We start from the raw sequence: 60,948 nt of genomic DNA on the forward strand, positions 1-60,948 counted from the left end.
CTGTGCCCCACCCAAAACTCAATCTCTCCTGTCTCAAACCTGATATCATCCTCTCCTTTAACCTGTTCCACCCCTACCCCTACTACAACCCCTATTGTACCTCCTGTTGACCCCGCCAAACATCCAGCTGCTGCACCTAATATAACACATCAACCACCATCAGGTGCTTCAATTCCCACACCTCCTACAAATCCAGCACCATGTACGTTTGTGACTCAAACAGCCCTGACTTGCACCTCTATATCATATTACACAACCACACATCCAGGTGGTCCCCTTGCACCTCTGTTGAATCAACCTTCACCTTCTTATGCCACAGTCATACAAACTGTATCCCACTGCAACATCCCATGTCAAGCTCTGCAAAATACCTCTTCTGCCAACACAGGCATCATAACCCCCTTTTCTTCCCCAGTCCCAAAACTGAAATCTTGCACATCTCCACCTCCACTTGTGAAAACGTATGCGTCCACGCTTCCAAATGCTCAGCTGTGTGCAACGCCAACTAAAGCTGTTCCCTTGTACTCTTCCACATTTCGTGCTGCACCACCATACACACCCCCCTCTCAGGCCCCCTACAATGCTCAGGATAAGAGGGGCATTCGACTTCCACCTCCTCCTCCACCACCTCCACCCTACACACCAAGGAAAAAGGGAAATGATCCACCAGGTCCTGCAATCCGAACACCCATGCTCAGGGCAGACTGCAAGGCCATTGAGAAAGATAAAGAGAAGGAGAAAAAGGAGGATATAAAATGTACAGACTCACCAAAGCTCTGTGAGAGGGCCAGCTCTCTGAAGCACAGAGCTCAAACCCCACCAGTCGCTGTGATGAAGGGAGAGAAGCAGTCCTCCTCCTCTCCTGCCAAGGCCTGTTTTAAGCCCAGCTGTCTTAGTTCAGCCCAGGCTCAGCTTGGGGTGCTGCATAAAATGCTCTGCTCAGGAGCCAATGCCAGGCCCAACACCCCCAACAGCCAACACGCTCTCCCTCCAAACCAGCAGGGTTGCTCTGCAGCCAGGCGCTGCTCTGCTTCTGGGGAGCGGCCTTTGGCCAGGCCCCTGACTGCCAGCCAGGCTGACACACTGAGACAGGTTCAGGAAATTCTGGGAGGATTGGTGTCTGGGGCCAAGTGTAAACTGGACCCATCCAGGGTGACAGAAAAGCTCTTGAGTCCCAACGGACCCTTGCGTGATATCCGCAGCCTGCAGAACCAGCTTCACAGCCTAGAGGGGGTTCTTGAGACCAGCCAGAATACTATAAAGGTCCTGCTGGACGTCATTCAAGACCTCGAGAAGAAGGAAGCAGAGAGAGACGGGTGAGACCTATTCCATTTCAGTGTGTTTACAAGATGAAAAGGTAGAAAAAAACTGTTAATCAACAATTGTTTAAAGTAACATAATATTAAAAATATATTGATATTATAATTGCTAAATTCTGATTTTAGTTGGTCTGAATACTTAGCTAAAAAAATAATACTTAGTTAAAAGTGTGACATGCTTCCTATAACATCTTCTGCCATTCGTGCTCAGTTTGCTCATACAGCTGTTGGTTTGCCACTGTGACTGCCAACAATGTACCAATGGTACATTAAAGGGTGTTTTTCACAGAGAAGTTCTGCAGGGCACACTATCACACTGTTGTGATTGGAGAAGCCATCTCCACTGAAAAAATGATCTGAACCATGGTTACATGTGTGAGACCCTGCTCCTGCTAGGTTAAGCATGAGGCTTGACTTATCCTGGGTCAGCTTAAACATTCACCCCAGGAATTCATTTGTAGAAGTTTCACACAGTGAAGAAGGCTGACCGGGATTACAATGTTGTTCCACACACACACACACACACACACATATGCCCTCAGTGGTGTCCAAAGGTGGCGTTAATAGTATAGTGTGAACACTGATGTATAGCCTGGGGTTAAATAGGGGGGGTTCTGAAAGGTGCTTGCTTAGGTTTAAGTGCAGTGTGAACGCCCTGGGCCAAAAGAGAAGCTATCCAACCTTTGAGGATGTAAAATGTAAAGTGACCGGAACCCTCAGGCTAATAGAGCTGTAAACCCAGGGCCAGCAGGGCCAATTGTTTACCAGATAGATAAATAGATAGATAGACAGATAGACAGATAGAACAAACACGTATATTATGAGTGCCTGGTATTTTGGAGTCCTGGAAACTAAATGTCAGCGTGCAGCCTAAGTACCTGCTGTTTTATTTCAAGACCGTTAATTTTCCTCCTCAGGATCTGGTTCACCCCACACAAAAACAAACGAGGGGCAGATGTGACATCGTGATCACAGCTTTGCACTAAAAGATTGTCTCCTCTCTCCTGGAATGGAGTAGACAAGTGGGTTGTTGTAGGCAGATTATTCTTCACCAAAAAGGGAATATCCACAGCCCGGCAGTAATAACCTCCCTGCATCGTGTGCTGTGAATATTACAGATAGATGGTTGTTGTGCCTAAGCCTTGCTGTGATGCAGCTCCTCTATTTATAGCCTATCCCAGCATTGTAAATACAAAGCTGTGTGGACAGAACACAATGTAAATTTGGTTGGAATGGGAAACATGACTAGAACAGCAGGGCAAGGAACAGGAAGAGAAAACAGGAACGGCAGCCTGAATGTAGCTGCCAAAAAGCAAGGGGAGCATCTGCAGTTATTTTTACAAAGTCTCATGTCAGTCATGCAATATGCTGAAGAATTTATGTCATGTCAGACCACGGGGAGCCTTTACTTGTACCTATTTTGCAGCAGCTCCTTCATCGTGCATGTATGGAGCAGGCGGGTGGAGATAGGAATCAGCATTTGGCTGTCATCGTGTTGGTGGTTTCAGACGCTGCATGCCTCTTAGTGTAAACCCTTTACCATTCTCATCAAGTCTTTAATTAATCTGCTTCCTACATTGTAAGCTGCTTAGTAATTTCTCCCGCCTTATCGCACCAAAATAGTACATGATGTGCGGACGAGAAAATTCTTGGATAGGATGGAAGTGTGTCTATGAATCCATGAAGAGGTTTGACTGATATCTGAGCAGTGTAATCCACATCACAGCGTTAATGCCAACATGATACTTTGCAGGAGTTTGAACATGTGACCGCGTGGCCGTCTGTCTAATAAAGCGGCATATCTTGCGTGTTCTGGTGTAAGGAAATTCAGTGATGGGTCTTATGCATGCAGACTAGGCTTTTACCTCATAAGCATTATTTTATGCCTGAAGTGATGTAGTGACTCATGGTTTACGTAACCGACTGAGCCTGTTGAAAGGAGGTCTTGTTCATTAAAAAATGATCAGGGTTGATTTCAAAGTGGAGATTGGTGTGTTTGCGTGGATGTGTGAATATGTCACGCAAACACACATGCAATGAGCATCATTCTTTTACCCCTGATATGTCATCTCTGTGCTTTTCAACAGAAGACATTCTTACAGAACTGGACAGGACATTGAGAACTGCGGGACCTGCAGGGACTGCGCCTGCATCATCTACAGGTATGTGCTCGTATGCACGTGTGAACCTCTGCATATTCATTGCTTTTTCTTGCGTTCCTTTTTTTTTTTTTTGCATGCGAGCTGCACAGAGACCTCGTCTCGGTGCACAGTCGTGTGCACCACGCTGTCATTCTGAATCACATCACTTTAGGAAGTTCAGTTTTTATGGCTTGGTTAGGATTGTCATTCTGCTCTGTGTGACAGCACAGCCGGATGCAGCACTTTTGAGTGCGACCACTCAGGTTTGATCACTGTTACGAGATTTATTAAGACGCATTACACACACATTCTCATGGTCTCCCTTTCAAATTTAATGAGGTGAACAACAACACAGGCTTAGGTTGCTCACTTGTGTGCCCACTTTGTTCCCTCCCTCTCGCCTTCCTCTACTTCTGCTTTCTCATTTTTCTTGTCCCCTTATCTCTCTTTTACACACACACACACACACAGAGAGAGAGAGAGAGAGAGAGCTCCTGCATAATCATTTTTGCTCTGTTGAATTGAAATCAATCAATTAACAAACAGGATTTCACACTTTACAGTAGAAAGGCAGAAAAAGTCTGGATTTCTATGAAATACTGTAGTTGTAAATGTCAGAAAAATTAGGAGGAGTAGAAATAAGATGACTTGAGCAAGAATGTAATTTGATTATGACAGGATTATAGCTGCAGTCTGATTATTAAAACTTTCCTGTAAACACCTTAGAGGGGTCATATTAGTCAAATTACGTCTGAGAAAGCATAACCTCATTAAGCAGTCAGGAAATATCATCAGTCATCTAAATTGTGGACTGGAGCTGTGAGATGTGGCGTGTATACACCTCAGACTGATTTGATTCCACGCGCTCACCTCCTTACTCATTTATTATTTATTACACAGCGCCGCTAATAAGGACTTTCCTGTAGCCGCTACAGTACACATCCTCGACCTTAACCTCATTATCAGACAAATGATATTATAGCTGCTGTTCAGTTACTGTAAACCACATAAATGATTCAATCAGAGTATTACCCTAACGTGGTTATGTATGTTAGTAATTTATTTATACTACTAACCCTCTCAATCAACACAAGAAGAAAGACAGACAGGAGAAATGGATGGGGGGGGGGGGGTAGAAGATCTGAGAGAAAAGATCTAAGATTTAGAAATGAACCAAGAAACTAAACAGAGATTCATCTGAGAAGATCAGAACGACTCCGCTGAAGCCTCCTCAATCCTCAAATTGACACAATACAGAATATTAGCGATCATTCTGCTATAGATCTGTATCATCATGTGCTTGACTTATTAACATCACACCAGCCGCAGGACTTATCACTCCACCAGCAGTCAAGTCGACGTATTTCTTTCATGTGTGATGAGGATTTTCCTGCTTTGAAAGAGGAGGCTATTTCTCTCTCTCTCTCCCTGTTTCTCTCTCTCTCTCTCTCTCTCTCTCTCTCTCTCTCTCTCTCTCTCTTTTTTCTTTTGCGAGGCTCAAATTGAGCTGAGTTTAAAAAGAGAACCTGGCAGCAACAGAGGGGAAAAAAGGTGAAGATAAAGTGAAGCCTGAAAAAAACGACAGAGTGATGGAGAGGCCATAAAATCTGACAAGGCAGATTCCATCATTTAAAAAAGCTTCTTGAAATCTTAGTTCTGGAAGAAAAGCACACAGCTCAGCACAGAGCCACGCTGTCAAGAAGCTCAGAGAGGAGTATATTTAGAAAAATGAAATTAATTTTAGGCTTCTGAGCAAGAATATTTGTCTAATATCGAGTGCCACAGAGACGTACTTTCACATTAGTGATAGAGCACAACTGCACACGTAATGTAAAAAAAAAGGTCAACCGTGCTAGCGGATAAATGTCACCACACTGCCTTGTGTTGCGGCGTGTTTTAGTAGCTTTCAGCTCATTGTTTTGATTTTTTTTCCGAGCCAACAAATTTACTGTTTCATTTTTTATGACAAGGTATTGTTTTCACAATTGCATCACATTTATAGATGTTGAGTTTGAACTCAAACTAGCGGGAGCTGTATAATTTTTTCACTTGTCAGTGGAACTGAGGTAAAGTGTTGCTTTATCAGCTGTGTTTACAGCTTTAAAGGTAGGTTAGGAGATTTAATTCTGATGCACTTTTTGTTAAATCAGTGTAACTTCCTTTTACAATCCGATAGCAACCAATTAGTTCTGCAGTTTTGCTTTAAAACGAAGAATATTAATCATCTGTGGAAGCACTAAAAACATCAGCCAATCCTCCGGGATGACCCTGCACGGAGTATTAGCTGGTTGTCACTCTCTTCCTGCTCTGCAAGCACCAGAGAGGTACGTGCATGATGGCCGAAGTCACAGGCCGCAGCTCGTCTTCAGGTAATGCGTGTCCATGTGATTGGCTCTGGCTTCAGAGTGAGCTCCGAGAGAAAGGGGCGTGTGTTTACTTTCAAAATCTGGCTGACTCTCACTGAGTTTCAAAATCTCCTACCCTACCTTTAATCAAACAACAACAACAAAAGTTGTTTTTTTTTAAACTAAAATAATAATAATTAAAAAAAGCATTAATTATCAAAAACATGTATTTAGGGGCAGAAAAGTCCAACAAAAATATGAATATGCTGAACATGATACATGAATGTTTGAGCAGCTCTGTGTGTGTTTGCACACAGAGCTTTGTTCTCCAGTTACTCAGGACATCATTCAGGGTAAAGCTTATATAAAAATGCTAATGACACTTTAAGCTTGCAAATGCAAACACTAGTGGCTACTGAACGTAACATTTTGAACACTTTGTATTGAAGCAGGACTCATAAATATAAGTGCTTCATTTGTTCCGTGTTTTAAGGTCTCACATTACACTAAGAATAATGCATGATGCATCTGATGTTATTTATCCAGTGCACCACTGGCACATTAACTGCATATTAATACATGAATCCGATTGTGTGGCCGTGCTGGAGTGTTAATTAATGAGTGGAGTAGTGACTTTCTCCCTGCTATTCTTTTGCTAATGGCGAATGTGCTGTATGGAACAAAGTAGGGAGGTCTAACAAGAAACCGTTGTGCTTAATCCCTGTGGAGTGTGTGGAGACAGCAGCCTAATCAGATCTGTACTCTGCGGCTTTATCACTGCAACTCTTCTGTCTATTGCTCGATCACACATTTCGCTGGAGGAGCTCGATGGGCCGCTACTCAGCATTGGATTAATGACTCTCTGGACCATACGTTTTCAGCTAAACTATAAGTCCACTTATAGTTTTTTTTTTCTTCAAACACAATCCGTCATCGCCTTTCACTGAACAACAGATAATTGAGAAAAAGGAGTGCTGAGGAAGCAGTCTTGTTCTGTCTCTCTGACTGTTATCTGCAGGCATGCCACTCATGCTTGTTTCATATCTGCACTGTGGCCTCATTTCTCACTTGCATTGTTTTTCTTTCTATGCCTCTCATTTACAGTCTGGGGTGTAGACTCTTTTAAGTATTTGTCAATGAACTCATTTGCATGCCAGGCATAGTGGTGGTGGTGCAAGGATGGAGGATTTCTCCAAGACTCGTAGGACGAAGGCTGCAGACTGATCCGTTGAGACGAACATTTTGTGACAGCGCCTACAGTAACAACTCATCACTCCCCATTCTCACCACGCACCAATCATGAATCAGCTCTTCCTGACGCACATCTCCACTGGCACAGTATTGCAGGACAGAACCGGATACTTGCACGCTGTCCTTCGATGGACCACAGAGTGAGTTGGTGGAGCATAAGAGACTCTTGAGGCCGGAGTGTGCAGAGGGAAATTTGGATGACTCCTTGTGCATCTATCTCTCATACCTTCTCTTCTTGCCTAGTGTGCAGTGAAATATTTATCCGCATTAAACATTAATCACAGCGGCTTTAAAAGATTTTAAAAAGTAATAATAGTGTGTAAAAAGGAGACCTGGAGACATCTCTGTGTTCTGTGTGGATGGCTGCCAGACACCTTTGTCCAGCGGTGATGAATCAGACTGCGTGTCTCGCATGATTAAAAGTGTAGCTCAATGAAGGCTGAGAATTAATTTTATTGTGTTGAAGAGTTCTAACCAGGATGAGGCTTTTTTGTGCTTCAACATGGGAATATGGAGAAGAATTACTCCAAAAGTAAGAATAATATCACTCAAGTTGGTGTTGAGAGCTGTGCGCCTTGGTGCATGGAGCCCTCTTTCATTCACTCCTCCTTGCCCTCCATAATACGCTTCTGTCTTCTTCCTCGTCTCCAGAGTGCTACGTCTCAGCTTGGGCTCACGTATCCTTTTCACCGGCTTTTGAATCACTTTCTCAAGTGTGCCTGAAAAGGGTGTAGCAGTCCATTTCAAATACACTCCAAATGGTCCCCAACGCCGGCCCGTAGCTTCTGACAGCTTCTCATTGTCCTGATTTTATCCAGAGGAATATGCTATTTTGCATTTTGCTTGTGTCACTTCCTTCACTCTCCATCCTTCCACTTCTCTTATTTTTTCCTCTTCTGCTCTGAATATAAATACATTTCACACCTAAATGGGGATGAGGACGAGTGGTGCAAACTAGCAGCTCTGGATTGGGTATAGGAGCAGCAGAAAGGAAGGGTGAGAGCAGCGTCAGAGAGGAGGTGAGCAGAAAAAAGATTGCCGAGGCAGCTGCTTAGAGATTTGCTTTTCCTTGCTACGGCCAAATGAAGCAGAACCCGGCGTGTTTCTGTGCACAGTTTACTCAAAGAAACTAACATCTGCACTATATACATACAGTATGTAAATGAGAAGAAATTTGTCCAGAATAAATCTGTGCCTCGGTGTGCACACGTTCAGCTGAGCTCCACTGAAACACACACAATTATAGATGAACTTCTCATGTTCACGGTCACCAAGATATTTCGGAACCTGTATCTAGCCCCCAGCCTTTCATTAAACATTGACAATTCTCTGCCATTATCATAACAGGGAGAGAAAACGCCTGACTGAATAGAATTTAAAATGATTTCTGGGGGAAATGCAGAGGTTAAGAGAAGAGGAGGAGAGGAGGAGAGGAAAAGTGCACGAAGCAATGAAGCAAAGCAGACAGAAAGATGAAACATAAAGCAGTATATTACAGAGAGACAGAGGTACCTGTGGGCGTGTTTATGTAAAAGAGCAGACATGCATGAATTTAAAAAAGAAATCAGGTGGCCCAGTTTTTGTGGCAAGTACATCTCTATTGGATGCATGTATGTGCTGTGTTACATTCAGTGGTAGGTAGATGGTGGACGGTCATTGCTCTGCTTGTGAGTCGGACATTTTAGCATAAAGGTCTGTATGGTTGATGGTTGATTCACTCAAAAGGCCTTCTGCACAACTGCAGGTTTTGTTAGCTTTAAGACTTTTATTTGGATTTTGGGAATGCCTCACATTTGTAACCTCTATTAATGGGTCTTGAATGAATCCTAATCTCTTAAAAATAGCTTAAATGTTTGTGTGCTGGCTGTGTGCATTCCCTTTTATTTCACTTGAAGCTGTACGTTTATCAGGTTTAGATAAAAACTACTTGAAAAGATCAACGTTTTTCTGCCTGATCACATGTATTATTTATTGTCTGGAAAGCAGAAACAATGATGACACGTCCTCTAGGAGTTAAAGGTAAGAGAGAATATTACTCGTTGATTGGGCGGAGATGTGAGAAGCTATGAAGAGTAGAGGGAAATAAAGAAGGAAATGCACCTAAAGTCACCGCCTGATATCTGGAATTTGAAAAATAAAAAGGCAAGGAAATAAGCAGTGCAAATCTTAGTCAACAAATAATCGAAAACAGCACAGTTACCAGTCAATAGTACACCTGCTGAATCCTGAGGTTAAGTCCCCCGAGTCAGTCAACATCCAAACATAAGCCTCTCACTGCAGAGCCTGGATTTGTTTTTTCCTGATACTTTAAATCGCCTTGCTGTCTATATCTGACAGGAAATTGATCTGAGCATGAAGATTTCTCCCTCACTGGTCGTCTTAAACGATAAATATAGAGGAAGAAACAGGGAGAGACAGAGATAAATAAAAACTGATAGATAGCCAACAAGAAAGTAGAAGCAGTTTAACTGGATGTGAGAGGTTTGAAGATTTGTCAGATTCTTGACTCTGACCTTTTGCTAACAACCCCGTCAGAACGTTCAGACTTGTGTGGATGTAGGTGTGTGTGTGTGTGTGTGTGTGTGTGTGTGTGTGTGTGTGTGTGTGCATGTGCAACACTTCCCCTGTGGATGAGGCTGATAATGGAGAAGCGGTGTGTGTGAAATGTGTAAAGGGCAGGGCAGGCAGTTCTTCTGCAGTAATCCATCTTTACTTCAGGGCTGATCCGCGAAGCAACAGGCGCCTCACAGGGGAGAGGGAGAAAATACACTGTAGGCATCACTTTCATTCATATGAAACTACAGAGAGGAAATGTGCAGCCAGCAGGAGCAGAAGATTTTCACAGCGAGAAAACAAGGGCATAGAAATAAAGAGCATTATTTTTTCCGTATACTCTTTTTTTTTTTTCTCTCTTGCACTGCTGACAGCATTGCAGTTAGGATGGAAAACAGGCAGCGTGGTTTGTTAGCAAGTGCATGCATCTAAAGACACTTTTGTCTCAGACCATTCAGCAGAGACGCGAAACCGTAAAATTGTTATATGTCCTTACAAATGTGTATCCATCCACTCATGAGTTTGTTTATGTGAGGAAATGACAGATATAGGGCTGGGTGTGAAACAGAGGGAGAGGGAGTGAGAGACACGCTAAGAAAAGAGAGAGAGAGAGAGAGGGAGAGCGAGGAACCCTTGTTCATGCTGTTTGGCAATAATCACAGAGCCCAACTCGAGCCAACAGCGAGTGCCAGATGGTGCCCATCACTGTTGTGCCATGTCTTTGAAACAGGGAGGAGAGAGGAAGATCAAGAGTGGCATGTGGAACAGGGAAGCGCTGCCTAATGTGGATGATGTGTCATATAAATACTAATCATGGTAGAATCACACCCACAGCTAAATTAGATCCCCAAAGCTTATCCACCAGCTCCCACTCTCAATCTTCTCCCTGTTTTGGCTCTGTGCTGCTGTCATTATCAGAGATGATCAATAGATGAAGATTAAAAGCTGAGCGCTAACCTGTGATTTTTTTTTTTTTGTAAATAGATGCTGATTTATATCACAGGTGCAGGTATCTTAACGTAAACTGTGTCTGTGTGCTTAAACTTCTCTTTCACCTTGGCACTAAATCTTAATTATCCCCACAGACCACCCCACCTCCAAAAACTCAACACACACACACAGACGAAGCTATGAAGAACACACTGGTGTGTGTTTATGAATGGGTGTGACATAGATGAAGATGGATTGACTGCTAGTTGTTGTTGTTTTTTCTGCCACCCTGCCGTCACACCTCTCTCTCTCAGATCTCCCCAACAGCCACTCATCCAGCAGAGCCTTCCGCTCCAGCAGCTATCACTCAATACCTCAGCGGTGCTGGGGACAAACAGGTACTGTGTGCAACCAGCCGTCACCTTTTGCCTTTTATTTCACCCTGGCTGACTTACTGTACAGCTGCTCTGCTGTGCTGATATCCAGGTGGTGGATAGTGGACAAAGATTGGCTGTAACAGAAAGACACTGCAGTACCTTTATGCGTACTATTGCTGAGCTTTGGATAAAAAAATCGATTGTGGGCGGGCACTGATGAGAAATCCTGGCTTGAATGTTAGGACAGACTGGGTAAGCACACCTCATCGCATATGCTGCGCTAAATTTGGCCCACAACATCCCCCAGGAGGCCGAACAGTAAATTGTGGTCCAATTTTCTCAATAACAGCACTCAGCTACTATTAACACTGTTATCCACTGATTTGGGTTAAACTGCCCTTACACACTTAACCCTGAGTGAACTGACATGTTCAGCAGTTCATGACCTGCAGTAGAAGGAACAGTTAACCTCTTTAGTTCAAACTCTCCTGCTCAGCAGTCCAGAAGCAGAACTGCACCGGCAGAGTGCAGACATGTGAAAGATTTGCCTTCAAAGCTCCTCCAGCATTATGATCTTCTGTCAACTCAGCAATGGAATCCACTGTTTTGTGCTTTATGCAGCTAGTAGTGTGTGTCTTAAGTAGTTATAATGCATCATTTTTACACTGTGAAAGGTGGAAAGTGCATTTATAACCCTAAGTGTGCAAAGACTGCATCTTTCAGCTCCTCCTCTGTTTTTCCCTCTCCTTATTTCTTTGTTCTTGCTTTCAGACGCAGGCACTGAAAAAAAGTCTGACCAAAGAGCAGACAGCTGCTGTTAGCAACTAGCTCTGGTGTCTCAAATCTGCCTGGAGTTGTTATTTTGAGTAGTAGGAACAGTATGGCATTTCAAAAGTTAAAAATTTCTCACAAGTATATACAGTAGGGGTGTAAGAAAAAAATCGATTCTGTGAAACATCGCGATATTTTATTTGGAGACACTGGTATCGATTTAAGTTGTGGCCAAATCAATTTTTTATTAATTATTGTGTATATATATATATACAACAATATATATATATATATATATATATATATATATATATATATATATATATATATATATATATATATATATATATATAGTTATTATTATATATATTATAAGCAAATATTAATTTTAACATCTTACTTTTGTGGTGCACACTGTCTCTTTCAGCATAAAAACAAACTAATATGTAAGATACTGTTGCATTGTGCAATGTTCTTATAATTAATTATAATTAAACATTTTGTTCTTGTGAAAGATTAGAGAAACAAGCTTTCCATACTCCTAAATATATATATATATAACTATATATATAGTTATATATATATAAAATCAAATCTTTGTTCCAGTATCAGGATAAATTGTATATCGTATTGTATCGTGATACGTATCGTATCGCCAGATTCTTGCCAATACACAGCCCTAATATGCAGTGCTGTATATTTATTAGGCCAATTTAATATAGTCTTGTAATGACTCAGTGCTGCAGAATATGTCAGCTAGCATTAGCCTGGTAGATCAGCCTGTCAAATGATGCAGCAATGACCCAGTTATAAGTATATAGTGCATACAGTGTATATTAGTAAAAGTGTCCAGAATGAGACATCAAAGACATGGTGGAGCATCCACAAACTAAAAAAACAAAAAATCCAAAGCAGGTGGTGGAGGCCAAAATAGAAAGAAAACAAAAACATCATTTGGGTCCTGGTTGTCATGGTAACGAGTCCTGCCTATAATTGGTGTTGAAGCCTTAAAACTTTGCCCCCTCTGCACGTTAAAACCCATGAAGCAAATCCGACCTCCTGTTTGTCAGCCGTTCCAGAGGTAGCTAGTTGTGCTGTTGTGGTGCCACGGCTCACCTACCACCACCTCTGTTCTGCTACATTTAATATCCAGGTTGCTCAGAGCAGCTCCTGACAGAAGCAGTCTGATGATAGCAGCATGCACACACACAGTCACCTCCCAAAGTAAATCAGTAATGAGTGTGAATTCGCAGCTTTTCTTCCCCCACAGAGCACACCCTCCGTGCACAGAACTGTCAGCCTCATGTTTAGCTGCTGTTTCCAGCTCCTCTCATTTATTCACTTTGTGTATGGAGTCTTCCCTACAGTGAGCTCTGCAGAGCAAACTTCCACTACAATAGCAGGTCAAGTCTTAAGCCGGTGCAGCCTACAACTCTGATGGGACTGTAAGCTCTTGGCCTACATCTGCTTTTATTTCCTCATCCCCAGCTTATGCTTCCTCAGTAATCAATCTTAACCTCGCTTGCTCTTTATTTAAAAAGCTATTTGATGCAGAGGATTTTTCTTTGATCTTTAAACCTTTCAGGTTCTTCGTCTGGTCTCTTCAATAAACAACAGTTTGTTATTTATTCATGCGCATGGAGAGAAATACAAACAAGGTGAGACACGCTCACTGGGAATGGCTGCGTGTTGGTTTTTGAAACACAAAGCGCCGTGGAACGTGCCAGAGGTCGCTAATAAGGTCACATTTGGTAAATCTATGTGGGTAACTCTTATGAAAATGTAAATATTAGGCATTCATTTTCATACAGTTGACAAAAAAAAAGCATGAGCCAGGACAGAGATGCAGGGAGAGACGGTAATATTAAGGCAGCGCAAGGTTAACACAGTTTTCCTTTTTGTTTATTCTGAACTGCTGCCAAGAACCTTAGCAAAATGTTCCGACCTTGGAAAGAGTCACATCGGAGCACGGACAGTTTCAATACAATATATTGTTTGTTCTGCCTTGTGCTAAGAGACATTGTGGCGTAATGTGATCTGACTGCTGCTGATGTGCAGTTAGACTTTTTAGCATCCGATGATTAGCATAAATTATAGTCAAAGCCCACTGTGGATAGCATAAATCATATCATGATGTGGCATTAGTCATGTTTACAGTGACAGCGTCTTCCTTTATCTAGTCACAAAGTCTGCAGACATCCATCTCAGCTGCTTCTTGCCTCAGTCCACTATCTTGTTAGCAAGACCTCCTTCAGTTTTTTTAATTAGATTTCTCCAGACCTCTGTGCACTTGATGAATAGGGGGTGTGGAAATTACTTGTTTTCTGTGTTTTTATCTCCAGAACTCAACACACAGTCAATCACAAGCAGTTCAGGCCATCAGATGAAAACATGTCACTAACAGAACATGTACGTACGTAGCCTGGCGTCACGCTTGAGATAACACCTTAATGGTTTCATTATCTTTAGATGTAAGACAATTTCTCATGATCAAGACTTAATTATCTGGAACTCGTATTTAGTTTTTAAGCCTGTCACCCTGAGAGTCAAATACACTGGTTCTGTTGAGATCTGTTTGCAAAATTGAAGCTTAATACAATCGTTTAAAAGGAGCTATCATGTCTGCTAACTTGACTCAGAAACAATCCTTTCAGGTTTGTAGCCCTTTGTGATGTCACAAGGGGATAAGCCCCACCCCTACCTGGTTTAAACATTCTCTTGGGTATCCTGGGTGTTAGCAGGAAGCCTCTTAGGCCCCGTTCACACTGGAGAAAGTTATTCCAGCTAGAGTAGGATTGAATTCAGATAGCCTTTAAGCTGGATACGTTCAGACCTATTTTCAAATCTGGCAATCACACACGCGTGTCCGCACTCAATCCAGCTTAACCCAGTTTGTTTGTTGTCCTCCAAACCCCTAGGTGGCGCCTGGTAATATACAGAGTCCATTCAGGCTGCGGTAGGACCGTGTGTGCGCATGCATTTTTTTTTTCGGTTCAAAAAGTTTATTCTTTTGAAGCCCTGTCTAAAGTAAACTCGGGGCAAAGCTGTCGCAGTTCGGCGGTTGGTTACATACGGCTTTTGTACACGACCCGGACACTGTCCGAGAGAGGTGGATCGAGATCTATCCGGACACAGCCTGAATCTATTTGCATTTAAAGCACATACAGACTACTAAACATGTTGCATTTGAGTTTAATTTCTAGCCCTCCAAAAACCAGTTACACCTCTCCTGTTGAGTATTTATTAGTGATGCTCACAGAGTGCTTCTGCTTGTCGCTCACAACCTTGAATGAGTTCTGTGAAGTACTGAACAATGACATTATTTTTTTTTTTTTTTTTAACACCTTTACTTTTCTAAATCTCGAGGCTTATATACAGGAGAATAAACAGACTCCCTCTGTCGTTAGATTAATAAAAAAAAAAAAAGCTTGGGAACACACATAATGAAAACATGTCCATAGACTGACTAACACAGACGAAAGGGAAGCCGTATGGAGTAGTGTTTGAGGAAGATCTTTATTTAAAATCCCCCATCCTGCTGCAGGGTTTGTTGAAATAGATGAGCTTAACAGAACACACCTGGCTGGATAAATTACAACTGCGGAGGGGAATCGAATGCTAGATTAGAACAACGCCTGTTCATATCCCACTACCACATCAGCGCAGTGTGAATGTTAATACAAGTATCAAAGGAGGATCTTAAAGGAGCACATTTTGGGACACTCTGTGACAGCCAAGCAGCTGGCAGGACCGTCTCAGAATAATAGTATAAGGAAGGTGTAATACCTCAGAGTACAGCCTGTTCTCCTCAGTAGTAATGGAAAAGTTGCTGTGTGTGTGTGTGGAGGTCATGTTCATCTGCTGCATTGTGTGCTATACCTACGTTTGCAGGTGTGGTAGCTCATCGTACAGCTCTCAGATTTACAAGAAAATGGCTACTCATGCTGGCATAAACTCTTTTTTTATTATTCAGCATATAAAGGAGAAATTTGTAAAGACATTCGGAGTTGATTACACTGCCGTATTTCTGCGGAAAGTCTCACCTCCACATCTCAGCAACAGCACAGAGCAGAGGAGGAGGAGATGGAGGAGAAATGATGATCTCCTGCTGGTGCACTTGAATGTTTTATAGATGTGAAGAGGAAAAAGAGATGAAGCCCGGCCCAGCATTTTGTGTCATTTTACAGTAAATAGTTTTCAGCTTGTCAGATTTTTAGCTTAGCTTCACTTAACACCCTCACTTATTTAGTGATAACGATATTAATTTTTGTTGTTAATTGTGAATAACCTTGAATTTCATTATGTGGTAGCAGCTACAAATCTGCTGATTCAATCCCCTCCAGAGATGTGCTGGGGCAGTGCTCTTGGGCAAGGTCACTGTCTCCAAAACTGAATGATTATAACAGAGGAGATTTATACAGTAAATCTCAGAGGATGGGATAACGTGTGCAAAGTAAGGTCACTCAGTGGGAATGGATAGTATGTACCGGTAACAGCAAGAAGTATCAACTTTTTTGGGGGGGATGATTTGAGTTGACTTTGGAGTCACTTTGATCCTTAAATATATTGAAAAAAAACTTGTAAAAGCATTGTGCTTTGAATGATAATTATAGTTTCACAAGAGGCGTATGTGGGCAGCAGTGGTTGTCCAATAACCGGAAGGTTGGTGGTTCGATCCCAACTCCTCCCTAGTCATTGTTGTGTGTCCTTGGGCAAGGCGCTTTACCCGCATTGCCTCCAGTGCACTCACTGGTGTGTGGCGCTCTTTCCCTTAAGCAATTTCCCTCATTATTAAAGTTTTTCAAAATTAAAAAAAAATGTGAAATGGAGGTGTGGAGTTGCACATGGTGGAGAGAAGATGGTGTTGCTAAGTGTAAGATACGGCCTCATCCCACATCGGGTTGTAATGCTCAGTGTAAGTGTGCACCTCCGTTTATTACAGACCTCCAGGCTGTGTGGGAGAGAAACACATAGGGCCACTTATCACATCTGCAACAAGCTTCTCCACCATTTTCTTGGCTGCCATGGTGACAAGATTCAGCCTGACTGGTAGCTTGAACGTATGCAACCTGCATGAATACATCAACATGGTGAAAAATAGAAAAACACATTTATAACCACACAGCAAGACAACAAAGCTCCAGGATGGAGAGGTGCATGTTTCTTCTTGTCAATGATGAACAGAAGGCTTCATGAGCAGAGAACCTCAGAGGAAAGCCCTGCTAAGACTTAGACCGGGGAAGGCTCGGTTATAAACTGTCTCTGTCTGTCTATACTGATACTGAGTTTTATTTGATGTTGACAGTAATTATGGATCTGATCCCTCCACTTTTCTTTCAGCTTGTTAGGATGAACACAGTAGTACACATTTGCCACTCTACATTTAAAATATGGCTCACCTCATATGCAAAATACACCTAATATGGCCACAGGCAGGACCTGAGGTGGGGCACAGCCTGAAGCCCAAAAAATGTGAGCAGAGGACAGAAGAGGAGCAGCGGGGAGAAGTGTGTTAGCTTCACAGCTTCCTCCCTGCCACAGTTTGTGGGCTCAGTGTGCAGATAATTAAGGTTGAGGGTGGACAGCTCCCTACAGCGCCTGTGTGCCTTGATCACGCAGCACTGTGGACTGTGGGCTATTCATTTTCACAAAGGGGGAACACAGCAGCAGCAAGGCAGGAGTCACTGGGGAGCTCGATAGGGAGCTGAGCTGTATGGTGGCACAAATATGCAGGCTGTGAAGATGGGGGGGAGTGGTGTCGTTTGTTAACTCCGTCCACTTCTTCGCAAAGACGGCCTCCATTACTTACTCTCATGCTAGACTACTGCCTCGTTTTTACGCAGCTTTGGAGGCGTGTTTCACGCTGTGAAGCATTCCCTGCTGCCACACAGAGCTTTAGTTGAAGTGGCGATTTTTCCTACCTGCTGTAAATATTGCAAAGTGAAGAAATCCTCTCCACTGCTCTTTGTACCCACTCACTCTTTTTGTTTAACTGTTTACTCTGTCCACACACGATGACTGCACTATGTTCCCGTCTGGAGTTTGATGTTTCATTTGTTTTTGTGTTTTTTGTGCATTAGAATACCAGTGGGCACCCACAGAGTGAAGTGGTTGAGTGACTGAGAGAGTGGGAGTTATGAAGCCAGATGGAAATGAATGTGAGAGTCCTCATTGTTCTTGCCTGAAAACTCCAGGCCCTGCTGCTTCCTCTGCAGCACTCCTCTGCTCGTATCCTCAACCGAGGGAGTCCTCTTTATTTCCAGCATCTGTGCTGTGATGAGAAACACCAGCTAACTAGGCCACTGCATAATAAGCAAGAATAGCAGCAAAGCAAAAAAGGAATAAAAAAAAAAGGGGGGGGGGTCTGTTCACAGGGGGGAATGCTTACCCAACATGTAAGTGCTGACAAAAGTAATTCAGCAAGCAAATATTGTCCTTATTCCTTTATTGCAGATGCATTCATTTATTATTGCTTACTTTTATCTATGGCTTTTGCAGAGGTGCCTCAGAGTTCACGTCTCATTTCAGCAGCGAAGCCCCTTAGCTACACTGTCATGTGACTGACAATGCACCTTGCTGACTTTTTTTCCTCTGGTGTGTGTGTGTCAGCTGCAGTCCTGGGATCCCTGCTGCTGGTGCTGCCACATTTCTGTGATACTCAGCATTTTTAGCCCCTGATTCACTTTGTCAACAGCCTCATTATTGTCAACAAGGAAGTGGCAGATGTGGGACCTTTCATTTGATGCTTTTCACACGCCTTGTAATTTATATATTTTGACAATATTTATTACGGGTGACTACTATTTGTATCACCTATCAAGGGATGTTAAAGCTTTTGTCAAAGAAGCAAACTGAGATAAACTTCAGCAAGCTGGAGGGGTCGGTGGAGACGAACACTGAGCTAAAACAGCCTGTGATTTGTGTGTGTTCTGTAGGTAACTTCCCCTTTTCATCGTTCTCCTTCTTTCTCCAGCGTAGAGCACGACTTCCGTCTGCAGGAAGGGCAGGTGGTGCGCACATGGAAAGTGGGGGATCCTCCAGAGGGCTTGCCACCGGCCCCCACTCCTCCGCCGACAACGCCTAACCAACAAGATTCCCCTCAACCAGTGCGACCGCCTGCCACCACCAAGAAGAACCGGAAGAAATGCTTCTGGTTCCTCTGAGGACGGAGCAAGAGACTTTCTTTACTTTCTTTCTTTTTGTTTTTTTGTTTCTTTTGATACTGTAATGCACTGCATACACTTGTTTAAAAAAGACAAAAAGGTGAACTTTGTTTAAAAAAGATGAACTGTGGGAGGAGAATGAGCTGCAGAGGTTATGTTTGTAGCTGCTGATGAGAACGGTTTGACGTGTTGTTACTGCTCTCAAAATGCCTCTTCAGCACTTACAGGTTTGATACTGTGGCGCAGGGAAGCTAAAGTGCTGAAGTCAAATAAAAGCAAAAGTTCAGTCCACATTATGATTCACGGTTTGAAAGCAATTAGGAGATATAAAGAGAATATATAGCGGTCAAAGGGCAAATATACAAGAGGCAATATAGCAGAGAGGATAGAGCATATTTATGAGAGATGAAATAAACAGAGTTTATGGGTAAAAATATGGGAAAGTGATTTATCTTCAATAATGGACTAATGAGGGTCAGAACACCAGCTTTTATATTCAGACATTAAAAAAAATATTATGACCTGTATTTAAAAGTTTTAATATACTGTAATTGAACTCCATGTGTCGACATGCACATTCAGCGCGCACACAAACACTCACAAACCAATAAACGGACATATTTACATTAAAGAAGCATATATAACTGGAGAACATGGGGAGGTGACGTGTACATATCAGAGCTATTCTGCTTGGATGCTATATTTCAGATATGGATTACTGCTCTATAAAAGTATTTTACCACAGCTCGCTGGTGTTTGTGTTTTATTCAGAGTTTTTTCTTCATCTTGGAGGATGATCTTTTCCTCATGGCTACCTCAGAGATCAGTGTAACAGTGTGACTCTTTTCCGGGTAGTTTATCAGCAGCACTACCCTTTTGATCCCAGAGAACAGAGGCCGTAACCTTGATGCAGACCTCACCAGTCGGTCTCCCTTCAGAGACTCTTGAGTGTTTCCACTCCTTTGATCGTGTCAGGTTGGAAGTGGTGATGTTGGAGAAATCACTCAGGATCTTTCTGAAGAATTGTCCTTTTAACACGTCAGCTTCTCATCGGGACTCAGCAGGCTGACAACTCGTACGCGTTTCTCTGCCTTTCAGGGTGCAGTTGAATTCAGCAGGCTTCACCGTGCTGTAAGAAGGAACACCGTCCCCTCACTAGGTAATAAGCTCCCGAAGCTACCATGAGGAGTGGTGTATCATCATTAGGGATCCGTCACCTCCACAAAAGCTGTGATTGGTGATTTCTTGGAAAATGTCTAAAATATCTCAGCCGAGTGCAGGCTGCAGAGGACGTCCTCAGATGGCAGCTCTGTCCACTTTTGTGGACACTCCAGGGCAAGTCTCAGGAAATTAAGCCTCAGCTGTTTGATGGCTGTGAGAAGCCCCAAATATTATTACTTAGTAATTCATGACACACATAAGCTGCTTCTGAGGTGGTAGTATGAGATCCTGGCCTAATTTATTCCAAACTTCGAAAAAGTGTTAGCTCTCAGTTTGTTTGTCTGCTTGTTTGGAATTATTTTTGCTGCCAGCTTCCACTTTGTCTTGGACAAAGCAGTTAGAAACAGTTTTGTTTTGGTTGGAGACAGAAGATGTTTCTGGCAGCAGGATGGATCACCACTTTCCTTTTTTTTTTTTTTTACCCTCACTGGTCTCTCAAGACACGAGTGCGTTCACACACTGCTCGCAACCTTGTTCCTCAGACTTTCTCTGGTCCTGCTGTGCTGCACTGAGGTGTAGAAGTTGAAAGGCTTCACACAAACTCTCCTTCCACTTTACACACACATGCAATCTCACAGCTAACATATTGTTCTCAGACCAACACAATGCATTATCTCCCCCGCAGTTGTTCCTCTCTGTGCCTCATACAACCAGGCACACGCGCCGTCCTGGTAGCTCGATGCAACGCTGAGAGGAGTGTGGAGTTGTCAGTCATTAATCTGCTACAGCACAGCCTGTAATCCTGATGACAGAGCGGAGCGGGCTTACAGAGAGCAGAGAGGATCTGAGCCCAGCCTGGAGTGGGGAACAAAGGAGCCGGAGAAGACTGGCTTTGAATCCATAAAGAGAAAGGAAGTGTGTATGTTTGTGTGTGTGTGTATGAAAGGAAGTGTGTATGTTTGTGTGTGTGTGTAGGTAACTATTTTGTCAGCATTGCTGCAGTGCTACTCAAGAATGCTGGCACATACAAAAGGGAGAAAAGCTTTACATGGAAAGCGAAGCCGTGCTGCCGGTGGTGTCACCTCACCCTGACACATCAGATAAACCGGTTCCGGATCCAGATGGGTCATTATGAAGGAGGTCTGCAGAGAGGGAGCGGGCGTCTTTCCGAGGCCTCTTCAAAGAAACATCAAGGGTCAAAGTGAGCTCACGCAATTCAGCGCAACATCAGTCGAGGCTCGGCGGGAAAATGAAGGAGGGAAAAAAAAAAAAAAAACTATGTCTTGCGGCATCAACAAGCATGCATAATGGGCATGTGAAAACAACTACAACTGCCCCTGCATGCTGAGAGGAAGCAGCACAGCTAATGCTGCATGAGTCATTGAGCTCAGGCTGCTATAGAGGTATTATGTTTCCCTTTACCACATTACAACTAAAGAGGTCATTTCACAGTCAATCAGACCGAGGAGTCAGAGGTGTTGCAGCCAAAAAACATCAAATAATAAAAATGAAAACCTGTCGGCCGCTCCAGCAGAGAAATCATATTATTTAAAGGCTAATGCAATAAATGATGCAATGCAAACTATGTCTTTTCTCAATGACTTAATAATGATGCAGATAAACAAGCCCTGAAGTTGCAATGATACTTGAAAGAATTTTCTTTTCTTTGAACTGAGATAGGAGCCTCATTAGTGACCAAATAAAAGAAAAATGTGGATTGAATGTGGACCAGGAGATCCACATAAAACACACACACACACACAGAGCCTGACACAATGCCTGGGCGCTTCCTTTGGCTCAGCTCCCTCGATTTCACACAAACACACACACCAGTCATTTCTATCTGTGTGTGTATGTGTGTCTAAAGCGCCACTGAGAAATGGTAAATAATGAATTAAAAAGTACCCATTTCAAGACGACCTGCCAAGTTTCTGAGTCAACTGCGATAGCTGCAGATTGGTTTAATAAAATATGAGCTAAATTCTCCCCTGTCACTGCTGTCACTGATGCAAAAAAGGGGCAATGAAATGTAAATACAGCAGAGGAAGGACACCGAAAACTCTGCAGAGATGCGGCACAGCGGGGGTTTCCAGCTGAGGAGAGAGAGAGAGATGATCACATACAAGCTGCATTTGTTAATAAGATCTTTGTTGTTGTTGTGTTTTTTGGACATCTTTCCCTCACAGGAAAACCTCAGAGCAGCACACAGCAAAGATTTTAAGAGAGAGTGGGATGGTAAGTGACAGGGCAGGAGGAGGATGGGGGGGGGGTTCAGAAGAACTCAGCAAGCCGAAGAACCTAAAACATACTCGTTCCCTCACTCTGAACATGGCAGCAAACTATACAAACATGTTTATTGGAGCAACAGTTGATAAATGTCAAGCAAATCGAGTGCAAGGTGACAGAAGTGAAATCAAGTAGGGATGTCCCGATCTGATCACGTGATCGGAAATCGGGCCCGATTACGAGATTTCAGACCAGTGTTAATTTTGTTGACGAATCATTTTCGTCATAGTTTTCGTTAACGACCTTTTTTTGCTGATAAAAATGAGACGATAACTAAATAAAAACTAACGCACGGTGCCAAAAACGAAGACGAAATGGATTGACACTTTCGTCAACGAATAAAAACGAGACGAAATTATTGATGGAGACGAGATCCAATCAGATCAAATTTTTTTTGTGGAAAGGGAGGGACGAATCAGGAGACGGCGGCAGAGAGCCAATCAGAAGTGATCTCTCTGCGTCAGGACGTTGCGCCGCGATGCTGGAAGAAGGCGTACTCATGCATGGTCACACAAAACGGGAGAACAGACACACAGACACGTTTAATTTCAAGACAAACAAGACGGTTTACAAACCGTGCGGAGCGACTATCAGCGGTAAAAACACAATAAACGTGAAGCGACATTTGCAGACGAGTCATCTTAACTTCCGTTCAAAGATACACGTGACAAAATCTATAAATGAAGACACCGCTGCTGATGGTTTTACAGCATGCGACCTGTTTCTAAGTTGTCACTGAAGTATTTTGCTGTAGTTATGGAGGATTCATGAAGAAGGTCATGACTGAACAGTGTATTCAGGGAGAGCAGCTCACTGTTCGCTGCTGCTTTTGTGAAAAGGTAATAGCAATTAAATAAAGAGATGTTTGTTTCAAATAACACAAGTTAAAGCTGTGCCTGTTTTTATTGCACAATCAAACCTTAAATATTTCATGAAAAAATATATATCATAGAATTTTAGTCGACTAAATCCACGGCAGATTTAGTCGACTAAAATTATTTGATATTTAGTCGACTAAAACTAGACTAAAAGTTAAAAAATGTTGATGACTAAAACATGACTAAAATCAAATGACATTTTAGTCACAAGACTAAAATAAAAACTAAATCCGAAATTGCTGCCAAAATTAACACTGTTTCAGACTCGATCGGAATCGGACGTTACCTCCCGATGAGGACTCGGATATATCTTTATTAGGGCTGTCAAAGTTAACGCCTTCTGTGCAGGGTGGCTCTGTGTCTTGTAGTGTAGGGGTATGACAGGTGCCTTTGGTGCGAGAGGTCCTGGGTTCGAGACCTTGACCAGCTGTTGCGTGTGTGAAATGTCCTAGCTTGGGAAGGCTGAAGCATTTAAAGTCGGCGGCAATGCGTTGCGGGCAGTTTGGCGAAGCAGTGCACATGTGGAAATCCACAGTTGATGCGACAGCGATGAACAGTCAGCGCGAAGCACTCTGGACACACACGGGTTTTGCCTTTGTAGAGAACCCTAAAAGTATCAGATCGGGACTCGGTATCGGCAGATACTCAAACCCTCGGACTCAAGGGCAAAAAAAACCTGATCGGGACATCCCTAAAATCATTTTTCATCTTTATTTGAAGGGCTACTTCGACTCAGTCAATTTTTCCTATCTTCAACAAGCTTTTCTGCCTTTTTTTTGTCTACAGAGAAGACAGAGCATACACCAGCTGCCAGCCTGCCTCCTCTGGTGCTGACGGGCTTCCTGACAGGTTCACATGTTCTGCAGGTTGGTGGTCGACTTTACTTGTTCTATAAAAGAAGTAACTCCACACTGTGGATGACAGTTAAGATCATCAAAATGTCACGCAGCAAAACAACAGAGGTTACAAAACAGCAACCGTTTTTTTGAACTATAAGAATAATGAGAGTTCATGCCTGTGCTGCCTGCAGGGCAGCCGGTGTGTTTAGAAACACGTTTGACAATTATTTTCAGGGGAATATGTCACTGTTTGAGAGGAGTTTTCTCAACATCAAAGTCAGCCTCTCTGAAGACATGTTCATAACTTCAAAGTCTTGTGACTGCTTCGCCAAGAGGTGCTTTTCCTTTGTTTTGTTCTGCCAGTTTGTTTTCGACTCCATTGTGGCAAAGATGATAAGGACTGTGAGTGCATGTTGCATCATGGACCTGTTCTTTGTTATTTACAATGCAAGGAGACAATGGACGCCGAGCATGATTTTAAACAGTGAAATATTCACACATAAACTCAGAGAAGTGCCGCTGCACCTCCTTCTTGTTGGTTCAGTCGTTTCTTTTCCAGTTCTTCACCAATTTGTTCTGCAGTGTTGTCTGTAGTTTATCTTCACTACAGGAGCTGTGATGTATAATTCAACCAGTCAGCATTGAGCCTGAACCAAACTCTCTTTTAAGATTGTTAAAAAGGATCTAACTTGTGGCAGGTGTTTTTTTGTGTGTGTTTGCACTGTGGATGAGGTGAACTGAATTTCTGCCTAATGTTCCCAGCCTGTCCTCACCAGCATTTCAGTCCATGAGAACAGAACACGTTCATGGGGCCGGGAGCTGTTTAATGTTATAAATTTGTGCATTTTATGATGATACTTTACTTAAAGGTAGGGTAGGAGCCAGCTTCTCTGTGTGCTAAACACACGCCCCTTTCTCTCGGAGCTCATCCCGAAGCCACGCCTCCCAATCACATGGACGCGCATCACCTGAAGACGAGCTGCGGTCTGTGACTTCGGCCATCATGCACGTACCTCTATGGTGCACGCAGAGCAGGAAGAGAGTGACAACCAGCCAATACTCCGTGCAGGGTCCACCCAGAGGATTGGCTGATGTTTTTAGTGTTTTATAGCTTCCACAGATGATTCATATTCTTCATTTTAATGTGAAACTGCTGAACTAATTGGTTGCTATCGGATTGTAAAGAGAAGTTACACTAATTTAACAAAAAGTGCATCAGAATGAAATCTCCTACCCTACCTTTAACCCATTACCCAAGACTTAACACAGAGTGAAAACAAAGCAGCTTGTGGTGTCAGGGGGACCTGAACCTCAGACTCAAATGTTTGGATGACATCTGGTAATATGATCATATTATCATATGTTCCATTAGCATAAAAACATGTGATGTATCTGGTGGATGTATTAGCTAAAGCTTAAGCTAATGAGCTGCTGGTGGTAGACTTGTTCTAAGATGGACACTAAAGTGGTATTGATGTTTTTATCTGAGTCTTTTTTTTTAAATTTACCTCAAACTGTGTCTTTAATAAGCGGTGTTGTCTCATTTAGTCTCAGATATGAAAGGTAGCTGAGAAATATTTACAGTATGTTACCACACGAAGTTTCAAGGGGCTTTAAGTATTTCAAATTAATAACCATCTGGACGGAGTCTGATAGAAGAGAGCAGCTGCTGCTGATCAGAAATGATCAGCTGTTGTGCTGCCTTTATTTCCCACAGCATCCAAACAACAGCGCGAGGCTGAAGCCTACAAGTCTTCTTAATTAGCGAAGCATCGTCCAATAACATCCCATACACATCACATTATGAACCTGACCTACCTGCTGTGCACATACTCACTCTCTGGTGACATACCTAAATGACTGATGCTGCTGCATTAATTAGAATTAGGATCCCAGAGGATCAGCGTCGGTGGATATTATACAGAACTTTCTCTGTGATACTGGCCTGCAGCCTGTTTCAGGCAGAAGTGAAATAACAGTATTCTATAGCAGGAAGCTTATCAATAAGAGCAGCGTGATTAAAAATGAAAAGAAAGATCTGTCAAAACTATCGATACCTGTCCAGAAAGGCTGTGAATATTCGCTCTGAGCACTCACTTATACAGCAGCCAGGCAGCCATTCTCATCTCCTCCTGAAAGAAAGCACAAAGATTCAACCCAAATTAACATACTGGGATGGGTTGCATCACATATTCTGCTAATCCTCCTCCAGTTTCCTATCAACTTCCCTCCATTTACATTTCTCCATGTAATACAGCATTGTGGAGTATAAAAACATGCAACAATGAGCTACTCCAGCTCCGGATGAGGAGATTTACTTTGCTGCAATATAACCAGATGAAATTAGAGCTACACACAACTTTGGAGCTCACACAAATGATTTGATTTGCTGGGAAACATCAGTAAAGCCTGTATTTTACATCTTAAAACCTCCTGCATTACAATATTTATCAAACACAATCTATTGGAAGCAACAACAACACACACGTGCATACACAGGCTGCAGAATCTGTTGGTCAGAACGTAAACTGTGATGAAGAAAGGTGTGTTTCTGTAGCTATATGCACCCCGCTGTGCTGTGGCTGCATGTAAAAGCATGCGGCTGGCGGGATGATGGGTGGATAGGCTTGTTGTAGATCGGAGAACTTTGCCAACATTATAACCAAAGTCAGAGTAAAGCTTCCATCCACCTCGCCTGCACGCCCTCACAGCCCCGTGTTGGTCACCCACATGTATTCACTGGTAGCTCAGGAACATTGGCTGTTGTCCCCTAGAGGTTAAAGTCATCAGACAATATCCGATGAGTTCCCAGATTAAAAGAGGAGCAAGCCTGGACTTTAATCTATGAAACTAATTGAAGACGTGGGGCGATCGCTCGCTTCTGCTGATGGGAACTAAAAGACAAGATCTGGGATGAGAACACTTCATTTGCATGAAGCTGAAAGAGGTGACGTTCAAGTGCTCAGTCTGAAACTATAAACAGAGATAATTTCACAGCGGTGGGTTTGGAGTGGTGTGATTTAAGGGCGGCTCTCCGTCGTCGTGTTGAACTCAAATTATGATGTGGACAGAGACGAACATACGAGCAGCGCTGCAGATTATATCTCATAATTCACTTCTTGTTTCTCGTCCTCCTCTGTGGAGAATTACTACATTAAAATTTCAGAACGACTTGAAGGACACCATAAATGATTCTTTTCTGATTGCCTCTGACTGACCCAGTTAAAGCTGTGAATCTGCAGCAGGCAGATCTTTTCACAATGCAGACCGCTGTGGAGCTGAGGGGAAAGGCATTCGGCCAAAAAAAAAGAAAGAAAGAGGAAACACAGCCTGCAGCAAAATTCATTTTTTCCCCCAAAAAATATGTAACACATCCTCTGGATGAAGCTTTATTTATTTTATTGTATTTATTTTACTGCAGACAGGCTTTATGTGATCAGTGCAGGCTGCGACATGACCGGTGTTTGTCTTCCTCAGTGATGAAGGTTTGTCCAGGAGCTGAAGCAACCTTCACATTATTGATGAGAGCTATAACACAGACAGGATCTATATATTGACACAATGATGACACACATATAAATTAATAAAACGTACTGTGTGTTTTGAGCAGGTCGCTGTTGTGAGAGGTTGTTAGTCTCAATGAGGTAAAACAAAGGTCACAGTCATTACATTCAGACCCATGTATCAGTCGGTCCACACGGCCGCATGGGCCTGTCCCAACGGACAACATGCCAATATGTTTCATTACTTTTTATTACTATATTTTGAAAGAGAATAATAGGTTGTAGGCATTTCAGATATGGCCATCGCCATAATAAAATATAATAATAATTATTATTATTATAAATAAACAAATACATAAATAGATAAAATGACTGTAATATATTTCATATTATTTATTTTAAGAAATATACAATAAAAACATTAAAACCGACCCCATATAGGGCCCTCAATGTATCCCACAATGCATCACGAGTGAGTGATTTTGGACACAGCCAGAGTGGCTCGTTTCTGGGCCCGCGGGCCTTAGGTTGGAACCCGGCTGCAGCTGATCCTCCGCTCCCATATTGAAGTAACCTGAGAGGACGCTTTGTTGCCGGTGAAGGAGTCTTCAGACCGCCCTTCCGCTCCTGCAGGTCACCGGCTGCTTCTCGGAGACTTCCTGGGATGAGAGGCACCTGCAGCGGACACCTGGGCTCCGTCTAATCAGTGGCAGCCTGTTGATCACCTGTGCATTGGCAATGGCGCGTCTCCACACGCTGTGGATGGGAATCATCCTGCAGCTCAGCCAGGCAACAATCTACACCAACGACTGGGCGGTGAAAATAACAGGCGACCCCCAGGCTGTGGACCGGATCGCGGAGAAGCACGGCTTCACTAACACGGGTCAGGTGAGCAGCTTCTCTGTGTGCTTGCAGGCCTGCAGGTTAACATGGCTCCATGCATTGGAAGAAGACCTGCAGTCTCATGCTGTCACACACTTCTGCTGTTTCACTGGCTGCACAGACTGTCTTTTATTACTTGAATAATTGTTTAATGTAACAAAATATAAGGCTCCAGCTGCATATATTAGCCCTAACTGCTAAGAATAATGATCAACTATACACCTACAGGTTGCAGTAATAAGAAAAAAAGCACCATTTGTTCTCATGTGTACCTCTAAGTTGATTATGTAGGCTTACATCAGTGTTGTCTGGTAATAGTTGGACTCCAAAAAGCCTCTGTTGTGTACTTTATTGCTTTTTTTTAATCATGGTTGCAATACCTGTCAATAGACCCACACAGCACTCAAATAAATAAAACCCAGATATGGAGGTAGAGCCTGTAAAACTCATCCCCACGGGACCGACTCTGGCTGTAATGAAAGCTGCAGGTTTTCGGTCCACTGCAGGTAATATAAACACTGAAAGAGACTCTTTATGGTGCTGAGATCAGAAATCAAAGAGCAAAATTCACAAGTCAGGTCAGAGAAAGTATGAAAACAGAGAAATAATTTGCTTACTGCACATCATAAGGAGACACACAACTATACAATATGTGCACACACACACATAAGGAGCAGCAGTGTGTCTCATCTTACCTGAAAAACTATCACAGGTGTAAGGTAGCAGCCTTTAATGAAAGACGCCAAAAGCAGTTTCATAATTTAACAGCTGTTTAGTACAAAGGTGCAGTCAGATGCTCGGCACACCTCCACCTCAGCACAAACTTATTCTGAGCCCTTTTATTCACGTCTGTTTCACCAGATCGGAGGCCTGAAGGGTTATTACAGGTTTTGCCACCATGAGACATCAAATCGCTCCACAATGAGCAACAAGGAAGTGACTGCAGCCGTCGCCAAGGAGACCGAGGTATAGTAATGGGATATGATGTGACCCTGTTGGATTATTAATCAGCAGCATGTCCACTCCCTACACACACACACACACACACACACTACTAAACCTGAAACTGCCAGGAGTCATTAAAGAGCAGCCAAATGCTAAGTGCACTCCACATTTAGAAGACAGTTGCAGTTTATTGGAAGTATTGTTTTATTAGTTTGGCCAATAATCAAGTTAATTCCTCTGAATCATGTGCAGGTTGTAAACAAGACAACACTGTAGTTTAATCATAGACGTTTAGTTGTGTTGTAGAGGGGTGAAGTCACAATGAAACAGATAAAAGATGTTTGTCATGAAGATGCTGACATCTATGTGCATTAACTAACAATAACTACAGTTCTCTTGTGACAATAACGTAATAATAATAAATATAAGTGTGAATGTAGCAGATATGTTAAAATCAGATTTAGGGCTGCAACGATTACTCGAGTACTTGAATAATATTCGAGGGCAAAATGCATCGTCAACTAATTTAGTACTCGATGACTCGTTAGTGACGACATCGGGGATGATTCTCAGGTGGTGTAGCGGAATGATCATTGTTTTGGGCGCAAGAGGCCCCGGGTTCAAAACGCTGGTGAGCCGTTTACACACACTCACACTCACATTTTTTTGGTGCCGGGCATGGAGGTGGTCACGGGCTGAAGCAATGACACTGCAGCAGTCACCTGCTGCTAGATGCTGCCATATCTATGGAAAAACTATGACATTTACACATGATCCGAGTACTCGATTAATGGCAACGATAATCGGCGAGGATCACAATACTCGTTTGTTGCAGCCCTAATTGGATTTGTCCTCTGGGGGAATATTTGACCATGTGTACCCTGTCTGGTTCCTTTTTTTATTGAGGTGGAGGAGCTCCAGCAGCAGGTGGTGCTTAGGCGGGCGAAGAGGACCCCCGGTGTCAGCCGCACCCAGTCGCCGCTGCTCAGCGACCCAGTGTGGAACAGCCTGTGGTTCACTGTGAGTCAGATTTTTTTTTTTTTTTCCTCTCTTTACTCGGCTCAAGTCTGAAACACAGACACACAAACCCAGACAGACAGAGCTTAAAATAGACCCAGATTTATTCTTCCCTCCTGCGGGCTCAGTTGGATGTCCCACTCTCTGCTCCACAGCGCTGCGGCGATGTGTCCGACGGCTGCCTGTCTCACATGAACATTGCAGCGGCCTGGAGGAGAGGGTACAGTGGGAAGGGTGTGGTGGTGTCTGTCCTAGATGATGGCATTGAGAGAGAGCATCCGGATCTGAAGCCAAATTATGTAAGTGCCCTGGGAGGGGGACGCTCTCATGAAGGGGACATTAATCATAAGCAATTTGGCAGAGCTCTTAGTGTAAGAGCGCCGTGCTGAGACAGATATTGCAGGCAGAGCTTTTTGGGCCAAAGGTTTGGAAAGGCCGGCTAAGAGTATTGGAATGGACGTTAAACGTCTGATCCACTTAACTGTGGAGTGGGTCGCTGAATACTGCTCTTTGTGATTTGTCTGATGAAATGGAGACAGAGAGCTGCTGGCATCCTGTTATGTGCTGCTACTTACCATCTATCTGATTTAGGATCCTCATGCCAGCTATGATGTGAACGGACAAGACCAGGATCCGTCTCCAGATTATTCCAACCCCGCCGCTAACTAGTGAGTGCAACTCTTTTCCTCAACTTGATTCCAGCTGTAATTAATGCATGCTTTTCCCTTTCCATGTTTCAGTAATTACATGCATATATGGATATGCTAATTCCCCGGTCTGAGTTCTGTCTTCTCACTGGTTTGATGTAACGGAAATAGCCTGTCTTCCCTCATGCATATGCATCCAACCTCATGTTCTGATGTTCTCCTCCTTTCTCTGAAGCCATGGGACTCAGTGTGCGGGGATGGTTGCCGCGGCTGCGAATAACTCTCGGTGCACGGTTGGAGTCTCTTTCCGCACACGGATCGGCGGTGAGTTCACGTGATGCTGTGCTGAAGGACTCCTGGAAGTCAGCGTTTGGTTTTTTTTTTTTGTTTTTTTGGATTCACTCAGTACTTTTCTGTTTTTTCCTCAAGGCATCCGGATGCTGGATGGAGATGTGACGGACATTGTGGAGGCCCAGGCGCTGAGCTTCAGGCCGCAGTATATTGATATTTACATGGCGGGCTGGGGGCCAGAGGATGACGGAGCCACCGTGGAGGGACCTGGGCCTCTGACTCGCCTTGCTTTACTGAATGGCATTCAAACAGTGAGAGAGTGTGACAGAGAGAGAGAGAGAGGAAAAAAATGCCTGTTGAAGCTGCATGTTTGTTTTTTCCTGCGTCCTACCTGCGGCTGTGTGTTTACTTCGCGGGCTGTTCCTCCTTATCAATGTGCAAATATCATTAATACATTAATCACCTCTGTCTGCTTCTGTAATTCATCTCAGGGCCGACGTGGGAGGGGCTCCGTGTTTGTGTGGGCGTCGGGGAACGGAGGGCCGCGCGGTGACCACTGTTCCTGCGACGGCTACAGCAGCAGCATCCACACCATCTCCATCAGCAGCAGCAGCAGCGCTCGGCGTGGACGCCGGCCAGACTACCCGGAGCAGTGCTCGTCCACACTGGCAGCAGCAGAGACGGAGGACATGGTGAGAAAAGTGCCAGAAGATAAACTCAGAATGCATAATGATTAACTGAGAACTTCCCCTCTTCAATCATCATCAGTGCTACAGTCCATCCATTAAAGGCAGCTTTACCCAAAAAGAGGCCAAATATGTAGAATTATCAGCATTTACTGTAAAAAATGAAACCGTGCCAACAAATCAGGCGCCTGCCTTTGCTTCAACAAGTTATAAAGTTGGTACTGAGAGCTGGATGCTTACCCGTAATGTTTGCAATAGAAAATAAAATAATTTGCGTTCATCAAGTTGAATAATGTTGAGATTTACTGCAATACTGCATCTTTTTTTCACAGATTATGCAATGAATGAGTGTATTATAATATGAATGGTGATGCCTTTAAATGTTTGAAGTTCTTTAGAAAATAAACATACATCATTTTACACATGACATTTGTAACCAGCGCTGAACTTTAAGGGATTAACGTTCGGCGCCGTCTGAGCAGCTGCTTAAAGCCAGAAAAATACACATTTGGGAAACGAGGCGTGGGCTGAGTTTGGGGACGAGCGAGCGACAACTTGTGCAGTTGAGCGTGATAGTCTGAGACACCTGTCAATCAAAACGAAGCCCCAGACATACCCTTTATGAACTCCCCCCTCTGCCTGGTGGAACAATAAGTTTTTAAAGAGTGAGGAGTCAGAGGAGGAAGCAGCTTGTAGTCAGAACCTGTGGGAAAATGATGCGGCGCTTTCCGCCTCACTTCACCGGCTATCTTTAGAGCTTTTTATTTATTTACAGTAAAAAACATTAGAGGAGCTGCAGTGTGTCTTTTTATGGCTGCAGTGTTGGGATGCTACTTGTATCTCTGTCAGGTTACATGATACACAGCTGGTGTTTGAAATTGGTTTGGAGCTGCAGATTCTCTGTGTGGACTCAGGATGTCAGCTGACAACACACCAGTCACAAACCATCATTCGTGCACATCTGGGAGTGCGTCAATATCTCTCGCCTGCATTAATAAACCAACGTTAGTTGTGTTCCTGTGACTGATCTTATGTGTTAACTGGACAATTAAGCCTTTGCAATATAAATGGCACTGAGATCCTGAGTATATACATATAAAATAATGAAGGGCTGTTAGGCCCTGTTCACACTGGAGAAAGTCAACCCAGCTAGCGTAGGATTGAATCCAGAGCCTTTAAGCAGGATACGTTCAGACCTATTTTCAAATCTGGCGTGTTCGCGCTCAATCCAGCTTAATCCGGCTGGTTTGTAGTCCTCCAAACCGCTAGGTGGCGCCTCATAATATCCAGAGTCCGTTCAGGTTTTTTTTTTTTTTTTGTCCCGTGTCGCTCGTTCTTTTATTTTGTTCTTTTCAAAAAGCACTTTATTCCTTTGTAGTCCTGTGGAAAATAAACTCGGGGCAAAGCTGTCGTAGTTTGACGGTTGTTTATGTATGGCTTTTGTACACGACCCGGACGCTGTCCCCATGAACCAGAATTATCATGTCGCTAGCCGGATTCGCATTCAGACCTGAGCCACATTTGAGCCAATCCAGCTAGATCTATCTTCGAGAGGTGGATCTCAGAAAAAAACTATCTGGATATATCCAGATACTGCCCGAATCCCGCTCTAGCCAGATTGATTTCCCCAGTGTGAACAGGGCCTTAGATAATGTGCTCATTGCTTACATAAGAGAAGGAAGATTCATATCAAAATAAGCTCCCCTGTCTTCCCCTTCATTGTTCCTGCCCTCTGAATTTTTCTTTGTCTCCTCCTCTGTCCCTCATTGTCTCCCTCTTCACCTTTGAGTCCTCTCACTCTGTTTCTTCTTGCTCCTCATGTGTTTGTCTTCTACATACATCTGAGTTTAAGATTAAACTATTAGCAAAAATCCTAAAGGATAAAATCCCAGTTCTGTGTGGTGGCGGGTGAAAACTGTTCTTCTGTCTTCGGCAGGTGACGCTGGGTCCACAGCAGAGCTGCATCCGGGCTCGGTCCGGTTCTTCCGTCGCTGCCTCTGCAGCTGCTGGTGTCATTGCTCTCACTTTAGAAGCAAAGTAAGCCGCCATCTTCATTACACAGTGAATTCAAATGTACATGTTTTAAATTAGATCCAATTAATAGTCTATTTCCTCTGTGTGTTTTTTCAGTCCTCTGCTCACCTGGAGAGATGTGCAGCACATAATTGTCCAAACATCTCAAGCTCATCATCTCATCGCTCCTGACTGGCGTGTTAATGGAGCCGGATACAAAGGTAGACAGTTAATTCCAATGTTTGCCAGTAGTCTGGAGGATTTTAATATTTATGCTGAGATATAGGCACATTTTGGTCACAGATTTTTTTTTTTGGGAGCCTATAAAAGCAGCGAGCACACAAACTAATGAGATGCTGAGAGCAGAACAGCGATAAACGCCCACAAAGTCCCAGGAGTCTGTGAAGTCTTTTATAAGCTACGATGCTTTCTATGCCCCAGCTAATGTGTGTTTGTGTGTGTGTGTGTTTTTGTGTTAGTGAGCCACCTGTATGGCTTCGGCCTGCTGGATGCTGAGAGCATGGTGAGGGAGGCTGAGCGCTGGAAACGAGTCCCCTCACAGCATGAGTGCGTGGAGGAGGCTGCCACCCAGCTGAGCAGGTATCACACCAGCAGCACTGCGAGTCATCTCCGCTCCGAGTCGGGGCTTCCCTTGATTCTCCCCTCTTATCGCACTTGATCTATTTCAGTCTCAGCTCTCACATCGATTCTCGCACACTTTAACGGGTGTCATTTTCTTTACTGTTGCTCTCCTTGTAACCCGCTCCTGTGCTCCTTGTTTTCTGCCTCCTCTCTTATCTCTGTCGCTCGCTTGTGTCTTTATTCTTCTCTTCTCTCTCATCTTGTGACAGAATTATTCATCCGGGCTCGGTGCTGACGTCTGTGTACCAGACTACAGGCTGCTCCGGCGAGGCCCTGCAGCACGTTGTTTATGTGGAGCATGTCGTCGTCCGAATTACCATCACTCACAGCCGTCGCGGTGACCTTTCCATAACGCTCACGTCCCCTTTAGGCACCGTGTCGCAGCTGCTGGCTAACAGGTAACTATAACGCCACATAATTATCCCCCATGCATCCTCACCGTGTATTATAAATCGACCAGCATCACCTCCGCAGAGTTCTTCTGTTTGGCACCTCGTCCCATGAGAGAGAGAGAGAGAGAGGGGAAAGTAGGTTCTGGCAAACGCTGCTGGAAACCCACAGGAGTGGTGCTCATATGGCGTTTCAAGGGAACTAGTATCTGGCTCCGTTCCTGGCACAATTAATTCCTGGCAATTCTCTGTTTCATGGGGTGTTTTACTTCTGATAAAGTCTCCTTTTCCAAAAAACAGTCTGGGATTTTAAAGCACATTAAACTGTAGGTTAAACTGTATCACAGCTAGCACGTGGGACCTTCACATATAAATGAACAGCTGTTGTATTCACGCCTGCCCCACGTTACATCCAGTAGTGGCAGGTTTATTATCTTTATTTCCCAAGATGCAAGAGATTTTAATCTCGTGTCTGTGGAGACATTCCCACACCGAGACCACATGTTTAGATGATTGCAGGACAAGACTCACTGATAATAAGGACACAAGCTACGCAACAGGCATTTTTTTTTACCCTTAAAGGTCGGGTAGGAGATTTCATTCTGATGCACTTTTTGTTAAACTTCTCTTTACAATCCGATAGCAACCAATTAGTTTGGCAGTTTTCCATTAAAACAAAGAATATTAATCATCTGTGGAAGCTATAAAACGCTAAAAACATCAGCCAATCCTCCGGGTGGACCCTGCGCGGAGTATTAGCTGGTTGTCACTCTCTTCCTGCTCCATGATGGCCGAAGTCACAGACCGCAGCTCGTCTTCAGGTAATGCACGTCCATGTGATTGGGAGGCGTGGCTTCGGGGTGAGCTCCGAGAGAAAGGGGCGTATGTTTGCTTTCACTGAGTTTTCAAAATCTCCTACCCTACCTTTAACACCCCAAAATTATTCTATTATACCGAGACAGCAACTGTGAAATTCTGCATTTGTCAACACAACTACAGAGCCATGACTGATGCACTTGATTTATCTTTACATCTGTGTTATCCTGCACAAAAGACATGTTTGAATTCAGTCTACTTCCAGATATCATTGTGCTGTTTCTATAGAGGCGTATAGGACTGTATATAAGTCCACAGTGACTGAAATGAGCGGCTGACTTTTTCATCCTATTACAGGAACCTGTCAGAATAAAGGACGGTTTGTCAAATAATGCCATCCTTAAATGATCCTATAATGAGAGCTAGTACGATCATTATTATGTAATGTTTTCATTCAGGCCTCTTGACAACTCTACCGAGGGATTTCAGAACTGGGAATTCATGACAGCTCACTGCTGGGGGGAGCAGGCAGCAGGGGAATGGACTTTGAAGATCCAGGATACTCCCTCTCAGAAGAGAGACGGCACTGATCCGGGTCTGTTCTTCCTCTTTTTTTCTTTTTCAACATCTCAATTTCTATAAAATCTAAACTGAAGCAGCTAAGATAGAGAGCAGGCCTCATGAGAGAGAAAGCTCTCATCTCGTTCTCTGTTGTTTTGTAGGGACGTTACAGAAGTGGTCCCTGGTGATTTATGGCACCGCGGAGCAGCCGTATCCTGTGCATCGCGAGCGAGCCCGATCAGCTGAGGTTCCTTCAGATAGTGATCTCACTGACGAATACAGCGGTGAGTCACATACTCGGCGTCTCAGTGGTATTATTAAGCTTCTTCTTGTTCGAACTCAGACAGCAGCGTAATGCACTCTAATGCAGATTTACACTTGGTCTGATGAGGTAGTTTCTAACATTAAATCATGAATCTGAGTCCGTTGCCGTGGCGCTGCTGTGACTGTGCGAGTGTTCGGTTGACCTTGCAGGACCCTGCGACCCAGAATGCAGCAGCGATGGGTGCGACGGGCCGGGCCCGCAGCAATGTGTCACATGCCTGCACTTTTTCCTCAAGTTCAAGAACAACACAAGGTTAGAATGAATACACAACGCAGTGAGTCGATGCTCGCACATCCCTCAAATGATCACTCCTTCCAAATCTACGATGAGAGATGAAAATAAACCCAGAGTTTACATCGATGACCACTTGTTTGTCCGATAGGTTGTGTGTGTCAGAGTGCCCGAGGGGATTCTGGGGTGACCGCCGGCGCTGTAAGAGGTGCTACTCCACCTGTGAGAGCTGCACCGGGAGTCGCAGCAACCAATGCACTTCCTGTCAGCCCGGTCATCACCTGACGGAGGGCACCAACACCTGCACGGCCATCTGCGGCGACAACTACTACCTCGACCATGGTTTGATTTTTATTTTTTTTTCCCACCATTGTTATGTGGCGTTGTTTGTGGTAACTGTATTCTGTGAGTTTTCACCATGGTAACACTAGTGACAGCAGATCTTCAGATTTTCACTGTTACCACCCTTCTAGCTGTTAATTCGTTGGCCAAACATAACGTTTCCCCCCATAATTATCGCTCTCAGTCCTGTTGGTCTTTATTGTCTACTTCAACCCTTTTAGTTACTTTTGAAGAGGCGCCCTCAGGTGCCGGCTCCTTCAGGTTACTATTAGCAATGACAGAATTATTTATATATTTACCAAAAGCAGCAGCAGTTTGCTCTCAGCTGCTCACTTCCTGGAGGCTCTCCTTTGGCTGTAACCTTTTGTTAAAACAGCTTCTTTGCAGAGGTTGATACATAAAAACACTAACTCACCGTCACACCTTTATTTACAGAATGGAGGGGTCCTCTTAGCTTCATTATAGCACGATCTTAGTGTAAACGAGAGCTATATTGAGAAGCCTGAATTTGAGTTGTATTTGTGAAGCACAAAAAGTCTTTTTGTCACATTCTTTCAAACCAAACAAAACAACAGGAGCATCCTTGACTGAGCCTGTAAGTCTTTGTTTAGACAGAGCTGCACATGAGCCTGCTGTTAAATAGTTGGTTGATGTGACTGCAGCGGATAGGGGTGTGTGTGTGTGAGTAAGATTGATTAATGGCTCTGCTGTGAATTTCATGTGTATTGTTTGTTTGTTTTTGTGTTTTTTTGTCCCCACAGATGCAAACATGTGCAGAAAGTGCAGTGAAAACTGCTTGAAGTGCACCTCCTTCAGCATCTGCACAGAATGCAAAGCAGACACAAGGTGAAGCACAGTCTCTGATGATGCTTGAATTAACTGCTCGGTAAACACTGCTCCTTCCCCTCCAGACCTCTGGGAATACTGAGCCTGCAAACACACACACACACACACACATGCTGTATCATTACAATTAGAAAAGGTATTTTTAACTGTGAAGAAGAAAGAAAAGTGTTCCTTCATTTCCATTTTGCAGTATCATCATTGGAAAGGACAAACAAACATCTCTGACAAATTCACCATATTGTTGAGTTAGAAGTTTCCGGAATGCAGCGTTCACTGACTCAGATAACACTGTGCTTGTGGTGGTGGTGTGCTGTGGGTTGGAAAAGCGAGCCTGCAGTCTGAAGGCAGTGACTCATCTCTGTGGTGTCACATGATTGACTGTGAGTGTGTCACGGTGCCACATGCTCTCTCCGCCCTCTCCAGTCTGCAGGGGAACCGGTGCCAGCGGAGCTGCGCGCCCGGATTCTACCATGACACGCAGGAGGCCGTGTGCAAACCCTGCCACAAGGCCTGCGCTACCTGTGCAGGTGAAGATCCGTGGGAAAGATGTCAGTAATAAACACACACACACATGATTAACTTTATTGAAGAGTGTGTTTTGTGCGGCTGCAGGTGCAGGTGTTGAGGCGTGTAGCCGCTGTGCAGAAGGCTACTTGATGGAGGAGTGGAGGTGTGTGTCCTCCTGCAGCGCCGGCTTCTACGCCACAGAGCCAAACCCAGAGATAGCTGATGGGCACAGGATATGTAGGAGGTGAGCTCGCTGGTGTGTGTTCAGGTGTGGGTGGTTTGTTTATCTGCTGATGGCAGGCCTTATTCTGCTGGTTGGCTTCTCTGTGTGTTTTTGGCTCGTTTTCACACTTTGTGTTTGTTGTCGTGTTGCCTCCGTGTAGAAGTGGGTAGTTTGTTTGTCTTTTTTCATGCGGCCAGCTTCTGTGTGCTCGTGTTCAGTCTCTGTGCTCCTCTCCTCAGGTGTGACGCCAGCTGTCTCACCTGTGTGGGGCCGAGCCGGAGGAACTGCAGCAGCTGTTCCAGCGGTCACAGGCTGCAGGAGGGAGTGTGTGTCGTGAACACCGTGTGCACAGACGGTCAGTCGACCATCTTCTCAAACTGCTAGATGCAGATAATCCAACCTTGACCCATTTATTTCCTTATGATGCCACGCAAATATTTATTAAAAGTATGCACATATTTACAGTGAGTTATCATCCGAGTCAGCCATCTTTGTTTTTTATTCTCCTTCCGTTCATTGGCTCTCTGACTTTAAGCCCACCTCTGTGCCTCGGATGGTCATTCACCTCTCACTCAGTGTGGTTCTGTCTGTCAGGAGAGTACCAGGACAGTGACGGGAAGTGCCACGCGTGTGATGCAACGTGTCTGAAGTGCACAGGGCCGCAGAGCGAAGACTGCATCAGCTGTGCCTCTTCACGGTGAGTTGGACTCGACTTTTTAGATTCCAGGTCAGAGGGGAAATGAGCGCGTCCCACTGAGCCCCAGAATATTTCACACAAATTTATGTTGTTAGTTGCTGATTTAGGACCAATCAGACACCTCATTCTCATCATCTAAAAACCAAAAACGCCCCTCCTCCTCCATTTGTCAACACACAGCTACATCTGTATTAATCAGCCATATGGCGCACGCCGGGATGTAAATGAGTTCACGTTGTTTACGAACACATAATTCATTTGTGTTGACTTTGCTCTTCTGATGCCGTTGCTGTCACCTGCAGGGCTCTAGACGAGGGTCGCTGTGTGGCGGCATGCGCTAAAGGCAGGTACCAGTCAGGTGGTCAGTGTCACCTGTGTGACCACACCTGTGCGACGTGCGTGGAGGCAGGGCCGGCCAACTGCACCAGCTGTGACACCGGTGAGTGATGAGTGTGAACTTTGAATCCCCTCTGCTCTGGTTTCAATTACATAAATCAAACATGCACGGTCCTTTAACTTGTTCATTCAATTTTTTAAACATTTATTGCTTCATTGTTTCCCTGGTGTGATTCTTAACCAACTGTGATGAGAGTAAATTTGAGTTTAAATTTGTTCTATCCTCAAATAAAAAGGTGTCCAAAACAAACGGTTTGCTCTAACATGATTCTGTAAAAAACAAAAAATTCTGCACTTCTCTGTGCAGCCGGGGAGCTGTAATTGACTCCCTTGAGACCGGCAGTCACATTCTAACAAATCCACACATTTTCTGGCTGATCTGCAGGTTTGATGAGGAGATTGGTGTGAAAAACAGTTTTGTAGAAGCCACCAATAGTTACATCTGTGACCTTTGCCCACAGGGAAAAATTATGTTTACACTGAATACAGTTTGTCTTAATTTTAGTTCAAACAATAATCAATAAAAATCAACTTGTTTTCCCGTTCTCTGGTTTTAGGCATGACTGTGCAGTGCAAAATGAACCCACACTGACTACAGATGTGACAGACGTCAGTGTTTTGACCTGGGGTTGACTGTAGGAGGTGTTATTTGTCATTACTGCTCCTGCAGATCGGTTCGGCGTGGAGCGTTACCTCTATAAAGGCCTGTGTGTGGACGCCTGTCCTGAAGCCTTCTACCACACCAAGGAGATGACCTGCGAGCCCTGCTCCGACCACTGCCGGCTCTGCACGAGCCCCAACCACTGCCTGAAGTGCAACTCTTCCTACTACATCTCAGATGGAGTGTGCACGAAGCTGGAGTGTGGAGAAGGTAGACTGTGAAGGTCGCTGTGACCTTGAAGGAGGTTTTTTTTTTGTCACACCTCTCTTTCCTCCTCCATCTCACCTCCACACCCTGTTTTCTCAGGAGAGGTGGAGGATCCTGATTACGACGACTGCATGGCCTGTGAGGAGGGCTGCAAGAAGTGCGTCCTGTGTAAGTCATGACTCGGCAGCCATGATAAAGTTTTTCTAAATGATCTCTGCCAGCAGTCGACCGAGCTCTCCTCCCCGTGTGTCGCAGACCATGTTCAAAGGTTTTTTTTCCCTCGTAGTTCCTGTTTCAAAGGAGAGCTGAGTTTTTTTGTCTGCTTTCAACAGATAACCCCAGGCATTGCCTGTCCTGCATTGAGGGCTTTTACAAGTAAGGCAGTGTGCCTCGCTGTCGCCATGTGTGATCTCTCCTCTTTGCCTTTCAGTTCACTGCTCTGCTCCATTGAAAAGACCTCTTTTTGCTGAGTGGATTTCTCTTTGTGTGCGTGCATGTGTGCGTGCGAGGGCAAACCCCAGGTATCGACTGCTGCTTCTCTTATCAGTTTTCAGGATGGCTGCTACAAGAACTGCCCGGCTAAGACGTACAGCCTGGAAGAGGAGATGACCTGCGTTCCGTGTGACGACAACTGCGTGAGCTGCGACGAACACGAGTGTTACTGGTGTGAGACTGACCTGTTCTTATCAGGTATCACAAACTTTCGGATGGCTTCACAAATACTAGAACAACTACGTTTATACGTGTTTATGATCTGCTTCCCCTGCTGGAGGTGTCACAGTTCTCAGTAAACAGGTGGTGTTCTTTATCTGCAGAGGGCAGGTGTGTTTCGGCGTGCCCCGACGGATTCTATGGCGACGAAGACACCAACGAGTGCGAGGAGTGTCACTCGGACTGTGTGGCGTGCAGCGGCCCGGAGGACGAAGACTGTCTGTCGTGTGAAGAAGGACAGACTCTGGAAGACGGAGAGTGTGTGCCCGACCACGAGGCCTGTCCCATTAAGACCTTTCTGAGCGGTGAGACTAATACTTGTATTCCACTAATCCAACTGTCAGGCTCTTAATGAGTCAGGGATTTGGGCACTTTCACAGGGGCGGAAAAGAAATCATGGAGGGTAATTGGTCTGCGTGCCCCCATCCCTGAACCCTGAACCAACTTAAATACTCAAAACAGTCTTGATATATACAGACTTAAATAATTGATTGTGTACGCTGAACATTTTGTTCCCTCCATGAGTCAGTCGGTCAGACCTTAAAACATACGGTAATTACAGTAAGTGAAGACATCTTAATTATAGGAGCTAAAGTAACTCTGAGAAGAGGTTAATACAAAGGTCAGAAGTAAAGTTATTCTTAAACTTTACCTTGGCGCTGTTCTCCTCTAGATGACGGCGCATGCGAGGACTGCCACTCATCCTGTGAATCCTGTTCTGGAGAGGAGAAGACCCAGTGTACAAAGTGTGCAAACGGTCTGTCAGACTATTTTTTTTTGTCTAGGTTACACCACCTGATATTCAGCTCTGTAACACTGTGATGATGTTTGCTGTTGTTCCTCCAGGGCGATTTTTGACCGCACAGCAAACATGTGTGTCCAAGTGCCCGGGGGGTTCCTTCGCCAGCCGGCTGAGTGGCGCGTGCGAGCCGTGCCCTCCGGGCTGTTTGCAGTGCGTGGACGCTCAGCGCTGCAGCCGCTGTCAGAGCACTCGCAGAGCTCAGCTGCTCCTGCAGGACGGGCAGTGTGTGCAGGAGTGTGTCAGGTCAGGGTTCCATCCTCTCACTGTTAGTTAAACTTAAACATATTTACACACTTTTCTGTCTGGGAATTGATTATTCTCAGTTTGTAGAGATTTAACCCTGCTGGCGAAATTGTGCTGTGATTATTTTTTTTTAAACATTAGGCCTCTGAAGAACTAAAAATAAAATGTCAGGAGCCGTATATATTTTTATTTTATTTTATCTGCCCTGCAGCTTTTTAACATTACTTAAGTTCTGCACAATTGCCCGGATAAATTATCAGTTGTCCTCTGCAGAGCAGCGCAGAGAGCAGAGCAGAGCAAAATGTCAGTGTGTTTGTTTACCCCAGCGGCGTTCACGACAGCCTATTTACATGCAAAAAACAAATCTTGACGCTTGCTAGAGGGAAAACTTATCAATTAATTAATACATCAAATGTTATTATTACACATGCCTTATTGTTGCAAGAATATGAAAGTGTAATTTGTATTGTGCAGCCTGGTTGTTCAGTGCCCCCCCCCCCTTTTGTCTCTTTCCAGAGGTTATCCTGCAGGCCCGGTGTGTCGGAGCTGTGCGCCCGGCTGTGTGTCCTGTGAGAAGAACGCCACCCACTGCCTCAGCTGCGAAGGACCTCTCCTCCTGCACAAACACCAGTGTGTGAAGGAGTGTCCTGCGGCGCACACAGTCCACGACGGGGAGTGCCGCCACTGTCCCTCGGCATGCGAGGAGTGCAACCCACTCGGACAGTGCACAGGTACTGAGGCGGACCAGGTGGTAGCATAGCTGCAGTGTGTTAGCATCGTCTTCTCCTTCCTCTCTTCTCCTTCCTCTTCCACATCTCCTCCTTCCCGTCCTATGAACACACTGTTTTACTGCAGTATTTGGGATGCAGGACAAGAAATGTGCTGGCTAAATTGTTGCTCCATTCATTCTGGACTCTGTTCTCCTCGCAGGCTGTGAGGAGTATCACTTTCTCCACGACGGCCTGTGCGTGCTGGACTGTCCTGAAAGGTTCTTTGAGGACAAAGCGCTCGGGGAGTGTTTGAGTTGCCACCCTGACTGCGCTTTGTGCGACGGGCCGAGCAGCGATGACTGTGACGCCTGTGAGGACCTGGAGGCTACGCTGCACAATGGAGCGTGTCTGCCAGCCTGCCCTTCCCACACCTACAGGCACGCCACAACTGGAGACTGTGAAGGTACGAACATTCATCACAGAGCAGAAAACAAACCGGTTCATCTGTCTTCTAGTTAATAATATTAACACCCAGAACTGGTGTCCTTTAAACTCTGAAAGTCTGCTCCATCACTCCTGAAACTGATACAAGGTTTCTGTCCTGCAGAGCGCCCTTCATGCGTTTTCTCAATTATTTTCCCCACTATGCCCGAGTGTGTTTCCTGACTTCAGCTCAGACCGAAATAGCAACGCTTTTCAGACGGTTAACAGGCAGCTGTCAAACCTTGAAAACAGCACAGCAATGCCAGAGACAGTTCCCTAGAGACAGACACACCACTCCAGTTTTGTTATTCAACAACACAGAGGGTGGATGGTGTGTTCCTCCTTCCTGTAAACTGATGTAGGCGATGCCTGCTTTTGTTGCTGCTTGAAGTTGCTGCCAGCAAAAAAAAATAGAGAGAGAGAGAGAGACGTTCAGAGGTGCTGCTGTGCTGCAGAAAATGTTTGCACATATGATTAAATCTGATATCAAGTCTTGATTAAGGTATTGATCCTCCTTCATAGTGCTTTGCTGCAGGTGTATTAATAACCTTTAATTGTCTTTCCAGACTGCGATGCGTCGTGCCTCACGTGCTTTGGGCCCAACGCCGACTCCTGCACCAGCTGCAGGGAGGATCAGAGGCTGGACGGCCACGGTCACTGCGTGCCCTCCGCCAACAAGTGCTCCCCTCATCAGTACGCAGACCAAGACGGGGAATGCCATCCTTGTCACAAATACTGCCACAGGTGTTCGGGTCCTGGCAAAGCCCACTGCCTGAGCTGCAACCCGAGACACCTCCTGCTCAGTGAGTCCTCTGAAGGCTGCATGTCCGGGTGTCTGCGACAGGTTTTGCTGAGCTACACCGACCTTTTGTGTGTTTGGTTCCAACAGATGGCACCTGTGTGGATGTATGCCCAGCAGGCTACTACGAGGAGGAGTCGGGGCAAAAGTGTGAAGCCTGCCACGCTTCCTGTCAGTCCTGCGTCGGAAAGCGCAGCCACGAGTGCCTCACCTGCAAAGCCCACCTATTCCGAGAGGGGAAAGAGTGCATGGAGACCTGCCAGCACAGGTAGTTTACCCATTCAGCTGTGTCGCTCATTCATCAATTAACCCTGACCAGGCTTTTCACTCTCTCACTGTGGGTTCATTTTTCTCTGAAATATAAAGTTATTTTTGAGACATGTAGAATATTGTGTTATTCTATAGCACAATATTAACCTTAGATTTGACAGAATGGTGCCTGGAACCTGGAGTTCTAAGCGTTAATAAAGATCAGGTTATTCAGGGGTGCAGTGTGGAGATACATGCTCATTTAGCCTGAGATTTAAATAGCCCTTCATGTGCCTGTAAAATACTAATTAGTCTTGACTTTGGGGGGGAGGTGTGGTTTTTGAGAGTTAAATTAATGTGCCGTTAAATTGATGTGCAGTTAAATAAATGGGATACAAAGTCTGCGTACGTCGGGGATGGATGGGAGTGTTCCGTTGCCTGCGTCCCTGCTGTCATGTTTAAGCCAAATGTGAGGCCTTGGAAAAGGAATTTCCTCTGAGGGCGAACAAAGCTCTAATCTCATTTCTTTAAATTTAATCTAGTCTGTCATAACTTTTGACCATCTGTCTGCTAGTCACTATGGAAACACCACCTCAAGGATGTGTGAGAAGTGTGACCCGAGTTGCGGCGAGTGCATCGGAGGCGGGGAGGACAGCTGCCTGAGCTGCGCTCCGGGCCTTGTCTACCTGCGGAGAGAAGGCCGCTGCCTCCCCTCGTGTCCTCAGGGATACCACCACGATGCTACGCACAGGACCTGCGAGCCCTGCCACGCCAGCTGCAGAGCGTGCTCAGGTACAAGTGTCAGCAGTAATTTAATGTTAACACACACACACACAGTGATTGCATGTGGGTTATGAGATGTTAATGAGGCTGTTCTCCACGGAGTGCAGATGTGAGAGTGTTGGAGAGGCTGGACAGTGCTCTGAATTGACCCAAATGTTACTGCACAGGAAGATTAATTGATCACTTTATCATGTTTTGGCTACACTGGTTATCCTTGTCAATAGCATCAGTTCATTTTAAACAAATTGAAAGTTTTTCTTGACGATCAGCAGTCTGACCCTGTGATCATGTGTCTGCAGGAAAGTCCTCCCAGTCCTGTGACTTGTGCTTCCCTGGATACCTGCTGTTGGGTGGCAGGTGTGAGTCCATGTGTGATGCAGGCCAGCATCCTGTAATGAAGGTGAATATCAGAAATATGAACTTTTTATTTAAAGAAAAAAAAAATAATCATCACCACTGTTGTTTTGGCCCCGGGTTTCGTATAATGTATTTATGACTGACTCATTATTACACCAGGAGAAATCTCCGACAGCAGAGCGAACATCATTACCGTGTCAAATTTTTAAAAATAAATCTACACCTCACGCTGTGAGGCGGCTGATTGACACTGTAGGACAGGTGGATGCATGTTAATGAACACATCAGAGAGGCGGTGCGTCATTTCTGTTCAGAAGAAACCATTTAAAATGTTCTTTATCGCTCGTGTTCCTCATCAGGGTTCAGGCCACACCTGTGAAGACTGCCACAGCTCCTGTCTGGAGTGTCGAGGACCCGGTCCGTCCAACTGCACCGCCTGTCCTGCACAGGCCATCTTAGAAGCTGGAGGGCGCTGTCTGCTATGTTGCAGCCATGATGATAATGATGATGATGATGATGATGATAAGGAAGTAGAAGATGAGGAAGAGGAGTATGTCAGAGTGCAGCAGCAGGAATGTTGTAACTGCACTGAGACTCGAGGTAGGTTCGTCACACAGGGAGGGAGGACCAGGTAGTACAGCTGTGATGACCACTCAGCACATCTTCCACCATGCTGTCTCTAAACCTTAGTTTTCTTTGTAGGGGAGTGCATACTCAGCACCAACCTGCCCTTCAGGAATAAGGAGGAAGAGGAGGCCAGAGGTAACCTGACCATCTTCATCATTGCCTGCATCTTGTTGGTGCTGGGACTGGTGGCCGTCGTCTTCCTCATCAGGCATTCGCGGTCGAAACAGCCACAGTCAGACCTCCCTCCTCGTGGCTATGAGAGGCTGGGCTCTGCCGGAGGATTCGGAGGAGGTGGCGGCGGCGGCAGCAGACACGGCGGCTACAGCTCTGCTTCCTCTGCATCTCAAAGCGGCCGGGCGGGCTCCTCTGGAGGTCGCTTCCAGGAGTCTCAGCTGGTCGACGTCAGCGGACGCCGCTTAGGGAAGATCGATGCTGACGATGACGATGATGACGACGAAGACGAGGACATTGTTTACATGGGCCAGGACGGCACGGTGTACAGGAAGTTCAGGTACGGACAGCTGGGAGACAACAACGACGACGAGCTAGAATACGATGATGAGAGCTACACGTTCCGGTAAAGTAGAAACATTTCTCGTCTGCTTCTCACTCGGTGCCGTTTATCTCGTCCTGCCCAGAGGGACAGACACATTTATTCTTCACTGAATCACCAGCTCAGACATGAGAAGCAATTTATTACCAGCTTCATTTCACAGCTATGATACATTCCCAAAAATGCAGGAAAAAATTCCCACGTATACAATCCATCAGTGCGTTTACTGGTTGTGGCAGTTTCATTACTCATATTTTTTTCTTGACTTGTTGTAGTGTTGGAGTAGACTTTTAAACTATTTATTTAGGTTTTCTTTATTCCAACGTGTTTGCTGTTATTGAATTTTAATTTGAAAATGTGTTATTCTGTTTTAAATAAAGTCTGGAGGGGAAAAAAAAGTAACCTGACGAGGCAGAAAGTGACAAATTTGTGCAGCAAGCAATTTAAAAAATGAGACATGACTGAAAACATTTAGACTTGAGTCCATATTTATTGAATTACTCCAGTAGATTGTGTTCCATATTTTCTCTGCACATCCTCAGTACACCGTAGAGTCATGGCTAAGAGGACCATCAGTTATCTAATGAGGGGACATGCACTGATGCACAAATACACAGACACACATATAACATGTTGTGCTTTACAGAGATCCCATCATTACGATCCAGCAGAAAACCAAGACTATTCCCAGGGTGTATTGACAGAAACACACATTCACACACACACACACACTTGCAGAACAGGGCTGAAACATCCTGCTGTCTCACTGCAGCTTGACGTCTTATTTAGCTGATTAAGAGCGACTGATAGGTTTTTGGCCTGAGGTCAATAAGAAGCTAATTCCACCTACTCTTAGGCTGCATTCTTGTGTATCAGGTGTACTACACAACATGCACACAAGCAAGGCTGAATGTGAGGAGCTGATGTTTCCGTTAGGGATGAGGCAACACAACAACTGTCTTATCTTGACATCAAATTTGATGTTTTACTACATTATATATATGCAACAAAGGCAAATAAATTGGCTATTAGTGACTGGCAGCGCATGCCTGACTGGGCACCACCACTATGTGGTGCTTCTTTGTGAAGTCAGGGTAGAACACTTGCCTTAAAAACTATGATTACTGCAATATGTTGGTGTTTATTTAAAAAGAACTGTGTAAAGAATACACATAATAATCACTTATCAATCAACCTGAACTCTGACATTAAAATATATATTTGTATGTTTATTTTCTGCCTTCACAACCACACACAGGATTGGATTGTTGGTCAGCACAGGGTTTGTTTTCTGGTTTCTACACCTTGTGCTTTTATTGTAAATCGCTGACACACACGCTGCCCCTTCTTTAGAATTTCAGCGCCTGTGTAACCAGTAAGAGGTGATATTATTGCTTCACTGCTTCTCATGCACACAGCTACAACACTATAGACTCTACAAATGGATTTGCGCAGTGCACTGTCCGGTGTGTAATTGCATTTTCTACCCTAAAGTGAACAGCGATGCTATTCCGTTGATGCTGCCGGGGCATCACACACACACACACACAGCTCTGTGGACTGCAGGTGTTAAAGGTACGATAGATGCTACAGCAGCTATAAAGTATGAGATCTGAGTGGTACTATTGTAAGTTGTGTTTTCATTTTAAACTCCAGTGTCTCATTGACAAACACTGACACACACACACAAGCAGCTACTTTTCCGGCTTCACCCGTTTGATTTTAACTTCTTCACATTGAGACGACCCATCCATTTAGGATGTTTGGGTTTAAGAGCCGCTGGCACCGGCTTCGTCTGGTCGGCTGGGAGAACGAAAGCAGGGACATTAAAGATGGCTGTGTTTATGTATCGGTGACAGGAGGCCATTTGTCTTGCATGTGTGAACTTTAAACATTTGGGAGGACTTACTCTGTTCTGCTCGCTGCCGTCGGCTCTGATCCGTGCAGGAAACTATTCACTCTTAAATGAGAGAGAGAGAGAAGTTATTAGGAGGAGAATTTACCGTGCCAATACACCGGTATGCACTGATTTTTAAACACATGCAACTTATGATTCACAGCACAATTAGTCAGCGGCTGATTAGTGTGTGAATTCTACAGTCTCTACATTTATTATCAGTGTAATAGATCACTGTGCAATAGGTCCAGCTAATTTATTTTGCTGTAATGATAAATGAGATGAAAGCGGTGCATTTAGCATCTTAAGCAACTTTTTTTTTTTCTGTCTCTCCCCTGTAATTGCAACCATAGCCAAAACCAATTGGTCCTCATCCAGCAGAAGAGTCCCTGTGATCTAAAAGTGAGCCATCTGATAAACGAGCACTCCAGCCAAGGAGGAAGTAATGAGAGGCAGGAGAGTCTGTGCTTACTTTGAGTTCTCCGCTGCTTCCTTCAGTTCCTTGTCGAGTCTGGAGGTGAGAGTTCAAATGACAAAATGAGTGTGAAAATCATTTAGAAGACGGCATGGTCCTGGAGGAGGAGGAGGAGGAGTCAGCACGTTAAGGAGTCTTAGAGGGGCTCACCTAATGATGCACTCTGGGATCTGGATGCAGTCCATCGGGATGAGTTCCTGCAGATCGTCCAGACTGTTCACATACTTTATCTTACTGCTGAATTTGGCGCTGTGACAAGAGAAACATGTTCACACTGTGAATGAATCTGCACACACAAGAACCAACAAGTGAAAGTTCCTCTCTGCTACAGTAGGCTAATTAAACAGGACGAGAACACCTCTTTGTATTTCACAGTGTCAACACTGGCTGCTTCTGTACAGGTTTAACAGTTGGCTCAGCAGGTACACACTTCAGACACATAGTTGATTAGCATGGTGGTATTTGGTCTATATTTCTGTCATTAGCATGCATGCAACTCATAATATATATCAGATGAAGACCCTGTCTGTGGGAAATAAGGGTGGGTTACCTGATGAAAGGCTTGGTAATGGCTAGAATGGTCCTGATAAACCATGATGGATGGAGAATAATGAAGGATTTCAAATTCTTCCTGAGCCTGAAGACAAAACAAAACATCAGGTAAGTTTATGTCATCGGGTGAAATTATTTTCACTTTCACTTAAGAGCTTCAGATGCTTTAACACTGCTGTCATCACTCCAAACAAAAGGGCAGGACAGACCTTCTGTCAATCATCTGGTAGCACTTCTTCAGCCAGCCAAGGCCAGGCATTCTTCTGTGGGGTGTGGCTCCGTTCAGGTACACAATCATGTAGTCCTCTGCCACCATCAGCTCCAGGGTGCTGATCACATAGCTGAAAACACACACAGACAACACTGAATCGTTTTCTGTCACAGAAAAAAAAAACAGTCAAGAGAGTAAAAGTCAGCAAGGTGGCATCTAAACATGTACACTGTCTTTGCCAACTATTAGCATGTTTGCTAATTAGCGCAGCTTAGTAGCACTTATAGGAAATAAAAATCTAAATAATTGTGTTTACACAGTCTGAAACCAAAACTTCCACATATTTCACTAAAATGTGGGCAACTAGAGGAGACAACACTACAAATAACAGGCAGCAGTATTATGCATCAGGGTTCATCCTCTGGGCACCATGAATTAACTTGTAAGCCAGGTTTATAAATTCAGTCTCAAAATACTTCAGCATGTGTCCTTGATGGGCTTACTTCAACCAATCAGATCACTTCGTGCTGCCATTAACAGACCAGTTCCTTGCAGAACACAGATTGGTCTGTTGAGTTAAGGTGCATAAATATCTGATTCCAACTTCAATGAAATCCATCCAATAGTGCTATCAAAGCAGCGTACTGACTGAAATTGGTATTTTTGGTTGTCAAGAGATCAATATTTAAGCAGTCAGAAAATTCAAACTTCCATTGGAAAGCTGTCACAGTCTCTTAACAAGTGGTGAAATAAGAAGCAACTCTTTATATGAACCAGAATGCCAAAGATATGAGGAAATAGGAGACAAGTCTTACCCTGAATATGAAAAGCGGAGCAGCATTTTTAACATGTCTCTCTTCTGATGTCAGCTACAGGAAATTGCTACAAATGTTGCTTCATGGAGGAAGTGTTTTGCTTTGAATTACTTTTTCTGTCCTTCTCAGGAGCTCAATCAAACTTCTACCTTTCTAAAATCCAATTCTCCGATTCAAACCCAAAGAAACTGTTATCTCTTTCTCATTTTCTCTCCTCGCTGCTCCATCCACCTCCTCCTCCTCACCGTCTCCTCGGCCAGCAGGGAACTTTGTCACCTCCTCTGAAAATAAAGTTGATAAATCCTCAGCTAGTTACACACCTCTAACTTCGGTTTCAGATTGACTCTGCTCTCCTCCTGTTTAAACGTCATCCTGCAGCTAACACACTTACAATGCAGAGCCACTCTGTTCTGTAACTATTCCGACATCAAACTATGCACCATTCACTACCCAAGCTTCAGTTACTCCTCCTCGCAAGGACTCAGACCTCAAGCCATCTGGCATCAGAAAGTGCAGACGCTACGGTTTACCTCCTTTCATTTCTATCCAGAACTCTCAGCTATGCCAGCTTACTCCATATCTTTCACAGAACAGCCTGTGGGATCCCAACCACTCTGTCCAGGCATGAAACGCAACAGTGCCAGCAGCACAACAGTGAAGATATCAACACGGGAGGTCTCAGAAAACAAGCTTCACCATCACTTTGTCACTTCAGTTGGAGACTTGGTAAATGCAGTTTTCACTGAGTTTGAGGGTGATTGTAACTAAATATAAAACTATCTGAGAGAGACTGGAGTGTATGTGTCATGGAGGTATAATTCTCATCTCTAAATAAACCTCCAGTAAATCTGATATAGACATTGGAACTTCAGAAAAGTCTTGAGTGTATTATTCATGGCGGCGTAACACTCACAGGAAGAGGTTCTCCATTATTTCATGGTAATCCTCTCGGTCACTGTCTGGCAGGAAACAGGCAGCAAACACTATGATGGCGTTCACTCCGCTGCCATAGTAACCTTGATAGAACAAAACACACAAAAACAAAAGTAGTAAGACTTGATTTTTGCCTCTTTGGTGCTGAAAACTTGATTGCTCTTATTTTCCTGTTTTTTTTGTTCTATTTATCTGCCAATCTGTGTTTCTTTTGTCTGTCTGTCTCTCCGTCCCGTCTCCGCTCACTACTTTTCAGATTAATGTAATTTCCTTCTATTCACCAACCCTTTCATCAGCAGATTTGGTGTCACTCAGACAGAGGCTCTTTTATCCAAATGACAGAGCTGGATATATTGACTTTTCACTGACAGACGTCTCTGTTTCTATCACTTAAGCCTGTAGCCACATGGTGGATTAACCTGCTGCAGTTGCGGGTCAAATTTCCACCTCTAATGGTATATGGTCAGTGCATACATGAGACACAGACTTACTAAAGGTTTTAAAGGGCCATACAGAAAGCGACAGGGCCCCCTTCCTGTGAAACTAATACGGTGTGACTCCGTTAAGGATGTAGGTTTGCCCCTGCAGGTATAATGCACATAGAGTATGTGAGTCCTCTAGACTCTGGAGTTCCTTGCAAGATGAACAATGTTATTTTAAAAGACTTGTGTCACATTTTCACTACTTTCTAACTTAAATATAAATAACTGAATCCTGAGTGGTTTGGTGATATTAGTGTAAACATGTAAACATGTTTTTTTCTGCCTGCTTTTAGTAAGTAGGAGTGTTTTGGATCTCAGCAGCGACCCTTCATTAAATTCAAAAGGTATACTTCATTGACTAGAGGCCACTTTACACCCTGAATCACACTGTCATCATGGTAAGAGGGCATGTGAAGAGCAGACATGATCATTTGTGACGGAAAAAAAAAAACTCATGAGCTGCTCTCGACAACAAGCCTGCATTTCCTCATTTTTACTTCATCTGGTGCCAAGACAAGACATCATTCAGGTAAGATGCTCCGGGTTCTATAACTGGTTTCTCCTGGGAACTGATACACAGGCCAACTAAATACTGAAAGTACTCCTTCTGATGAAGAGAGCTGTCTGTTTCAGACTGTTCGTCTTTGTGACAGCAGGAGGGGTGTTGGATGAAGATGTCTATTCTTCTGCTTTTATTCACAGTGGCTCTGACCCTAACCCTATAGACCTCCCATTGTGCACAGTGAGATCCAGATTAAGCTGACATAATAGGTATGTTTACATAAAACTTCATATTCCCATTATACCTAGTTTAAAAACTCAAGCACAGTTCATGTTCATTATTCATTATGATGAATAAATACTCACCTCCATGTGAGATGACCCTCATGTAGGGCTCAATAATCTTCATGTTGATGCGGTGCTCCTGCTCCCCAATGATGACGCTCCTCCACAGCTTACTGTCCTGACGCTCCTCCTCAGCGCTGTATGTTGGGATTGCGTTGTAGGGCTCACTGGTCCCGCTCTTGTTGGCTGCACCAGGGTCTGACATAGAAGAAAATACTGTGTTAAAGGCTTTTTTCCACACCAACATTAATGACATCTCTGCTCCGTTAACATTTCTCAGTAAGCCAGGACTCTGAGCCTCCATGCACACCAGCAAAACTGGAGCAGCTAAAGGCAGCTCAGCTTTATGCTGCTGCGACACATCAAAATCTGCACATTAACGTTAGATACAAACAGACTGACCCACCTTCCCAGTCCATTTCATGGTCTGTGTAGTCAAGGTAGTCCCCCTCATCGGGAGTGTCGAGGTCGTCAACATCAATGTCAAGATCGTCTGGCGTCTCCCCCAGGTCGTCCTCACTCTGATCCAGTGACAGGCTGATACGAGGGGCAGACAGCTTTTTCCTCTGGCTAGAGCCTCCTTGCAGAGGCAGAGAGGTCGGAGGGACTGCAAATATACACAAAGCAGTTATTTTATGGATCTGATCCGTTTTTGATGTTTAGAGTTTTGTTAACTCACACTCACCTGGTCTACCGTCGCCCCCCTCAGAGTTCATTTTGTTCTCTGATGGCAGGTCAATCAGCAGGAGGACCTATGACAACATAATTACAGTAAGCACACATAGAGAGAACCTGGACTGTGCAAACAAGAAGAGTAATTTACATTTTTGAGGTAGCACCATGATAAAGTTAAAGAAAAACAAATCATGACCCACAGGTACTACTTTCTTCCAAAGCACATCAATCAAATGTATCAATGCACTGAAGGCAGGGTACCCAGAGGCTTGTGTTTATGACGGGATGTAAACATTACTTTGCACCTTATCATCTTTTTCAGATCAGACGGACGTCTGCACTACAAAACATAAACACCAGCAGGTTTCTATACACGTATGAATTGATTTTACTCTTCTAATTGATATGGATCTCCTGAGCCATCAGGGATCAGGGAGAGTAAAAGAAAAATGGTGAGGGGAGAAAAGTGGGAGTGGGGAACAGGGGGAAATGAGAAGGATTTTGAGGGTAAAGGTCATCTTCTCCTGTGAATAATCCTTCTACACAAAGTGGAGGAAGGGGGGGAGGATGACGATGATGAGTGGTGGGTTGAGGAGGGGGCAGGGACAGGGCTTGTTACATCAAGACAAGCTCACCCCCCCCTCCTCCTCCTCCTCGATGCTTTTTCTAGTAGTGCTGATTCAAATCGGATGACTGCACGCTCGCCTGAGCACAGATTGGACAGAGATGCAAATTCGCAGTGAGTCACGTGTGCTCATTCACATGAAAAAGAAACATCCTTGTTCCTCCTCGGTACACTTTCTTTGGAATAGGTCGGGGGGGGGGGGGTGATTGCATTAGCAGCTGCAACAGAAAATGTTTCTTCCTGTACAGTAGAGATGACTAACATGTTGACAGTTCAGTGTGCCTACAGTACACACACACAGATAAACACACACTGATATGCTGTCATATCACAGAATAATAAAAACAGCATCACGTTATGTGTATCCTTCATGGAGGATGCTGAGCTGCTTCAGATTCATAGAACCACAGGGCTGATGAAAGCAGCCCCTCCCTCTTTCTCTCTCCCTCTCTCTTCCTGTCTGCCGGCTGTGAGGGGAAAAAAACCCAGCATATCCTTCTCTCTCTCCTTTTTATTTTCACCAAATAAAAGCCATCTACTCACCGCGGCTGGGGCTCAGGATGCTCTGTCCTCCTGCGTCTCAGATCATGGATGTACTTCCCAGTTTCCCTGCCTGCTTCCTGATTCCAGCCTCTCGGTGGTGGAGATGCTCAGCTTACAAACAGCTCACAGCTTCCACCATTTTGTGGTCACATGATCTGGGCTATTACCAAATAAGGGCGATCACCTGCTATAGCAGCTTCTCAGCACAGGCAGTGCCACTGAACAGAGATATAGGAGGGTGTGTTTGTGTGTCATTATCTTCAGCTGTACTGTTTGTGTAGGCGCTGCTGCTGCTGCTGTTGTGTTATTACTGCCCGAAAGAAGTGTGGGATGGCTATTAATGCCTGACAGGAGATTTGTGAGTGTGGCTGCGCAGCTACATGATTTTATTAGCTCTCAAGGGAAAAAAATACTCCCAGCTTCATGTGCAGATAATATTCACAAAAAAACAGTGACTGATCCAAAGCAAACATCTGATGCTTACCACAGTTTATATAGCTACTTCTACTCTGCATTAGCCCTGAACTTTTCAACCCTTATACAAGCAAACTTCGGCCACAAAGCAAATAAAATCGATACTACCTCAAGAGACTCTCCTTCAGTGTGGAAACTCGCTTTCCATTGTTCAGTCCCAATACACAGACATAAAGACAGAGACCAAAATGCCAGAGCACTGGTAACTATTGTTTGGTACAAAGGTTGCTGCTGCAGTCAGCCAATCAGTGCAATCACACCTCAAATGAAGCAGCTGCTAGTTAATCAGTGCCACACAGCGTCCCCCCCCCCTATCCTGATGATCATAGACATCAGCAAAGAAACCTTGTTCTCATGTATTTTAATAAACATCAGCAACAAAATAAACATCTGTAAGTGACAATAAGATGAAGGAATAGCTGGAATTATAGGAAGAGTCTCTGCACTGGCTAAATGGTTTATGCAAATAAACGCAGAGAGTACTCCTGCAGGCTATCTTTTTACCGCCTCCTCTCAGTGCTGCTAGGCAGGGTAGGATGGATTCTTTCAGATAAGACTCTGTTAAACCAGTCTGATACGATTTGGCTGATTCTCTGTCAAACAGTAATGCAATACAACAACCCGTGTGTAACAGTTCAGCATAACAATTAGGTGACATTAGTTTTTTGTCCTGCAGCCCTAGGAAATAAAGTTATTTCCTAATGTCTGGTACAGTACTGAGATGAATGTTCTTACCTGTCAGACAGCACATAACAAATAGGAAGTCCATATAAAAGTGTTACAACGTGTGATTATGACCAGTTCTATCGTTCCTAAAGGTGAATCCATCCTTTTGACCCCGCGCTTGCTCTTATTCGAGGTTGAACTTTTCCAGGTTGTCTCTGAACAGCGTGTCTTTGACAGCTTTGAAGACCACCCGGATGTTCTCTGTGTCCGTGGCACAGGTATAGTGATTGTAAAGGGGTTTGTGGCGCCCAGTGTGCCGGTCCACGTACATTTTCAAAATGAACTTTTTTGCTGACTCGGCGTCCCGCTGAGGCCCTGTGAGGGTGAAAGTACTCAGACTTAGAGGGAACCTTTTCATTTTGGACTGATAAATCCCTTTCAGGATTCTGCAAAGGACTGAGTACAAACAAATGTAAGGTAGAAGATTGCAACTCTGAACTGAACTGTGTTAATTTGTCGGCTTCCCTGTGTCACCACACCACTGAAACACTAGGTGGTAGAAGAGATGGTGTTCACTACCATTGAACTGATCAAGGCAAACATGTTAACAACACAAAGAGATTATATAAGAGGATATTTGCTACTACAGTAAAATTTCTGCACACATATCATATAGTATTCAAGAAATGTGTGCAGAATGCACATCACTATTGAATTAGCAGTCAATGACATGCTTTAAATATGAATAAAAACCATCAACAACACAAAATTAGTGGCAAGCAGAGCTGAAAAAAGTGCATTTCTTACCTGTGTATTCTGGGAAATAGGTTGCCAAATGTGACTGGGTGATTTTCTCCTGTAGCAGGTCAGTTTTGTTCAAAAAGAGGATGGTGGAGGACTCTTGAAACCATGGATATGAGAGAATGGTCTTGAACAAGGCAAGGCTCTCATTCAGTCGATTCTGGAGGAGTTGAAAACAAACCAAAAATTAATATATACATTGTTTTAAAGCAAATGAACGATGAATAGACGACTGCTTTTTAACGTACATCATTCTTACTCTCATAAAGTACTTGATCGTACTCGCTCAGGGCTGCGAGGAATATGATGGAGGTGACGTTTTCAAAACAATGAATCCATTTCCTCCTCTCTGAACGCTGGCCACCCACATCCACCATCCTACAGAAAACAGGATTAAAGTTTACTATCCAAGAATACTTTGAAGGTTTGGTTCAGCATTTTGTGACACATACTTAAGCAGGATTTTTTTTTTTACTTTACCTGAAGATGACTTTGGAGAGGTCAAAGGGGTATTCAATGATGCCTGTGGTAGGGACCCTAACCCTCAGGATGTCCTGCAGGGTGGGGACGTAGTTTGACGCCGCGATTCTGTCCATGTCAGTCAGGTAACTGTAAAGTTAACAACAACAAAAGAATGTTCTATTGGTGCAATTTCACACTATTCACACTATTAATCCTCCAATATGACCTGAACACATGTCTTACTATTTGGCAGAGTCTGATAACTGGAATTCCCTCCTGCGGTCGTAGCACTTCTGAATGCCGAGGTCATTCCACACTCTCTTAATGGCGTCCACCTGCCAGGGCTCCAAAGTGGACACCTGGGTTGGTTCAACTTCACACAGCCTATCCGCGTGGCTCTATTTGGGAATGGGTTTCATTTGAAATGTAATTTGTAAAATGTAAATGTAGAAACACAATATCCAATGCAACTTTTGTAAACAGGCTTAGCTTCTTACAGTGTTGTGGTCATCAAAGTATTCAATCTGTAGGGTCTTCATGGCCCGGATCAGATCCAGGATGGCTGTGATGATGTTCTGAAACACTATACGAACGAAACCTTTCCTGTCAGCCTCACTGTATCCGCTGCCATGGATGATCCTCATCTGTTTGATGAAAGTGCTCTTCCCACTTTCACCGGTCCCTAGGCAAATGAGATGAATGAGACCGAAGGATGAAAAATGAATAAGATCAAAGCTACGCCAGAAATAGGACATCTGCGACACGCACTAAAAAAGAAATCATCTCAACATCAATCAGCTGCAGCTCAACAGGATTTTGGCAACAAAACAACAACAAAAAGGTTGCATTCTTTGGAGAATGAGATTATGTTCAGGAGTTTCCATGAATGCACTATTTATATATGCTTGGGTTCCTCAGGTGTATGCAAGTTGCCAACCATTCGCATATAGGGCACTATTAAAAACACACACAGGTCTAACACAAACGTGCGTTTTTCATTGTGCTACAAAATGCAGATGACAAATACCATTAAAGATGCATTTTTCTGCAAGCAGAAGAGTGTGCTGCATGTCATTTTGGGACACTGGAGCTTTGTGTTCATGTTTATCAACAGCCGTGTGTCCTTGAGTGGATCAGTGAACTGCTTCCTCCCCTCTGGTTGTAAATTACTCTGGATAAGGGTGTCAGTTAAGCACCTAAAATGCCTAAAAATGTTAACCATTATTAGACTGACCTTTACAAGGGGATATTGTTCTCCAAACAACTTGAGATCAAGTTTAAGTAGTGCTGACCTTTAGACAAAGTCCTTCGTGTCTAACGTATTGTTTTCAACATTAGCAGCAGCAGCAACAGTGCAGGTTTGATAGCTCAGGGGAGGAAAAAAAAACCAGACCTCACCTGATTTTGCCAGTTGTTCATTTCCAACGTATGACACATTTATTCTCTTTTTATGAGCTGTGCACTATACTTCTCTCACATTTGATTTGCACATGCATGATAACAGGTCAGACAAAAGCAACAAAACAATAAAAACAGGCTGTGTGTGATATATTTTCCTACTAACGACAGCCTTTCTACAGGCATAAGTATCAAGCCATACAGCAAACTCGTTTCATTTGAATAAGGAAAACTAGCTACGAAGGTTATCCAGTTGATTCATCAGAGATTCAACAACCATCTGAAGAATGCAACGGGTAACCTGTAACTGCGTTAAAAGGAACAGCACAGCCAAAAACACATACCGAAGCCCTGGTATCTATTGATCAACATTCTTCAGCTATTTGCCAGGTTTGTCAGTGTACAGTACTTGATGTAACAGGTGGCTGGTGATACATGAATTAAAGGTGGGCTTAAAGTAGAGCTGTTCTCAGTCTACATACATAAATCAGGATGAGTAAACCCGCTGGGCCAAACAGAATATGAGGGAGAGGTAAACATATATTAATACTTGTAAGTGACAAACATCACAATGTCTAATCTGATGCAAATCTATGTTATATGGGTTTCCTGTAATCCACAGTAATCAATAACTATATCAAACCCATCCATGATTTCTCATTCAGACAATTAGGCCAAATTAACTGTTGGAGACTTGCCTGTTTTAGCAGCGTACTCTCGCGAGATTTGAGAAGTAACGTTAGCAAACGGTTTGCTAGCTAACGTTTGTATGTAATGTTAATAATCGCTTTTAGCTGTGTAAATATCTAATATTAGTAGTAAATAAAATAACTTAAAGTAAATAAACAACTCAACCAAGATAAATATAAATTCGTACATGTAAAAATTTTTCCTTTTCTTTGAACTGCAGTCTTCGAGATCCAAATTAGCATAATTACAAACATGCTAGCATGCTAATATTACTAATTTAGCAGTGACATGAAAAAGTTGCGCCAACTCATCAGTCATGTGTCAGACTTAAGTAACAACATGAGCGTATTTGTGCCATATTTTAGTGTCTCAGAACGGAGAACATGTATTAGTTAATCATTTTTCAACATTTCCAGTGGCTGAACATAAGGATAATTGCTAATCTCTCACCTAAAAGTAGCAGCTTGAGCTCCCGGTGAGAATTTCTTTTATCTCGGCGCAGTTGTCTCTCTATTTCTCTGTGCATCCTCATTTTTTCCGAGTCTTCTGCAGAAAGGCAACACTCCTCCATTGTTGTCCCGAGTTTACCAGCTGCTGTTGCTGCTTAGTTAGACTGCGCGTCGGCTGACAGGGTTTAGTAAAATGAATGAACAGTGATTTGTGTTCTCTCAGACCTGCCAGGGAATCTTCTGTCCCGGAACAGGTGGCGAATTTCTGCAGTCATTCTTCCTCATGCGGGAACCAGTTCAGGTGCATTTCACATTCCTCCAGTGCAGAGAGGGAGGCGGGCCTCTGGCTGAAAGGTAGAGTCAGTTCATGTGTCTGCTTACAGGTGCACAAACTCTCCTGGGCCCCTGAATGTGAAACTCCTTCACCAAAGTGCAACAAAGCTTAACTACAGAACCTCACCACAGTGATAATGAGTTGTTCCTGATGCACCTGAAGGCATCAAATGCAACAACACATACACACAGGACTAAAGTCATTTGTTATGTATTTTTGAAGAATTAAAATAAAGAAACTACAATAAGAGACATTTTTTTAAAAATCCTAATTAATGGAAACGGTATGAATGTTTAGAACAAACTCAACTTCACGGTGGTGCTACATCACCATCAGTGCTGTTACAAAATTTTAAATAATTTGACTGACAGAGGCATAAGATCTGGATCGCTGCATTACTTTAATGATGACTCATTCCCATTAACAGCCCAGTGAAGAAGCCGCATGTACAATAGGAGGAGT

General features: G+C 44.0%; 3 protein-coding genes across 4 annotated transcripts; 1 reads left to right on the forward strand and 2 right to left on the reverse strand.

The window, feature by feature from the left end:
• The first annotated feature begins 28,255 nt into the window (after positions 1-28,255).
• Positions 28,256-47,186, forward strand: pcsk5a (proprotein convertase subtilisin/kexin type 5a). Its single transcript, XM_028417566.1, has 37 exons — positions 28,256-28,405; positions 29,261-29,365; positions 30,251-30,364; positions 30,517-30,660; positions 30,953-31,029; positions 31,244-31,332; positions 31,438-31,610; positions 31,791-31,991; positions 33,922-34,022; positions 34,116-34,219; positions 34,478-34,598; positions 34,850-35,038; positions 36,304-36,440; positions 36,568-36,690; positions 36,881-36,983; positions 37,114-37,304; positions 38,066-38,150; positions 38,574-38,677; positions 38,763-38,901; positions 39,120-39,235; positions 39,475-39,577; positions 39,880-40,016; positions 40,644-40,844; positions 40,941-41,009; positions 41,174-41,216; positions 41,389-41,531; positions 41,657-41,857; positions 42,226-42,309; positions 42,399-42,597; positions 43,114-43,328; positions 43,528-43,770; positions 44,357-44,593; positions 44,680-44,857; positions 45,413-45,630; positions 45,921-46,021; positions 46,338-46,578; positions 46,681-47,186. The coding sequence occupies exons 1-37, from the start codon at positions 28,256-28,258 to the stop codon at positions 47,184-47,186; spliced, it is 5,685 nt and encodes a 1,894-aa protein (XP_028273367.1).
• Positions 47,187-47,664: 478 nt separating this feature from the next.
• On the reverse strand, positions 47,665-55,898 carry prune2 (prune homolog 2 with BCH domain). 2 transcript variants are annotated; one of them, XM_028417570.1, is made up of 11 exons: positions 55,795-55,898; positions 54,055-54,121; positions 53,776-53,976; positions 53,391-53,567; positions 52,022-52,124; positions 50,292-50,423; positions 50,081-50,167; positions 49,681-49,779; positions 49,528-49,566; positions 49,068-49,118; positions 47,665-48,961 (listed from the first exon to the last, which is right to left on the reverse strand). In XM_028417570.1, the coding sequence occupies exons 2-11, from the start codon at positions 54,083-54,085 to the stop codon at positions 48,928-48,930; spliced, it is 954 nt and encodes a 317-aa protein (XP_028273371.1). In that variant the 5' UTR covers positions 54,086-54,121; positions 55,795-55,898; the 3' UTR covers positions 47,665-48,927. The 2 variants fall into 2 exon arrangements, with proteins under 2 accessions (XP_028273371.1, XP_028273370.1); XM_028417569.1 differs by lacking the exon at positions 55,795-55,898 and adding an exon at positions 55,213-55,349.
• A 615-nt stretch (positions 55,899-56,513) lies between these two features.
• Positions 56,514-60,411, reverse strand: LOC114443490 (guanine nucleotide-binding protein subunit alpha-14-like). The gene is made up of 7 exons (XM_028417567.1): positions 60,154-60,411; positions 58,113-58,297; positions 57,859-58,013; positions 57,634-57,762; positions 57,402-57,531; positions 57,160-57,313; positions 56,514-56,727 (listed from the first exon to the last, which is right to left on the reverse strand). The coding sequence occupies exons 1-7, from the start codon at positions 60,272-60,274 to the stop codon at positions 56,537-56,539; spliced, it is 1,065 nt and encodes a 354-aa protein (XP_028273368.1). The 5' UTR covers positions 60,275-60,411; the 3' UTR covers positions 56,514-56,536.
• Positions 60,412-60,948: the final 537 nt, after the last annotated feature.

The sequence above is a fragment of the Parambassis ranga genome, chromosome 12 (genome assembly GCF_900634625.1).
Source record: "Parambassis ranga chromosome 12, fParRan2.1, whole genome shotgun sequence".
Taxonomy (NCBI): Eukaryota; Metazoa; Chordata; class Actinopteri; family Ambassidae; genus Parambassis; species Parambassis ranga.

Bases quoted from the DNA above. Each gene is read 5' to 3' on its own strand.
- LOC114443490 (XM_028417567.1), bottom strand. From the start codon at position 60,274: ATGGAGGAGTGTTGCCTTTCTGCAGAAGACTCGGAAAAAATGAGGATG. The intron at 57,763-57,858 runs GTAAGACATGTG...TTAACTTTACAG, and splicing joins TTATCAGACTCTGCCAAATA to TTACCTGACTGACATGGACA. The intron at 57,532-57,633 runs GTAAAGTAAAAA...TGTTTTCTGTAG, and splicing joins CTCTCCAAAGTCATCTTCAG to GATGGTGGATGTGGGTGGCC.
- prune2 (XM_028417570.1), bottom strand. From the start codon at position 54,085: ATGAACTCTGAGGGGGGCGACGGTAGACCAG. The intron at 53,568-53,775 runs GTGGGTCAGTCT...CTTCTATGTCAG, and splicing joins CCATGAAATGGACTGGGAAG to ACCCTGGTGCAGCCAACAAG. The intron at 48,962-49,067 runs GTAAGTCCTCCC...TCGTTCTCCCAG, and splicing joins ACGGCAGCGAGCAGAACAGA to CCGACCAGACGAAGCCGGTG.
- pcsk5a (XM_028417566.1), top strand. From the start codon at position 28,256: ATGGCGCGTCTCCACACGCTGTGGATGGGAATCATCCTGCAGCTCAGC. The intron at 36,691-36,880 runs GTGAGTCACATA...TTGACCTTGCAG, and splicing joins TCTCACTGACGAATACAGCG to GACCCTGCGACCCAGAATGC. The intron at 42,310-42,398 runs GTCTGTCAGACT...TTGTTCCTCCAG, and splicing joins GTGTACAAAGTGTGCAAACG to GGCGATTTTTGACCGCACAG.